Here is a 57,690-nt window from a genome sequence, read left to right on the forward strand (position 1 = left end):
TTTTCAGAGCCCCTGACCTTCTGCTCTGTAGTGGATCTCATCTGGCACTACCAGCACCATCCTCTGGTGGAATACAACGCTGTACTGGACGTCATGCTCACACACCCTGTTTCCCGCTTCCAACAGGTAGGCAGTAGGCACCTCTCATCCTCTGTTTCAAGATGGTCTTCAAAGAATGCAATAGAGTTGAGTTGACATTTGTCAGGGAAGGAAATTTGCCTTTGTCTTCAATTTAGTTACGAAACCACTCATCATGCACAGACAACAAGTTTATGTCTGCTGGACCAGCCGTGAGTTTCATAAATGTATTAAATATGTCTGTCTGTATCCAGGATGAGCAGGTGAAAGTGGACAGTGTTGATGTTGCCGGAAGGAAGCTACAGGAATACCACAGTCAGTACCAGGAGAAGAGTCAACAGTTTGACTGTCTGTACGAGGCCTACACTAAAACCTCACAGGAGATCCAGATGAAGAGAACTGCGATAGAGGCCTTTAACGAGACCATGCTGATCTTCGAGGAGCAGTGTCGCGAGCAGGAGCGTTATGGGGAGGAGTGTGAGAGGAGCATTCGATCTAAGGGAACAGAGAAGGACTTAGAGAGGTGAGTCTGGTAACTAGTCTGGTTGTATCTTGGTCTATCTCACATGGAATGTGAGACGTATCCTCAAAGTGTGGATAGATGGATGTCTTTTTATTTTTTCCTCCCTCTGACTTGCATGCAGCTGTGGTTCAGCTCAGGCCAGTGGCACTACCCCTGACCCTTCTTTTGACCTCTCATGACCTTTGCCCTTTGCTCCCCAGATTCCTGATGAACTATGAGAAGCTAAAGTCTCGGCTGGGGGAGATCTATGACAGTAAGGTCCATCTGGAACAGGACCTGAGGACCCAGGTCCAGGACTACAGAGAGACAGACAGGAGGATCAACAGCCTCAGGCCTGACCTCATAGAGCTACGCAACATCAGAGACGAGTACCTCAAGTACATTACAATACTTCTATTTTATTATATTCTATTAGAGTCACTATTAATAAAAAATTAGCTTTTTTAAAACACTTGGCACAGACATTCATTTTCTTTGGTTTTCAGTTGGCTGAATCACGAAGGTGTGCAACAGAAACGCATTAACGATTGGCTGGGGTTCCAAGACAATAGCAGTGACAAGTAAGTATTTCACATTATAGACCTAAATTGTAATAATACTTCTTAATTGTATTTAGTTGTGCTAAGAAATGCTTGTAGTGCTTATAACTGTTTAGAACGTATTCAATACTAATGTATACATAGTATGCACACTACTTACTTATCATTTATGATTCTTATCAATTAAAGATTTGTTAAATGTCCTTTCTGGTGTGTGCAGCACCTACGTGTTGAAGGGTGAGAGTGAGAGACTGGCGCACCATGACGAGGGGAGCTGGTTCGTGGGCGAGCTGAGCAGGACCCAGGCTGAGGAGATGCTGATGGACAAACCCACCGGAACCTTCCTGATTCGCAAGAGCAGCAAGCAGGGTTGCTACGCCTGCTCCGTAGTGTGAGTGTCCTCTTCCTGTGAAAAAAATAACAATATGTAAATGGTCATGAAGGAATGTGGAGTTGGAAGAATATGGGAATACTGCTACACTGTTTTATAGGCTCTTGTTAAGTTACTTCACTGTGATCCATGTTCCCAAGGCTTAGGGCCACTACACTGGTACTAACCTATATTTTTATTTTGTATCCTTGCAGTGTTAATGTAGAAGTGAAGCATTGCATGATTTATAGCACGCCACGTGGCTATGGCTTTGCTGAGCCCTACGACCTCCACTGCTCTCTGAAGGAGCTTGTTCTGCACTATCGCCTCAACTCCCTGGCACAGCACAACCAGGCCCTGGACGTCCGGCTGGAGCACCCTGTCCACGTCACTCCTGTCTCGTCAGCCTTGCCACACACAGCCACAGAGGACTGCCTGCTACAACAGACAGAGGAACACCACCTTCTACAGACTCAAACTAAACTACCTGCTGGACTCCCTGCAGCCGCTCCGGAGATGTAGATTAGTCAGCTGTGGGACGTGTTTGCGGACTGTAGCTATCCTACGAGGACTACTTGAGGGTGGACTTGTTTGCGTACTGTAGCTATCCTACGAGGACTACTTGAGGACGGACGTGTTTGCGTACTGTAGCTATCCTACGAGGTCTACTTGAGGGTGGACTTGTTTGCGTACTGTAGCTATCCTACGAGGACTACTTGAGGGCGGACGTGTCTGTGTACTGTAGCAATTTGAGGGCGGACATGTTTGCGTACTGAAGCTATCCTACGAGGACAACTTGAGGGCGTTCTTTTCTCAAAGAAGAATGTGTGAAATTTGCACTAGGATGATTCCAACTGATTGGTGAATGTAATTTCACTTAATTGGAACTTTGACTGGAACTTGAATGTCAGCTAGGACTTTGTTTTTTATAAGATTCTGTTTGCTATTATTTTTTTTTGTACCCATTTTTCATCTTTTCTTTCATGGGATTTGATTTGTTTTAGTGGGCCTGGTCATCCGGGAGATGACTGACTACATATACTATGTCACAATATGTTGGTATTTGTCAGGTGCTGTTTTTTATTTGGACTTCTAGGGTCCCATTTTGACAACACAAGTACTGGTGCTAATGTAAAATGAGATTGTAATACACCCAATAATACCTTGGAATTTAGAATTTATTTCAAACATTTTAATTGTTGTGATGTCCATGCACGGAAGATCCTAAAAGTGGAATTAGAATATAATGGTACAGAAAAACAAGATGGCTGACTCAGTGGCATAGCTAGCTGTGGTACACATACCAAACATGTTCTGGGTATTTCAGTACATAGTCATTGCCAATATAGGAACTGATGTGGCGGATCTTGACAGTAGCGCTGTTTTTTTTTGTTGTCAAAATATAACCCAGTTACCAGTTGATATGTATTGTATGTAGCATAAACAATTTTCTGGATATCCTTAGAATGACATTTTCCATATTGTATCCAATAACCAAAGCACTTGCTATTAGTGATAAAAGTATATATTCCGACCAGAATATTACATTTATGGTGATGGCGGAAAACACACCACACGTGCTTGATCAAAACATAAATTGAAGTACTGTATATTATATTCTGTTATTCAAAGTATAAGCTTTTTGTATTTTTTATATTATATATTTTCTGAAATATGCCACAGAAGATGAAAGCTTGAGGATAGTGCAATCCAACAGTATTTGTAATTTTAGAAATTCATTATTATAATTATGGGGGGTCATCAGCTTTTGCCACAGAAATGCACTAACTTTTAATTGGTGGTGTTATTCATCTGATGACGTGACCTTTTAAGAACATTGTGTGAACTGCCAGAGATGCGGAAGTGTACATTCTGTCTCTATTACTTGAACTGTGGCATTGCTCAATAAGAGCGATTAATATTTCCTCAAGACATGTAGGCCTTCATAGCTTAAGGAAAATAATACATTTTGTTCTTGGCACATATGTCAAGTTTGAGGACAAAAGACACTCTGTATTGAGATACTGTAAAACTTTTGTGGTTGGTTGGATGGAGGGTGTTTTAGTCTTTCTTAAAAACTAGACAGGAGCATTGAGGAAACTCCTGGGGCGACTTTAAGCAATGTGAGATTCTTAATTTTTCTTGCTGAAGACAATAAACTGATGAGGGTTTTGTTGAAGTTGTGTTGTCCTTGTTCCACTTCTTCCAAGTGTGTGTTAATGCAACCAATCAATTACAATATATATCTTATGAATACATCACTATGCCTTTAAATTTTGCTGCCAATCCTACACGAGGCGGGAGTGAAATCTCTCACCCGAGCAGCTGCTTATGGACAGATCATCCCCCCCAGCCTCAGGACATCCTTTCACCTAAAAAATCCTCAAAATCCTGGTGTGATGAGAGTGATTGAGAAGGGACATAGGGACACAACACATGAGTCAATCAGAGATAGAGAGAGAGAGAAAACGTGGCGACATGGGTCAAATGAGAAAGGAGGGATGAGGGTTTCCATTAGATAAGATCAGATTCTACAAAAAAGCTTTTTGGTGTTAATTTAAGGTTAGGGTTAGGAACAAGGTTAGAAGGGTGGTTAAATTTAGGGTTAAGGTTGGGGTTAGGAATCAGGTTAGAAGGGTGGTTAAATGTAGGGTTAAGGTTAGGGTTAGGAATCAGGTTAGAAGGGTGGTTAAATTTAGGGTTAAGGTTAGGGTTAGGAATAAGGTTAGAAGGGTGGTTAAATGTAGGGTTAAGGTTAGGGTTAGGAATAAGGTTAGAAGGGTGGTTCAATTTTTAGGGTTAGGAATAAGGTTAGAAGGGTGGTTCAATTTAGGGTTAAGTTTAGGGATAGGTTTAAAGTCAAATTTGAAAGCAGCGAAGTTCAACTTTTTGGAGACGACAAAATTTGCATAGAAATGTGATAGATCTTTCATTCTCATTGAAAGCACATTTAAGAAGCCAACCTGGTCTCAGAGCGAGTAAATCCGAGATACCCCATTTAATATATGTTACGTTTGGTATGGTTACATAAGACAGATGGTTACTTGAGGTAAAAACAAAAGGAGAGTGGTTGGTCGAGGTGGGTGTATAACATGAACGTTTAGCAACCCAAAGGTTGTGTGTTCGAATCTCATCACGGACAACCTTTACATTTTCGCTAATGAACTACTTTTAAACTACTTTTTAGCTACTTTGCAACTACTTGCATGTTAGCTAACCCTTCCCCTAACCCTAACCTTAACCCTTTTAGCTAACCCTTCCCCTAACCCTTTAACCTACCTAACCCTAACCCTAACCTTAACCCCTAGCCTAGCTAACGTTAACAAGCTACAGTAGCTAACATTAGCCACCTAGCTAGAATTTGTAACATATCATACATTTTGCAAATTCGTAAACATTTTATACGTTTTGAAAATTAAAACATATTGTATATTTTGTAAATTCGTAACATAACATAATCACTCAAAATGACATATCATACTAAATGGAGTGTCACAGATATACGTACAGAATAATACGAAATGCTCTGAGACCAGGTTGAAGAAGCAGTAGATCTGTTCTATGTGCACTATTTCTATGCTCCCCGGTTTTGCATACCAGTTTAAAACAGCTGAAAATACTATATTTTTGGTTATCGAAAAGCAATTTCACAGAGGTTTAGATGGTACAATGATTCTCTACACTATAATTGCTTGTTTTGTCACATAAACTAAACTATTACCATTTTAGCAACCAGGAAATGGAGGGGAAATTTTTGCAGAGTGCATATTTAAGAAGAGAAATTGTAGAAATGGGCAGGGTTTAGAGAGTGGACACGACAGCCTGCTTGGCGGGAAGGATGGACCAGATGCAGTGGAGTCAGGACAGCCTGTATGTTCTCACTGCAACCGTGCCAGCCACCATGAGCTGCTGCTGACTCACTACCAGGGTGTGTGTCTGTGTGTTCCTGATTATAAAGTGGACAGAAGGCAAAGCATCACCGAGACAGATTACACGAGACAGATTGCACAGGTTAATTTTGCTACTGCAACACTGAGTGACAGAAGGACAGCTCCGATTACATCTCCATACCTCCTTAACTTTCTCCCAACTTCACTTCAACAGTTTGAGCCTAATAATCGATGCTACCTGGTTTGAACTCTGACTGATTTGACCTGAAACTGTCTTCCCGCCATAATCCTCATCTCTTTCTCTCATGGCAATATTTGCACATTTGCATTCTTCCATTGATAATCCACGTACTGTTTTATTTATTTTTTGCAATCCCTTCCTCTCTTACTATCACCATACCCCCTTCGAAATAACTTCAGAGCAAGGAGGGCTTGAGGAGAATGAATTACCTTTATAGTCACACCTAAATACGGTTTCCACTAGTTACCACAGTCACAAAGTAATTTAAAAAAAGGTCTATATCGTAAAATATAATGAAAACAAAATTTTGCTTTTTTGTTTTAAGTTAAGGTTTAGGGTTAGGCATAAGGTTAGCAGTGTGGTTCAGGTTAGGTTTCAAATCAAATTTTGAGCCGAGGAATATAAGAAATAGGCGGGGTTTATGACTTTGTGGTTTGGTAACTAGTGACAACCCTAAAGGACACTGTCAAACCTGCTCTCAGGCATTGGCAATTGAGCCAATGACGGCCCTCTTCCCTCTGTCTCTGTCTGCCTCTCCGGTTCCACACCAACCTGGTCCACCAATGAAACGGCGAGCTGATCTCTGACTGGCAGCCAATCAGAAGCCAGTTGCTATGTTGGTGGCAGACTGTAGCCCAGTGGCTGACACTCACACTTTCCTTTCACCAGCATATATACACTTGGATGGTTTGTGGAAGGCATGAAAAAATGTGGTTAGTTATGCACACATTGTCTGTTTTGTAATCCTGCAGAATCTTGAAGGTCCCCAAACATTAAACAAAAATTGTCCTAACAGACATCCAGTCAATGCTCACACAATTACAAAGAATAGGCCTATCCTCATTATACAATTTGTTTTAATGTAATTTCAACCCAGTAAAAATATTATTTTATTAACTGTAATTTTATTATATACATGCTTGCTTAGATTTTTACTTGTCTTCTCAATTTTATCCAGGCCTGCTGTGTATTTTATCACTACTGTGCACACATTGTTCCATTGCTGAACCGTTCTTGTCGCCAGTGTGGACTGAATCATTTATCCTATTTATTTGGTATTATAAACTGGGTGGTTCGAGGCCTGAATGCTGATTGGCTGACAGCCGTGGTATATCAGACCGTATATACCACAGGTACGACAAAACATGTATTTTTACTGCTCTAATTACATTGGTAACCAGTTTATAATAGCAATAAGGCAACTCTGGGATTTGTGTTATATGGCTTTGCGTCGTGCCTAAGAACAAACCTTAGCCATGGTATATCGGCTATGTACCACAGCTTTATTGCTTAATTATATTAGTCAAGTGACTGTCTATCCCAGGGCATTACTACCTCAGGGATCTAATTTACTTATAAAGAAAATCTATAAGCAAACAATTAACTGTTTATAGACTACTTAGAATCATTTCATTAAGTTTTTCCATGAAGTCTTACATTGTTCCATGTTTATGTAACCTTACATGGTTGTTTTCGGCTTGACCTTTTGGCAAAGGCTACCTCTGGCATCTCTGGTCAGGTAGAGGGTTGAGGCCAGACGTTCTGCTGGTTCAGCAGTTTTAGTAGGCTACTACTTCCTGACTGACCGCCCTATGCTTGCTAACAAACCATCCAGGGGGATGCTAATCCAGCAAATAAGATCTGTAGGAGCTAGTTTGGCAGCCAGGGGATCCGTCTTTCACTGTCCTCCTCTAATTAAACCTCATAACCCTTCTTCACTCACCCTCATCATATAATTATAATTATGAATGTATTTATTTATCCAGGAAAATCCACTTACAATTGCCACAGTTTACCCGGGAGTCTTCTTTTCCATCCCAGTTACTCTCACGAGTCTCACCTGATCAGTTTGAGTCCACTTGCACTGAGTATGACGTCTGATTTAACTGCAGAACCCAATTGGCCTGGGCCCCCTCATAATCCTCACAAAATTATCTCACCTCTGTCCGTGAACAAGAACCTCCGTCCATCTCGACAGTCAACCGTGTAAAGGTGTTCAGCTCTGAAATATTAATATGGCCACTGGGCTGGCACAGGGCCAGTGTCACTTGGATGTGGCCTGGGATTGGAAACCATTAGCTACATGCAGATGGCTGGAGGGCCGCTGGGGACTAATCACGGAGGAATTAGAGCTGGAAGTGGTAAGGATGGCGAGGTCAGCCAGGAGGAGTAAAAGGATATAAGACCTACAGTCAGGCGAAGATACTCTACTGATGATATCCCCCACAAGGCCACAGAACGGACGGCATTTGACATTAGTGAGATACACGAGATACAAAACCTCACTGAATGGATATCAGGTGTACGCTGCACCTGAATGGATATCAGGTGTACCCTTCACCTGCATGGATATCAGGTGTACCCTTCTACCCTGCATCTTAGAGACTGCTGCCCTATGTCCATAGAGTCATTGAACACTGGTCACTAAATACAGTTTTACCCACTTTATATGTATAAATTGTATCATGGCTCATCCTATCCAACTACTGCTGTACATACCTTTTCTATTCTAATGGTGTCCATACTTTCTATATTCCGTATTCTGGACCGGAAGCTAATTTCCTGCAATTCTGTCCATTTTGCCATGGGGTTTTGTACTGTGCATTTAAATACTGTATTTGCGACATAGCTCATTCTAATATTTCTACTTCTGTACAGTACATGCATTTTAGTTACACTGTTAATACACACTGTATATTTATTTATATACTGGATTCTTGACATAGCTCACTCTAATATATCTACTGCTGTACATATCATTCTTGTGTAAAGTAATTTCCTGTATATACATGTAGATTGCATTTGGATTACTGTTACAGTGCTATTTGAATTGTTAATTGAATTAGTTCCACTATTTCTTGATTTAATTTATAATTTCAAAATATTTGACATTTTACTGCATTGTTAAGAGCTAGTAACATAAGCATTTCACTGCACCTACTATAACATCTGCTAAACTGTGTACGCAACCAATAAACTTTGACTTGATTTATAGATTCTATTTATAAAGGGCTGGCTAGTGGAGAAGAAGAGGGATTTGAAGATCTTCTTTAAATCGAATGAGCTAATTGAACCAATTTCTTGATTGTCTTGATTAATTGACCTTTTTAACCTTAAGGTTAAAGAGGAACAGGTTTCAGACACCGTAAACAGGGTTCCAGACAATCAAATCATCCAAATGTCCCAAAAATGAAAGAAGTAATGGGTTGGTGGGCTATAAATGTCCGCCCTGTGTCGTCAGGCCAAAGAAAGTCTAGTTAACGATAGTCAACAGGTTCAGGTTCAAAAAGTAAATTGAATGAATTCACTTTTCGTACAGTAGCCTATGTTCTACAAAAACCATTAACGAGCTTGTTATGGGCTTACTGTCCTGATTCTGCTCTAATTTACATATCTAATTAGCCAGTTGTTTCACACAGTCAATGGCCATAATGTTAATAGCTTAAGCACGAAGCAGGGGCTACAGGCAAGTGTGCAGTAAGTGCATGTGTAACAGTATAATTTTAAACCGTCCCCTCGCCCATACCCGGGCGCGAACCAGGGACCTTCTGCACACATCAACAACAGTCACCCACGAAGCATCGTTACCCATCGCTCCACAAAAGCCGCAGCCCTTGCAGAGCAAGAGGAACTACTACTTCAACGTCTCAGAGCAAGTGAGGTAACCGATTGAAACGCTATTTAGTGCACACCGCTAACTAAGCTAGCCGTTTCACATCCGTTACACTCACCCCCCTTTTGACCTTCCTCCTTTTTTCGCAGCAACCAGTAATCCGGGTCACGGCACCAATGTAACAGTATAATTTTAAACCGTCCCCTCGCCCATACCCGGGCGCAAACCAGAGACCTTCTGCACACATCAACAACAGTCACCCACAAAGCATCGTTACCCATCGCTCCACAAAAGCCGCGGCCCTTGCAGAGCAAGGGGAACTACTACTTCAAGGTCTCAGAGCAAGTGACGTAACCGATTTAAACGCTATTTAGCGCACACCGCTAACTAAGCTAGCCGTTTCACATCCGTTACACATGTAGGGGCCATGTAAAGCCTCACAAACCGTCTGATCTCGCAAGCTTACGTGAATGGTTCACAACCAATAGCGCAGCGGAAATCAGTCTGGTGGATTATATACAAGACTAGGGTCCATGACCGCTTAAACCCTATTTAAAAAATGTTAACACTCACTGTGTGCCCTTTCATTTAACAATCAACAGCACTGTGGGCAAATTATAGAAAAGATAGAGATATTGCAAACTATGGGCCATGTCTTGCTTTTCCTTACGACCACATGCTACATGCAGAATTCTAGATATAATAATCATGTGGTTTTAACTCAATGACTGTGTCCTTCATTTTGGTAGGCAAGCAGGCAGCAATGCAGGCCTTTGGTCCCAACCCTGGTTATTTTTTGCATGTGCTTCACTTGCACGACAAGGGCAATGATGCCATCTACTGGTGTTGAATTCATTATACGTTTGGTATTTGCTTAGTTAGACCTAGTATTCCTTCCACTTAAGACCGTACAGTCGATCCAGAAAAAAGATTGACAGATCTGTTTGCGGAAGTTGCCTGCTGGAAATGAACTAACTTGAAAACTTAATGTGGACTAACAAGCAACTGTACAGGTTGGCGTATTATATTTCCTTTGTGTAGACAAGGTTCTATTTGAACATTTTCGATTATCGTAATTTAGCATTCAAATAATAAAATGGTCTGACCCTATCTGTCACATAATTTAGCAGGCGCTAACGTTGGCTAGCTAACGTTAGCTGCAGGTATGTTTGCTTACCAACCAACTGATCTCTAGGGCGACGGTACACTAGTAGCCGGACTAGTGGGACACACCAATCCATCTGATGATGCTGCTATACTTTTTATACCGTGAACAAAATTAACATTATTGTAAATCCATCTCGGTCTGTTTGCTAAGTAAGTGAGGTGAACTAACTTCATTCTTTTTGTATCCAATATTTAGCTAGCATCCATAGAGGAAAGTCACAGATCAATGGTGGATGAAATGCTGTGTTTTATAGCAAATATGTTGTCATGAGCTGGTTGTACAGTTTGAACTAGTCCAGATGGTGGTGGTGATATAAAAACAAGGGACCTTTTTGATAACTGATACATGAACAGTTATATAATGCATCACTTGAACTCAATAGAGGAAATAATTCACCCCCCTGTATTTCTTGTTCTCACAAACACAGTTGAAGACAAAAGCAACAAACAGAACACCAGCATCAAATATTTGGAACTTTTTATCATAATGATGTTATTTTGTATTGTAATGTTATACCAGCTTGTTACAATCTCAAATGTAACATAACATACTGTATCATCTTTCATGTTTCTCGTGCTCTTCTCCCTAGAGTCAGATGATGTGTCCACTTGAAGAGTCCTGCACCATGAAGCTGCAGTAAGGGTAGACCGTGTCTGTGACACCGCCCCCATCTCTTTCCCTCCCTGTGACTGAGCCACCATGTCCTCTGTGATGTTTCCACCTCGCTCCCCACCTGGGAGCAGTGGCTCTGGCGGCGGTGACATACCTGCAACTAGTGTGACGACCCAGTCCGCTGAGCAGGCTCTGTTTGCATCGGACCGCTACGCCCGACTCATCCTGGCCCAGATGAACAAGATGCGCCTCCGGACAGATTTCTGTGACGTAAGGCTGCGGCTGGGAGGCCGTGTGTTCAGTGTCCACAAGCTGGTCCTGGCTGCAAGCAGCCCCTACTTCTCCGCTCTCTTCTCTGGGGGGATGAGCGAGGCAGACAAGGAGGAGGTCCAGATCCTGGGGGTGGAGGCACCAGTGTTTGAGGTCCTGCTGGAGTTCATATACACAGGTTCGCCCTGTCAGGAAATGTACCATTTACTGAGTGTGTTCATACAAAGAACAGTAATACATGATACAGATTTCTTTGTGTTTCTTTGAACTGAACCCGTCCAGGTATGATTAACGTGACGGTGGAGAACATGCAGGAGCTGATGGTAGCAGCAGACATGCTGCAGCTGAGTGAGGTGGTGTCTATCTGTGGAGAGTTCCTCAAGGGCCACATGGACCCGTCCAACTGTGTGGGGGTATACCAGTTCCTTGAGCAGATCGCCTTCATGGACATGCTGGCGTTCACTGAGAACTACATCCAGGTCCACTTTCTGGAGGTGCTACGCATGATCTCTTTCTTCCTCCATCTCTTGTCTGTCTTCAGATTCTCTCTTCCCTCTTTGCCTCTCTGAGGCTCTTTTCTCCTTTCATCTCATTCTAATCTGCTGAGGGTGTGTAACAAAAAGTGAATAACCTGTTACCACTGACATCAAAAAACTAGATCACATTCAAAACATCTGACCTTTAGGTGTGTGTGTCGGACGAGTTCTGGGGCCTGTCCAAGGGCCAGCTGGTGAAGCTGCTGCGGAGTGAGGAGCTGCGAATCGAGGATGAGTACCAGGTGTTCACGGCGGCCATGGACTGGGTCCTACAGGACGTGACCAAGAGGAAGAAGCATGTGGTGGAGGTGCTGGACCCAGTCAGGTTCCCCCTGCTCTCCCCACAGAGACTCTTCAAGTACATCGAAGGTTAGATGGAAAGATGTTTCCTCCTGATTTGTCAGGAAGGAATGTCCTTATTTCTCCTGATTTATCAATAACTGATTTTCTTAAATCCTTTTTTATTCCTCACACCTTTAAAATGTATTTATCCCCAAACCAGTATCTTTCCCCCTGATTTTTATTGTTGTGCTGCTAATCGATGACATCATATAATTTCTCTGTGTAGGCATTTCTGACTTCAGCCTGCGGGTGGCGCTGCAGACACTGCTGAGGGAATACACAGAGGTCAGCAAGTCTCCCAAAGAGAATAAGGTGTACAGCCTGTTACAGCCAGCCAAGATGAGGCCAAGGAGAAAGGCCAGGAAATACCTCTATGCCATCGGTAGGTCAAACCTCAGTTCAGCACCTGGCCACCTTTTATATGTTGATGACAACAGAACTGGCGTGATCACTTTTGTTGTAGCATCTTCAGTGTAAACTCAGCAGATTATATGAGTACCAGCTCGATCCAAATTGAATTATTCCATTTCATGAAGTGATCCAGGCTTTTGCGTCATGGTTGGTTTCCCCTGTCTCAGGAGGCTACACTCGGCTGCAGGGAGGCCGTTGGAGTGACAGCCGGGCCCTGAGCTGCGTGGAACGCTTTGACTCATTCAGCCAGTACTGGACCACTGTGTCCTCCCTGCACCAGGCCCGTAGCGGGCTGGGAGTGGCTGTGCTGGAGGGCATGATCTATGTCGTTGGAGGTGAGACTCTCATTTTATTTATTTAACCAGGATAGTCCACTCAGTAATGAGTCCTGTCTGTGTGGTTCTGTGTTTGTTTGTACAGAGAACATGCCATGTGTTTCAACCTGTGTCTTCCTCAGGGCAATACAGATATATGTCTAGTATTCTGTTTCTTGTCATTTCCCAGGGGAGAAGGACTCCATGATATTTGACTGCACAGAGAGATACGACCCGGTGACTAAGCAGTGGGCAGCTGTGGCCTCTCTCAATTTCCCTCGCTGTGGTGTCGGGGTCTGCCCCTGTCACGGGGCTCTCTACGCACTGGGTAAACTAACGAATCAAAGGCCTTGATTGGGAATATATGCTTATTTTTTCCCCTCCTTGAAGTCATCACAGATCTAACATGATTGAACAGGTGAAAGCAAGGTTTCCACTGCATAGCTTTCACCAAAACAGTCATGTCAGATCAGTTATTTTTTTTAAAGAAGGGAATGAAGAAATTAGTGTCCAAGAGTCTGTCACTTGGGTCTATGGGATGAGGTATTAATACCATGTTGCTGTGTTCCTGCAGGTGGTTGGGTTGGATCAGAGATAGGGAAGACAATGGAGCGCTACGACCCGACAGAGAATAAGTGGGAGATCATTGGAAGCATGGCAGTGCCTCGGTATTACTTTGGATGCTGCGAATTACAGGGTAATTCAATTAATACATAACAACAATACATAAAACATTTACAAAAGAATGTACTGTATCAATATAATTGCTTCCGCTGTCTCAATGTCAGAATTTCTGAATGGCCGCTGATCATTCCCATCTCCCCTATGTCTAGGCTTCATCTATGTGATCGGGGGGATTAGTGATGAGGGGATGGAGCTGCGTTCTGCAGAGGTGTACGACCCCATTTCCCGGCGCTGGAGTGCCCTGCCCATCATGGTGACCCGGCGGGCCTACGTGGGCGTGGCCTGCCTCAACAACTGCATCTACGCTGTGGGGGGCTGGAACGAGGCACTGGGCTCCCTGGAGACGGTAGAGAAATACTGCCCTGAAGAGGTGAGGGAGTTATGGTGGATTTATACAGTGCATTCGGAAAGTATTCAAACCCTCTTCTTTTTTCCACATTTTGTTACTTTAGCCTTATTCTAAAATAATGAGAAAGCGAGAATAGGTTTAGACATTTTTGCAAATGTATTAAAAAAAATACAAAACATACCTTAGACATACGTATTCAAACCCTTTGCTATGAGATGCATCGTGATTCCATTCATCATCCTTGAGATATTTCTACAACTTGAATGGAGGCCACCTGTGGTAAATTCAATTGATTGGACATGATTTGGGAAGACACACAACTGTCTATATAAGGTCCCACAGTTGACAGTGCATGAGCAAAAACCAAGTCATGAGGTCAAAGGAATTGTCCGTAAAGCTCAGAGACAGGATTGTGTCGCTGCACCGTTCTGGAGAAGGGTACCAACATTTCTTTGCAGCATTGATGGTCCCCAAGAACACAGTGGCCCTCATCATTCTTAAATGGAAGAAGTTTGGAATCACCAAGACTCTTCCTAGAGCTGGCTGCCTGTCTAAACTGAGCAATCAGGGGAGAAGGGCCATGTTCAGGGAGGTGACCAAGAACCTGATGGTCACTCTGACAGAGCTCCAGAGTTCCTCTGGAGATCGGAAAACCTTACAGATGGACAACTATCTCTCCAGCACTCTACCAATTAGGCCTTTATGGTAGTGGCCAGACAGAAGCCACTCCTCAGTAAAATGCACATGACAGCTCACCTGGAGTTTACCAAAAGGTACCTAAAGGACCATGAGAAACAACATTCTCTGGTCTAAAGAAACCAATATTGAACTATTTGGCCTGAATGCCAAGCGTCACGTCTGGAGGAAACCTGGCACCATCCATACGGTGAAGCATAATGGAGGCAGCATCACGCTGTGGGGATGTTTTTAAGCAGCAGGGATTGGAAGACTAGTCAGGATCAAGGGAAAGATGAACGGAGCAAAGTACAGAGAGAGATCCTTTATGAAAACCTGCTCCAGAGCTCTCAGGACCTCAGACTGGGACAACAACCCTAAGCACACAGCCAAGACAATGCAGGAGTGACTTTGGGACAAGTCTCTGAATGTCTTTGAGTGGCCCAGCCAGAGCCTGGACTTGAACCTGATCGAACATCTCTGGAGAGACCTGAAAATAGCTGTGCAGCAATGCTCCCCATCCAACCTGACAGTGTTTGAGAGGATCTGCAGAGAAGAATGGGAGAAACTCCCCAAATACAGATTTGCCAAGCGTGTAGAATAAATAAATAAAAAATGTAAATCAATTTTAGAATAAGACTGTAAACTAACAAAATGTGTAAAAAGTCAAGAGATCTGAATACTTCCGGAATGCACTGTAAATACTGCCTTGTTTAAAAAGCCACACGTTGTCACCATACCTCATCATAGCTTTATGTACAGTTGAAGTCGGAAGTTTACATACACTTATGTTGGAGTCATTAAAACTAGTTTTTAAACCACTCCACACATTTCTTGTTAACAAACTATCGTTTTGGCAAGTCGGTTACGACATCTACTTTGTGCATGACACAAGTCATTTTTCCAACAATTGTTTACAGACAGATTATTTAATTTATAATTCCCTGTATCACAATTCCAGTGTGTCAGAAGTTTACATACACTAAATTGACTGTCATGGCTTTAGAAGCTTCTGATAGGCTAATTGACATCATTTGAGTTCATTGGAGTACACTGCTCAAAAAAATAAAGGGAACACTTAAACAACACAATGTAACTCCAAGTCAATCACACTTCTGTGAAATCAAACTGTCCACTTAGGAAGCAACACTGATTGACAATACAATTCACATGCTGTTGTGTAAATGGAATAGACAACAGATGAAAATTATAGGCAATTAGCAAGACACCCCCAATAAAGGAGTGGTTCTGCAGGTGGGGACCACAGACCACTTCTCAGTTCCTATGCTTCCTGGCTGATGTTTTGGTCACTTTTGAATGCTGGTGGTGCTTTCACTCTAGTGGTAGCATGAGACGGAGTCTACAACCCACACAAGTGGCTCAGGTAGTGCAGCTCATCCAGGATGGCACATCAATGCGAGCTGTGGCTAAAGAGTTTGCTGTGTCTGTCAGCGTAGTGTCCAGAGCATGGAGGCGCTACCAGGAGACAGGCCAGTACATCAGTAGACGTGGAGGAGGGCAACAACCCAGCAACAACCGAGCAGCAGGACCGCCACCTCTGCCTTTGTGCAAGGAGGAGCACTGCCAGAGCCCTGCAAATGACCTCCAGCAGGCCACAAATGTGCATGTGTCTGCTCAAACAGTCAGAAACAGACTCCATGAGGGTGGTATGAGGGCCCGACGTCCACAGGTGGGGGTTGGGCTTACAGCCCAACACTGTGCAGGACGTTTGGCATTTGCCAGTGAACACCAAGATTGGCAAATTCGCCACTGGCGCCCTGTGCTCTTCACAGATGAAAGCAGGTTCACACTGAGCACGTGACAGAGTCTGGAGACGCCGTGGAGAACGTTCTGCTGCCTACAACATCCTCCAGCATGACCGTTTTGGCAGTGGGCCAGTCATGGTGTGGGGTAGCATTTCTTTGGGGGACCGCACAGCCCTCCATGTGCTCGCCAGAGGTAGCCTGACAGCCATTAGGTACCGAGATGAGATCCTCAGACCCCTTGTGAGACCATATGCTGGTGCGGTTGGCCCTGGGTTCCTCCTAATGCAAGACAATGCTAGACCTCATGTGGCTGGAGTGTGTCAGCAGTTCCTGCAAGAGGAAGGCATTGATGATATGAACTGGCCCGCCCGTTCCCCAGACCTGAATCCAATTGAGCACATCTGGGACATCATGTCTCGCTCCATCCACCAACGCCACGTTGCACCACAGACTGTCCAGGAGTTGGCGGATGCTTTAGTCCAGGTCTGGGAGGAGATCCCTCAGGAGACCATTCGCCACCTCATCAGGAGCATGCCCAGGCGTTGTAGGGAGGTCATACAGGCACGTGGAGGCCACACACACTACTGAGCCTCATTTTGACTTGTTTTAAGGACATTACATCAAAGTTGGATCAGCCTGTAGTGTGGTTTTCCACTTTAATTTTGAGTGTGACTCCAAATCCAGACCTCCATGGGTTGATAAATTTGATTTCCATTGATCATTTTTGTGTGATTTTGTTGTCAGCACATTCAACTATGTAAGGAAAAAAGTATTTAATAAGAATATTTCATTCATTCAGATCTAGGATGTGTTATTTTAGTGTTCCCTTTATTTTTTTGAGCAGTGTATTTCAAGGCCTACCTTCAAACTCAGTGCCTCTTTGCTTGACATCATGGGAAAATTATTTTAAAAATCAGCCAAGACCTCATGAAAAAAAATTGCAGACCTTCACAAGTCTGGTTCATCTTTGGGAGTAATTTCCAAACGCCTGAAGGTACCACGTTCATCTGTACAAACATTAGTACGCAAGTATAAACACCATGGGACCACGTAGCCGTCATACTGCTCAGGAAGGAGACGCATTGTGTCTCCTAGAGATGAATGTACTTTGGTGCAAAAAAGTGCAAATCAAACCTAGAACAACAGCAAAGGACCTTATGAGATGCTGGAGGAAACCGGTACAAGAGTATCTATATCCACAGTAAAACAAGTCCTATAATCGGCAACCTGAAAGGGCGCTCAGCAAGGAAGAAGCCACTGCTCCAAAACCGCCATAAAAAAGCCAGACTACGGTTTGAAACTGCACATGGGGACAAAAATCACACTTTTTGGAGAAATGCCCTCTGGTCTCATGAAACAAAATAGAACTGTTTGGCCATAATGACCGTTATATTTGGAGGAAAAAGGAGGGAAGCTTGCAAGCCGAAGAACACCATCCCAACCGTGAAGCACGGAGATGGCAGCATCATGTTGTGGGGGTGCTTTTCTGCAGGAGGGACTGGTGCACTCCACAAAATAGATGGCATCACTAGGATGGAAAATTGTGGATATATTGAAGCAACATCAAGACATCAGTCAGGAAGTTAAAGCTTGGTTGCAAATGGGTCTTCCAAATAGACAGTGACCCCAAGCATACTTCCAACATTGTGGCAAAATGGCTTAAGGACAACAAAGTCAAGGTATTGGAGTGGCCATCACAAAGCCCTGATCTCAATCCTATAGAAAATTTGTGGGCAGGACTGAAAAAGCGCGTGCGAGCAAGGAGGCCTACAAACCTGACTCCGTTACACCTGCTCTGTCAGGAGGAATGGGCCAAAATTCACCCAACTTATTGTGGAAAGCTTGTGGAAGGCTACCCGTAACGTTTGACCCAAGTTAAACAATTTAAAGACAATCTTACCAAATACTAATCGAGTGTATGTAAACTTCTGACCCACTGGGAATGTGATGAAAGAAATAAAAGCTGAATTCTCTCTACTAATGTTCTGACATTTCACATTCTTAGGATCACCACTTTATTTTAACAGGGAATTTTTACTAGGATTAAATGTCAGGAATTGTGAAAAACTGAGTTTAAATGAATTTGGTTAAGGTGTATGTAAACTTCTGACTTCAACTGTAGATGGAAACACTACAACGCCTCTGATTTCCCTCAGACGGTCTCTCTCAAATATGTATCCATTACTCCTTCCCTCTAATAGGAGAAATGGGTGGAGGTGGCCCCCATGGCAGTGGCGAGGGCTGGGGTGTCCGTGTCAGCCGTTAACGGACTGCTGTACGCCGTGGGGGGACGGGCCTCCAGCAGAGACTTCTCGGCCCCCGTGACGGTGGACTCTGTGGAGATTTACGACCCCCACCTGGACACCTGGACGGAGATTGGCAACATGATCACCAGTCGCTGTGACGGGGGTGTGGCCGTGCTCTGAGATTGAGCCGTAGTAGAACCAAGGGAGGTGGTTCGGTGAACCGCGAAACCTGATGAGTAGCCGTTTTTCTTTTTTTCTGGAACAAATCTCATTCTCAGACGAGAATGCGGTTTTATGTCTGGCACCGTGAGATTACATGATGAGTAACCTTGTTTGAGATCTGGATACTTGAGTTAGCTACAGAGCTATAAAGGCCAAAATGGCTTTAGCTTTGGGGCAATTCCATGGTATCAGAAGACTCAGATTTTTCACTTTAAAATGTATGCCAAACAAATCAAATCAAATTGTATTTGTCACATGCGCCAAATACAACAGGTGTAGACCTTCGTGAAATGCTTACTTACAAGCCCTTAACCAACAATGCAGTTTTAAGAAAATACCTATAAACAAAGTGAGAGATAAGAATAACAAATAATTTAAAGAGAAGCAGTAAATAACAATAGCAGGGCTATATACAGGGCATACCGGTACAGAGTCAATGTACGGGGGCACCGATGTCGATGTAGGGAGAGATATTAAAGTGACTATGCATAGATAATAAGAGTAGCAGCAGTGTGTGTGGGGGGGGGCAATACAAATAGTCAGAGTAACCATTTGATTAGCTGTTCAAGAGTCTTATGGCTTGGGGGTAGATGCTATGTAGGAGCCTCTTGGACCTAGACTTGGCACTCCGGTACCGCTTGCCGTGCGGTAGCAAAGAGAGCAGTCTATGACTAGGGTGGCTGGATTATTTGACCATTTTTAGGGCCTTCCTCTGACACCGCCTTGTATAGAGGTCCTGGATGGCAGGAAGCTTGACCCCAGTGATGTACTGGGCCGTACGCACTACCCTCTGTAGTGCCTTGCGGTCGGAGGCCGAGCAGTTGCCATACCAAGCAGGATGCTCTCAATGGTGCAGCTGTAAAACCTTTTGAGGATCTGAGAACCCATGCCAAATATTTTCAGTCTCCTTAGGGAAATAGGTTTTGTTGTGCCCTCTTCACGATTATCTTAGTGTGCTTGGACCATGTTCATTTGTTGGTGATGAACTTGAAGCTCTCCAGCTTCTCCACTATAGCCCCGTCGATGAGAATGGGGGCGTGCTTGGTCCTCCTTTTCCTGTAGTCCACAATCATCTCCTTTGTCTTGATCACGTTGAGGGAGAGGTTGTTGTCCTTGCAACACACGGTCAGATCTCTGACCTCCTCCTTATAGGCTGTCTCATCGTTGTTGGTGATCAGGCCTACCACTGTTGTCGTCAGCAAACTTAATGATGGTGTTGGAGTCGTGCCTGGCCATGCAGTCATGAGTGAATAAAAAAACATATTTCTAAGTTTAACAAACCATATAACTCTATGCACTACTACTACTTTGAACAATTTACACAGTAACAAAATATACATTTACTAGAAAAACTGTGCAGATGCAAAGTTTCGTAACAGAATTACAGTAAAAATCTCCCTCAGTTTTATTCTGTTACTAAACTTTGTAACGGCACAGTTCTTAATGTAAATGTGTTTTTGTAAAAAGTTCCATGGTAAATTGTTCAAAGTAGGCATTGTGCATAGAGGTCTATGGTTTAACTATGTAATCATTGGTTTTTGTTTGACATATTTTAAAGTGAGTCTCAGCGTAATTCCGTTATCATGAACTAACTCTGTGGTGCAGCAGGAGACTGGGTTTGCTACCCAGGTTGGACACACTAGACAACTGCATATGATGGTCTTAGCCATATCAAAGACGAGTCCTCAAGTTTATTATCAACATGGCCTTCACCAGCAATGTATTTAACTTTTGAACAGCAGTGGCAGAATGTGGAATCAAATTCCGTTATCTGCTATACCCATGGTCACACATTGTACTCTGTTAGCTAATGGAGGGTGAACTTACAGTTGGGATGAGACTTGTAGAATACTCTTATGCTCTTCACAGAGCATGAACACAGACTTTTTTTAGCTAGAAGAGTTTGGTGTTTTCTCAAAATACCAGACAAATCACTTTTTGTGGAATAGATGGATTTTGGAATGTTTGGATTGTTTTGTTGTTCTGGATTGTTTTTAAATTGCTTTTATGTAACTGAACTAGACGTACATTGAGCCAAACGGATGACTGGGACACTGCCAACCAAGAAACTGTTGATTCAAATGAGCTGGCTAGGCTACAGTACTTACTCCCAGTCAGTCACATGGCAGACCCATCTGTTTCCATCAGTCAGTCACTTCACTGTTCTGTTTCAGAGAAGTGTGCCAGTGTTTCTGGATGGTCAAATGCTTTCATTGTTACTGTATTGTCTCAGCTTATTTGTGTGAACTTAAAAACATTTGGCACTTTCAGGACCATTATATTCTCCACTGAAGTGTACGAAGGATGTTTGTCTGTTTCTGAGAATGGGATGGCTGGCTGTCACTCTTTGTGATATCCTATGAATTGTTTCAACCTGTGCACTTTTAATGGAAATGTTTATATTAATTTTGCCCAACTTCAATTTCTCAAAATTACCACCAAAACTATGTTTAACATCCATGAGTTGTGAGTTATCCATGTTGACTGAAGGTTGACTGACCTCTAGTGCGATGAGCTTCATGTGTTTACACTGAGTTATATTATACCTTGTACTGCACTTACTTGACTGCTGAAGGAAGAAGCTACTATGAGCAAAATGTTACTTATGGCCCCTCATGTGAAACTTTGTTACGGTTGGAAATGGTAAGCTTATGGTATCGTTCTGCTGTGCTCACAGCGTTTGTTAAATGATCACTAAGGTACATTACTCTGTAGTAGAACTGTTGCACTCAGTATTTCTGTTTAATATGTCGCATTGACAAACGCAGCCATTGTGTGTGTGTATATATATAAAAAAGAAAAACACTGTAAATATCAGTGCCTTTTTTAGTCAGTACACACCATTCCAAAAACATTGCGAAATGTCCCTTTGTTTGAAAATACTGTAGCTTGTATCACCTTCATTCAGCAACGGCACTAGATTAAAGTAAATTTAGATTTCAATTCTCACCTGTTGAGGAACAGATGTGTCATGAATAACACATTGATTAAAAGAAAATCCATATGTGAAAATGTCTTTTTTTTTTTACAATGTTGCAACACCTCCATTTTCTCCCGTTAACTCCTACTGAACAAGACCCTGATCTGTGTTCCACTATTCATTCACTTGTCTTGAGATACTTTAGCTCTCAAGTGTAACCTCTGAGTGACTATCTCCTAGCCACCATTACCTAGTCAACTGTCTTGATCTTCTTCTCCGGGCACATCTCCTTCAGTGTTAATGTGGCATCCAGGGAGAAGGTAGCCACCAGAGTAAGTATGGTTTCCAAGGCTTTCAACTAGCCGGGGTAGCCAGGCAGCAGAGTTTGATTGTAGTGCAGGGCCAGGCACAGCCCCATGATAACCACCAGGGCTCCTTCTGCGATGTTGTCCCTAGAGTGCAGAGCCAGCCAGGCCAGCAGGGAGGGCACCACACTGTTGCCCAGGTTCATCCAGTCGTGCTGGGCAGGGAAAGCCCCAGTAGGCCCCGGCCCAGGAAGGACATTATGGAGGCCCCATAGACCAACTGGGCGTAGGCCACCTCAGGGAGGTAGGACAGGGTCACCGCTATCAGCAGGGGAGCACCCAGGAATGGAAGGAGGGTGGAGAAGCCGAGACATTGACCAGGGTTTTCATGCTGAGGCGATGTTGGTTCTCTCCTCCCAGGGGTCCTGGGAGCGGAACCTGGAGTAGGCTAGTCTCCAGAACAGTATCGAAGTCACCATGGAAACTTGTGGAGAAATCAAGTGGTTGGAACTGGTGTAAAAACATTCCCTCTTACATTTACATTTAAGTCATTTAGCAGACGCTCTTATCCAGAGCGACTTACAAATTGGTGCATTCACCTCTTCACTGTGCAGCTGGACCCCCAGAGTATCCGTTGCAGAGATCGCCATGTTGGACCCTGAGAGTAAAATAAAGACAGTGTTGCTGAAAGCATTTCTCAGTAGGGTTTAATATGATCTGGCCCACTGTGTCTATCCTGGTCCAGAGAACCCGGATGTTTTTGGCTATTTGTTGCAAGGTCAATTTGACAGATAGACCAATATGATGGTGTCATAGAAGTTGGTGTAATGTTTCTACTTACCACACAATGATTCAATTGTATATTCAATGCAAATGAGATTTTAACAAATGTAACTAAAAGGGGAAGAGGTGAATGTGCATTTTACGAACTTCACGTTGTGCAGATCAATAATAAAATTAGCCATTGCATAGGCTTGTAAGGTCGATTACTCGATTCAATGTGTCTGACGAAAGTTTGATTTCCGCAACGATCGATTAGTGCGCCTTTCTGGAAAATAGTGTGTCGCATTCAATATCACAAATATGTAGCTAGCTAGTAGTACTTTGTTTTAGTACTAGTTAAACAGGGACGGCAGGTACTGGATCGAATCCCCAAGCTGACAAGGTAAAAATCTGTCGTTCTGCCCCTGACCAAGGCAGTTAACCCCCTGTTCCCCGGTTGGCCAACATTGTAAATAAGAATTGGTTTCTGACTTGCCTAGTTAAATAAAGGTGAAATAAAGACAATTTTGATCGCAAAATGTTTTAACTCATTTATTTCTAATCTGTTTCGACGTTTTTAGTATACAAAAAATCATACTCCTATTCAATTTGAAACAAAATGCTACGCGCCTGAGGTTGCAAAATTATAAGAACTTGAATGTACCCCAGATAAATCAACTCCGCGAGCGCACCACAAATCCAAACAAACACCCAATCGCCACTTTAATCTGGAGGCACATAGCAGGACGCAAGTATTGCAGTGCTAGCGGAATATTAATAGTCAAGATATATTTTTTAAATCATATTTCGTTAAGATATTGCTTGATATAAGTAGGTTTTGGCATCATCCTATAAAATCTAGCAAGCTAACGTTATTAGCTAGCTAGCGCCCGAATCCCCCGACCCGGTGTGGGCTAACGCGGTAGCCATTTTGAAGCCGTGTTGTGCCAACGAAGCGAAGGTCTGTTTACCTTTTATTTGCAGAAATTTGACAGCAATATTAGAAACAACTTCACGTTACTCTGTTGCAAAAATATATTGTATGTGTTTGAGACTGGGTCGTAGTTTTGCGAGTTACTGCATGTTAGCCAGTTGACTTGCTAGCTTTGGTGATAGTCGTGGCTAGCTAGCTTGCTCACAACTTGGTTACAACGAGTTTACAAGGAATATACTGTACATTGCATGGCCAAATGTATGTGGATACCTACTCGTTGAACATCTCATACCAAAATCATAGCCTATTAGCATTAATATGGAATTGGTTCCCCCTTTGCTGCAAAAGTAGCCTACACTCTTCTGGGAAGGCTTTCCACAAGAGCATTAGTGAGGTCCGGCACTGATGTTTGGTGATTAGGCCTGGCTCGTAGTCGGCGCTCCAATTCTTCCCAAACGTGGTCGATGGGGTTGAGGCCAGGGCTTTGTGGAGACCAGTCAAGTTCTTCCACACCGATCTCAACAAACCATTTCTCTATGGACCTCGCATTGTGCACAGGAGGAATTGTCCTGATAAAATACCTTCTCCAAACTGTTGCCACAAAGTTGGAAGCACAGAATCATCTAGAATATCAATGTATGCTGTAGCGTTAAGATTTCCCTTTACTGGAACTAAGCCCAAACCATGCGAAACTGCCCCGGACCATTATTCCTCCTCCACCAAACTTTACAGTTGTAAGTATGCATTTGGGTAGGTAGCGTTCTCCTGGCATCCGGATTCGGCCGTCGGACTGCCAGATGGTGAAGCGCGATTCATCACTCCAGAGAACACGTTTCCACTGCTCCAGTTCAATGGCGGCGAGCTTTGCACCACTCCAGATAACGCTTGGCATTGTGCATGGGGATCTTAGGCTTGTGTGCTGCTGCTCGGCAATGTAAACTCATTTCATGAAGCTCCCGACGAACAGTTATTTTTCTGACGTTGCTTCCAGAGGCAGTTTGGAACTCGCTAGTGAGTGTTACAACAGAGGACTGACGGTTTTTACGCACTACAGAGCTCTGCAGTCCCGTTCTGTGAGCTTGTGTGGCCTACCACTTTGCGGCTGAGCCGTTGTTGCCCCTAGACGTTTCCACTTCACCACGTTGAAAGTGACTGAGCTCTTCAGTAAGGCCATACTACTGCCAATGTTTGTCTATGGCGATTGCATGGCTGTGTGCTCAATTTTATACACCTGTCTGCAACAGTTGTGGCTGTAATAGCCGAATCCACTAATTTGAAGGGGTGTCCATACTTTTGTAGCTAGCCAGATAATTAGCTAGCAGTGATCAGAGTTTTTGCTTCCTGAATCTGCTCAAATTATTTCTTCACTTGCTAAGAATTTTGACAGTGCCTTAACTTGTTTGTAAAAGTGAATGTGTCCACAATAACTTAGTCAACTCAATACACAATGGAAGCCATTGGACAGCCTATCACAGTGCTATAAAGGATATTTTAATAAAAAATATATAATTGGACCTTTTAACTAGGCAAGTCATGTTTATTGATTTGTATTTAGGAAGCACTACAGCTTTATGATCATTAATGATGATGACATGCTGTGAGTGGGTTGCAGTTCTTAGTAGTTTAGAACACAATCACTCACTGCCCAATTTAGATCAGGGGCTGGGAGAGCGAGAAACATTTCAGGTCTAGAATATTTTTAGACTGGTATACATATTTGATAAAAGCTTGCAGTTTTATAAGAGAGTATAAAATGTCTTAAGAGCTCCGGTTTTTGATTATGTTTAGCTTCAAAACGTTTCTTTTTACCATTGCAATGTGTTTGCTGTCTTTTGAATGAGAAGCTATATTGTGGGTTCATCAAAGGTGTTCTGGGAGAACTATTCATCAAGTTTGACATACACTACTACATATTGTGCTGGAAACATGACTCGGGTATACACCTGCATAAACTTGTAAGCTAAGGATCTGTGCATTACAACCTTACCGGTGTGTCTGAGATTCAAAAGTATTTATGTTTTTGTGTTTGCAGGTCCGGTCTGCATAAGTGCAGATACTACTACATGTGAAAGCAACGCTACAAGAGGACGGAAAATACTAGGAGTAACTGCACAGCACCTGTCCTTCTGACACATGCTCCATATGTTCCTACACTTTCTTTGCTTTGAAGAAAGGAAGATATTTGCCTTTCAGAGGTTCCCTCTTTTATGGACAAGTTTATTTTTTGTCTTTCAACCAAGTGTCCCAGGTGTGTTGTGACACACAGAACACTGATTGTAAGCAATTGCTGTTATACTGTTTAAAAACCTTTGCACTCTCATCCTTCAACCACACAACTACAGCTAATTATACCAGCAAATATAATAGAACAGATGAAGAAAGCAACCAATCTAATCAGCCGTTGAGACACCATTGTCCTTAGCATGCATTGAAAAGCTGCATTATAATGCGTTGTTCTGCAGTATCAACATTTCACTGACCGGAATTGAAGATGTCAGAAATGTAACAGTGGATTTTACTGCCTTTACTGTCATGTGACTGTAATACTAGACACCCTTTTTTTTTCCTTCAACCCCAGACAGCCTTTTCACCAGTTTAATGAGGTGAGCTGTGGATTTCAGTGACCTCCATTGGAATAAAAAGAGGTCTCTGAATTTATTTATTTTCTGCATGTGTTTGGGTAGAGACTAAAATGACTAAGAGCTGGCACTCATAGTGGCAGGAGAAGAGCCAGAACCTCCTTCCAGCACACTTCTGATGTCATAGTGAAACTGTCCCGTTCACACTGACAGGGCTCGATGCCCCAGAGCTTCCAATCTCAGCAGACAACCTGCACCTGCCTCTCCCATTGGGCAATTCACTTGCCTGTCTACTGAGCCCGCCAATCAGAACCTTCTGTTTCACAAAACAGATCAAGCAGGTTCCATGTGTCTCTTCACCTGACAAAGAATCCTACCTGCTTCGGTAGAGTGATCAGGACGAATTTGGGGGTAACAACGTGCCTCTGGATCACCATTCCAGATAATCCCAGAATCCTGTGACCCGACTCCCAACTTTTCACCCTGGACGACGGGGTCTGCCTCTGGGGAAAGGGGCTGTTCTGTCCTGGAGGAGGAGGAGGGCTCGGCAGTGAGGTGCTGCTCTCCATCACACACTCTGAGTCAATCCCACAGAGGAGGCAGAGACCAAGAGGAAGAGGAGAGGACTTCAGAGCCAAAGACTCTGGGGTAATAATGACAAGTCTTATGTAACAATGTGTTTCTTTTGTCCCAAAATCCAATATTTCTCATTCATTTTACTCTGTGTCAGATCCTTGCCATGAGGTTTGATGCCTCGATCCACTGACAGGAGACACTGGACCTAAATGGCGCAGCATGACTTTGTTCCTGCCTGGCTTAACTTCTCCACGCCCCAGCCTGCCAAGGTGAGACCGTGTTTGTGTGGGTATTTATGTATGTTAGTGTGTGCGTACAAGCAGGGGCGGGCTTATTGGGGGCAGACTGACTGCAATCAGCACGGGAAAAATAGTCAGAGATACAGTTTGTATGAAGGGAAACAGACAGGAGAAAAACAAGGAAGTCATATTGAATGAATGTAGACTGTAATGGAGAGAGGATGAAGAAACTGACAGGGAGTAAAGGGGATTTTGCTTGTTTTATTATCATTCCTCATAGAGTTGCTATCTTCCAGTCTCTGTATGATTGATTTGTAATGTGTTTTTTTTTCTGTGGTAAGTGAAAGCAGTAGAATAAATGTTATTTTTTATTTAACCTTTATTTAACTAGAAAGGGAAGGTGAATGGACAGAGACAGAAGTGTAAAAAGCAGGAGAGCCTGTTGTGGTGTTGTCTTGCTCATGGGACTACTAGACATGGGATTGAGATTCAGCTAAATGAGAACCGTGTTTTTTTTACTTTCAGCAAGAGCTTGGAGTAATCTGGTCGTCAGAGTGTAGCCTATACCAGGTGATTTTTTTTTTTTTTCAGGTTGTACACCAGCCAAATTAGTTGTGGATACCGATCTCAACATTGGCAGTCCAGTAAGATCAAGTTGATAGTAGTGACTGATGGACAACAAAAAGTTATTACACAAACACCAAACCTAAGCTGCTTAATGTCCACACGACTGTATATTACATAGATACACTACATGACCAAAGGTATGTGGACACCTGCTCGTCAAACATCTCATTCCAAAATCATGGGCATTAATATGGAGTTGGTCCCCCCTTTGCTGCTATAACAGTCTCTACTCTTCTGGGGAAGGCCTTCCACTAGATGTTGGAAAATTGCTGCAGGGACTTTCTTCCATTCAGCCACGAGCATTAGTGAGGTCAGGCACTGATGTTGGGTGATTAGGCCTGGCTCGCAGTCGGCGTTCCAATTAATCTGAAAGGTGTTCGATGGGGTTGAGGTCAGTCCCATCGAGTTGTACAAGCTGCGCGCTTCAGCACTCGGTGGTCCCGTTCTGTAAGCTTGTGTGGCCCACCACTTCGCAGCTGAGCCGTTTTTGCTCCTAGACGTTGCCACTTCACAATTACAGCATTTACAGTTGACTAGGGCAGCTCTAGCGGGGCAGTATTTGATGAACTGACTTGTTGGAAAGGTGGCATCCTATGACGATGCCACTTTGAACGTCACTGAGCTCTTCAATAAGGCCATTCTACTGTCAATGTTTGGCTATGGAGATTGCATGGCGGTGTGTTCTATGTTATAAATCTGTCAGCAACTTGTGTGGCTGAAATGGCTGAATCCACTCATTTGAAAAGATGTCCACATACTTTGTATATATAGTGTATGTGTATTATGTATCTGTGTGACATTGTATTGCTAAATCAGATGAAAAATGTTGTTTGTTGTGAGAGAATTTGTTCCTGTTTCATAATTGTGTGTGTGGTGGTACTAGAAGACTAGGGGTATGATCTGGGAGCACGTGGTTTCACTTCACTGACCTTTTTTTTTTTGTGTTGACAATGATGACGTCGTACTCTATGGCTGCAGTCTTGCGAGCTCCGATGCAACTTTTTTGTGTTTCTTCTGGTGTTTCTTCTGGACTTTTTTTTTACCCCGTACATGGCTTACTTACTTTCTAGTGTTGTTATTTCTAGTGTGTTTTTGTTCTATTTATAATACTATTGATTACTGCATTGTTGGGAATGCGGTTACAAGAAAGGCATTACATTGTACTTGTGCACGTAACAAAAATATAAACGTTTTATTTTTGTATCCAGTCCCCTGCAGCCAGCCTAGAGAAGCATGGTGACCCCCATCACCACCGGAACAGCTGTGCTGCCGTGAGCCGCCGCCGACACAACTCCTCCGATGGCTTCTTTAACAACGGGCCCCTGCATGCCCCCGCAGGTAACCCTGACGATCAGAACCCCCTGTGCGCCCCCCCAAAAACGTGTTTGTGATATGTGGTTTGTTGACAGCCTGCTTGAAAGAACGGTGTTTGTTTCGTTACATAGTATTAAACTTACTGTCCTATGTGTGTCTGCAGGTGATGGGTGGCAGCAGCCCTCTCTCCTCCTGAGACATGACTCTGTGGACTCTGGGGTGGCGAAGGGGGGGCACGGTGGTCTAGCGGGGGGGTCCTGCTGGAAGGAGGCTCATCCCACCTGGCACGGGGCGCCACGGGCAGCACAGGACAGGCACCACCACCTGGGGCGCCAACCCAAGCGCCATGGGACGGGAGGAGGGGACAGGCAGGGGGGACACCGGCAGCGCAACGGCAACTTCCATCCCCGCAAGAGCGCCCCTGGGACCTCTACCAGGACAAGTTCCCCAATGATGAACACAGCAGGGAGGACAATCTGAAGTTTGTGGAAGAGGACTTTGTAAGTAATAATCTCATCCTCCATTCCTTGAAACCTCTTGACAACTTCTTGTCACATTTTACAGTCTTGAGGTACTGTGCCATTTGTCACATATTTGTCAATGGGCATAGTGACATTAAGACCTAACGGAAAATACCTGGATTGGTACAGCTAAACATAAAACATCATAGGAAATATACTGTATATACAAACTTGTGAAATAATGTCAATGTTTTCCTACCAGCCCTCCCTTAACCCTGAAACAACTGGAAAGCCTGGGAACCAGATGAGGCCAGTGGCTCCTCACGCTGGAGTATGGGGTAATCCCTCTAATAGATGAATTGATCTATTGACATTACAAAGTTGACACCAGTAACATCTTCACAAAGTTCAGCCCACTCCCTTTGTCTCCATGTCATTACACCCCTCCTAACCAGTTGCTCCCATCTCTCCAGAGAACCCGCCTAGTGGCAAGCAGATGGTGTCTAAGATGCTGGTGATCAAGAAGGTTTCCAAGGAGGACCCAGGATGCACTGTGTTCTCTACTGGCTTCGCCAGCTCCGGAGCCCCGCCCATCAATGGCAGCAAAGTCCTGCCAACCATCACTAGCTCTACCCACTCAGTCTACAAGAACCTGGTGCCTAAGTCTGCCATGGTGCCCACCAAGCCCCCTCAGTGGAAGCCGAGTGGGAGAGACTCCACCAAGCCTGGCCTCCACCTGTCAGGACGAGACTCTGTCTTCACCAGCCCTGTGTCTGCAGCCAAACCCGCCACCCAGCTACATAGCCACAACACCCCCAAAGAGGTGAGGGCAGCTCTCCAGGCCCCCTACACAGCCCAAAGGGGTTCATAGAGAGCGTATAGCAGGCCATACAAATCCAGTCCTGAGGAACAAAATAAAGGGAGAAAAGGTTTACGTAACTGTTAGAAACCACAAGCAAGGGCTCAACATTTTTCCTCCCTCTCTTTTCTATCAGCGTCCTTTCAGTACGACTCCTCCCATAGACATCGCCTCGTCGTCACGGCTGAAGCTGATGCGGCGCGGACCAGACCGGAAGAGTGACTTCCTGCGGACGCTGAAGGACGAGGTCACCGGTGACCTGACCTCCAGCAGCAGCCCTGGGACACCTGGAGAGGTACATAACACCCCTAGAAAATGTCCCAGTGGGACGCAAAGGCCCTCCAAAACAACATCCAAAATGTTACATTCAAACCAATTGAAGGTAAATTCAGTCTGACTGAACGAAAATAAACCAGAGGCATGTCAAATGTGGAGCGTCACATGGCTCACTACATATGTAAGCAGAAGTGACCTGTTTCATTTTGGAGTCTATTATTTGGTGTAAATGACTCCTCAGGGCGAGAGCAGCACCCCAGAGCCCAAAGCCTACAGCCAGGGAGTCTGCAATGAGAACGGCCTGTCTCACTCCCTCAGCGACTCAGACACGGATCACTTGTCTAGCTCACTGGAGGCAGAACACCGGTATGACTGACATACACACACACACACACACACACACCATCACTCTATTAAGCAGTGTTCACTGTTTCTTTGCAGGTTACTGAAGGCCATGGGCTGGCAGGAATACCCAGAAAACGATGACAGCTTCCTGCCCCTGACTCAGGAAGAGCTCAGAGAGTTCCAGACTAAAACTGAACATGTACGTCTGAGTTTGTGACACGATCTTACAATAATACCATTCATGTTATGAGCATCTTCGGTGACTGCTTTAAACCTCATAGGAAGTGACATGTTTAAATATAATGAAAATGGCTAGTGCTTAGGTAGCCTAGTGTATGTGCTGTTGCCAACTCTTCCATTGCTGTCATGCTGTACGGTAGAGTTGTCTCAAGCACATAGTGTGGGACCAGGCTTGTGTCTGGAGACCCATTTATACCTGGGTCTAATATGCGTCCTTTGTCCACATTCTGATTGTGCCCAAATCTTTTGACCGGTGTAGATTATTAAAAGTCTCCTCGTGATCTGACTGATCTGCATGGTCAAACCATTTAAATCATCATCATACTGGCCTCTAAAATCATTGACATTTAGTACAATGGACTTATGGCATCAATACTTGGAAAAATAAAATACTGGGAGTTTTTATACATCTATACAATACCAGTCAAAAGTTTGGACATTCAAGGGTTTTTCTTAATTTTTACTATTTTTCTACATTGTAGAATAACAGTGTGAAACTGAAATAACACATTGAATCATGTACGAACCAAAAATAAGTGTTTAAAAAAAATCTAAATATATTTTAGATTCTTCAAAGTAGCCATGCTTTGCCTTGATGACAGCCTTGCACAATCTTGGCATTCTCTCAACCAGCTTCATGAGGAATGCTTTTCCAACAGTCTTGAAGGAATTCCCACATATGCTGAGCACTTGTTGGCTGCTTTTCCTTCACTCTGCAGTCCGACTCATCCCAGACCATCTCAATTGGGTTGAGGTCGGGTGATTTTGGAGGCCAGGTCATCTGATGCAGCACTCCATCACTCTCCTTGGTCAAATAGCCCTTACACAGCCTGGAGGTGTGTTGGGTCATTGTCCTGTTGAAAAACAATGAGTCCCATTAAGTGCAAACCAGATGGGATGGTGTATCGCTATAGAATGCTGGTTAAGTGTGCCTTGAATTCTAAATAAATCACGACAGTGTCACCAGCAAAGCACCATCACACCACCTCCTCCATGCTTCACGGTGGGAACCACACATGAGATCATCCATTCACCTACTCTGCATCTCACAAAGACACGGCGGTTGGAACCAGAAATGTAAAATTTGGACTCATCAGACCAAAAGAGAGATTTCCAAAATGTCCATTGCTTGTGTTTCTTGGCCCAAGCAAGTCTCTTATTATTGGTGTCCTTTAGTAGTGGTTTCTTTGCAGCAATTCGACCATGAAGTCCTGATTCACGCAGTCTCCTCTGAACAATTGATGTTGAGATGTGTCTGTTACTTGAACTCTGAAGCATTTATTTGGGCTGCAATTTCTGAGGCTGGTAACTAATGAACTTCTCTACAGCAGAGGTAACTCTGGGTTTTCCATTCCTGTGGTGGTCCTCATGAGAGCCAGTTTCATCATAGCAATTGATGGTTTTTGCGAGAGCACTTGAAGAAATGTTCAAAGTTATTGAAATTTTCCTAATTGACTGACCATGTCTTAAAGTAATGGACTGTTGTTTCTCTTTGCTTATTTGAGCTGTTCTTGCCATAATATGGGCTTGTTCTTTTACCCATTTACATTACATTTAAGTCATTTAGCAGACGCTCTTATCCAGAGCGACTTACAAATTGGTGCGTTCACCTTATGACATCCAGTGGAGCAGCCACTTTACAATAGTGCATCTAAATCTTTTAAGGGGGGGGGTGAGAAGGATTACTTTATCCTATCCTAGGTATTCCTTAGAGGTGGGGTTTCAAGTGTCTCCGGAAGGTGGTGATTGACTCCGCTGTCCTGGCGTCGTGAGGGAGTTTGTTCCACCATTGGGGGGCCAGAGCAGCGAACAGTTTTGACTGGGCTGAGCGGGAACTGTTCTTCCTCAGTGGTAGGGAGGCGAGCAGGCCAGAGGTGGATGAACGCAGTGCCCTTGTTTGGGTGTAGGGCCTGATCAGAGCCTGGAGGTACTGAGGTGCCGTTCCCCTCACAGCTCCGTAGGCAAGCACCATGGTCTTGTAGCGGATGCGAGCTTCAACTGGAAACCAGTGGAGAGAGCGGAGGAGTGGGGTGACGTGAGAGAACTTGGGAAGGTTGAACACCAGACGGGCTGCGGCGTTCTGAATGAGTTGAAGGGGTTTAATGGCACAGGCAGGGAGCCCAGCCAACAGCGAGTTGTAGTAATCCAGACGGGAGATGACAAGTGCCTGGATTAGGACCTGCGCCGCTTCCTGTGTGAGGCAGGGTCGTACTCTGCGGATGTTGTAGAGCATGAACCTACAGGAACGGGCCACCGCCTTGATGTTAGTTGAGAACGACAGGGTGTTGTCCAGGATCACGCCACGGTTCTTAGCTCTCTGGGAGGAGGACACAATGGAGTTGTCAACCGTGATGGCGAGATCATGGAACGGGCAGTCCTTCCCCGGGAGGAAGGGCAGCTCCGTCTTGCCGAGGTTCAGCTTGAGGTGGTGATCCGTCATCCACACTGATATGTCTGCCAGACATGCAGAGATGCGATTCGCCACCTGGTCATCAGAAGGGGGAAAGGAGAAGATTAATTGTGTGTCATCTGCATAGCAATGATAGGAGAGACCATGTGAGGTTATGACAGAGCCAAGTGACTTGGTGTATAGCGAGAATAGGAGAGGGCCTAGAACAGAGCCCTGGGGGACACCAGTGGTGAGAGCGTGTGGTGAGGAGACAGATTCTCACCATGCCACCTGGTAGGAGCGACCTGTCAGGTAGGACGCAATCCAAGCGTGGGCCGCGCCGGAGATGCCCAACTCAGAGAGGGTGGAGAGGAGGATCTGATGGTTCACAGTATCGAAGGCAGCCGATAGGTCTAGAAGGATGAGAGCAGAGGAGAGAGAGTTAGCTTTAGCAGTGTGGAGCGCCTCCGTGATACAGAGAAGCGCAGTCTCAGTTGAATGACTAGTCTTGAAACCTGACTGATTTGGATCAAGGTCATTCTGAGAGAGATAGCGGGAGAGCTGGCCAAGGACGGCACGTTCAAGAGTTTTGGAGAGAAAAGAAAGAAGGGATACTGGTCTGTAGTTGTTGACATCGGAGGGATCGAGTGTAGGTTTTTTCAGAAGGGGCTATCTTCTGTATACCACCCCTACCTTGTCACAACACAACTGATTGGTCAAATGCATTAAGGAAAGACATTCCACATTCACTTTTAAGAAGGCACACTTGTTAATTGGAATGCAATTTTAGGTGACTACCTCATGAAGCTGGTTGAAAGAATGCCAAGAGTGTGCAAGGCTGTCATCAAGGCAAAGGGTGGCTACTTTGAAGAACCTCAAATCCAAAATATATTTTGAGGGACCAGGCTTGGTCTGATACTTTTGGTTACTACAGGATTCCATGTGTCATTTCATAGTTTGGATGTTTTCACTATTATTCTACGTGGGGAAAATAGTACAAATGGTGTCCAAACTTTTGACTGGTACTGGTACTCTTTTTATAGCTTTACAATCAATACTTGTTTTAAATTACATACATTCATATTTTGAAAGAATCTGTAAAATAATTTGTGTACAGGGAGTAACCTGCAAATCTGGTCACAATGTGGACACAGACGGATATGAGACACACAATACTACAATGTGTAGATGCAACGGCTAGTGTGGGCACCATCAGAATGTGGATAAGATCAGGACAAAGGACGCATGTTAACACCAGGTATAAATAAGGCTTAGGTTTGTGTTTTCACTTAGGTTCTTGTTCTTCCTAGCTGAAGAGGAATGGGATCATCCCCCTCCACTTCACCCACTGGAGGTGTGTTGCAGAGGCCCACTCAGAAAAGGACGAGGGCTCAGAGTCTGAAACCAGCAGCCAGACCTCAGACGATGATGATGTCAACTTGACGAAGTGGCTTTAAACACACACCCCTCTTCTTCAGAACACCTGTTTGACTTTCTTGCACAAGGGGAAATTCCAGTGGAAGTTCCTGCTCAGCCATGCAGATGTATTTTTCCTGCGTTGCACCTCTTCCCTCACTTTGTGGAACTGAGTGTTCGTCAAGAAAAGGGCAATGCACATCTGATTTAAGAGACTAACAATATTAAAATGGTATCCTGACGTTTCAATAGGAATCAGGCCTTGGTGTTCTGATTGTCTATGAATGAGTTGGATTGCGATCATGGTTAATCAATGACATGTGGATTCAGTCACCAGACAACTGTCTAGTGTTAACCGTGCTGGATGGTCTAGCAGTTAGGGCTGGATTCAATTTGTATCCCAAGTTCTGTTATACCTTGAGTTAAAGGCGACGTTCACGGTGAATGCTGCATGTCAGCTCAATCGGAGAGAACCTTCATTTTAACAGATCTACTGCTATACGGGTTGAATCCAGCTGCTTAACAGTACACAAACCTGACAGTCAATAGTTCCCAGTTTCTCACCTCTCCTATAAATCAAATGAAAAAATGAACAAACCATGCAGACTTGTTACCACTAAGCCAGAGACTTAAGCCTAGATTCAATCAGTGCGGTTGAAATTTAAAGGCAATATCCCTCCGTTCAGAGCCTGCACTCACAGTAAACCCTGCATGTTGGCTCAACCGGAATTTACCTTAATTTCAACCACACTGTACTTCAGCGATAGGGATTGAAATGAGCCATTAGTGGTTTAGCATTGTGCATCAGACACTAGTGTGACCTTCTGCTCCTTTGCCAAAGTGTCTCACCAACCCAGTCATCAGTGAATTCAGCTGGGATGGCCACAGCCAGGATATCTATTCTATAAGCATACATGTTTAGAGTACTCCACTGATCAATGCGAGGAGGAACTGGGACAGTAGTTTGTTTTTCCAAGAGGTGAGTCTTCTTGAAGTCTCTTTACACAAATCAAAGCTGACAAATTGTTCAAGTAGGTTGTCTTTAATGATCTGGTAAAAAACCTTACAAATATGAAAAAAATCAGAGGCACACAATAGGAAGATGACACATTTTCAACTTGATCTGCAGTAGGACGATGTGATGACAATCAGGAATTGGCATAAGTCACCAGGGCTTCACTGGCTGCAGGGGGAAACATGAGAATAATCACAATGAATGCATCACTGAAGTCACAAAAAGCCACACATGCTATTGAATGTGAAACGAGCAGAGGGTGATCTACTTCATAAATTTTAAAAAAGAAGAAGTTTAGTAGAACATGTAGGTATTCCATGACAACCTTACAGGTTGTCTTGGGCTCCCGAGTGGCGCAGCGGTCTCAGTGCTAGAGGCATCACTACAGACCCTGGTTCGCTTCCAGGCTGTATCACAACTGGCTGTGATTTTGAGTCCCATAGGACGGTGCACAATTGGCCCAGCACGGTTAGGGTTTGGCCAGGGTAGGCCATCATTGTAAATCAGACTGTTCTAAACTGACTTGCCTAGTTAAAGGATAAATAAATAGTCACTACTTGCAGTGGAAAACACATACTCCATACATACCGTTCAACCTCCATTTTGACTTTGACACCGTTGTCTCTGTTGCTGTTAACTTGAGTCTCCTGTTTAACCTTTTTAGAGTCGTTCTCCTTTACTGGACTGTCTCCTGGTTTCCTCTGTTAAACAATACAAAAATGTGTTTGTGGATACTGGGGGGGTGGATCTGGACACAAATAGTTTCACTTCACTGACCTTTTTTCTGACCAGGTGCGAGATGTCAGAGGCAGGAGACTTTGAGGGGGCGTTTCCGTATGTGGATCTGACTTGAATCTGAGTGAGGGGAGGACACAGACATATCCCTTAGAATACGTTGTTTAAAGGACAACAAATAAAGCTGACTAAAATCATGAGGCGCAGGCTTACTATAGATGCAGACGCCCCACCGTTTTGAGAATTTCCACTCGGAGTTGGAAACGCTGAACCACCTGCCTGAAAAATAAACCAAAAACAACGAAGTGGAATCAAACTTCAAGCTCGACGTATTGCATAAATTCAAACCTTAATTAAGAGAGCCTAAAAAAGTAAGTGGGCTAGGACTTGGTCAATCACTGGTTAGAGCCACCATCTCAATCCCCTTCTCACCAGTGTCTCCTGCACCACAGCCTCTGCTGCAACAGCGGCAGCCATTTTCTGTCCCACGGTGGCGTCCTCAACCTTCTCCTGGATCTCTGGCAGTAGAGCCTTCAGCTCCTCCATCTCCTTTCTCTCCTCAGGGGCCACCTCTGGCCCCCCTGCCTTCTCCAGCACCTTGGCTGGGAGACAAAGATACAAGGGTGTTACAAGGGTGTTACAAGGTAGAAGAGTAACATTTTCCAAGAATAAAACCAGCAGCCGCCAACCGACCGTCTTTTGCGGTTGGAGGTAGGTGCACTTGATTCAGAAGTGTTCCCATTTTGAACCATTGCATTTGTCGAGGAGAGCGGTGGCGAAATCAACTGTCTGCTGCCCTGGCCAATCGAATAGCTCAAATTACCATTCCTACTGCTTCCATAACCGTACAGCAAAGTTTGAAACTAGCCTATGTGAGATTTCATAACTTTTGAAACCATGACCAGAGAGAGACAGAATACCGCAAAGAGCTGATCTTTCAAATTAATAACACGCTTCACCTTACTTCCACTCACGCTGTAGCTGCAATGAATGAGTAGCCAACTACCGATAAGCCTGCATCATGTCCATTTTAATATCCAGGAATATTTAACTTTCTCTGGTCATAGGAACACGAATTTGTGCATGAGGCAGAAATAATGTGGTGCCACTCAAGCGTCGCCATCAGGTGGAAGACTATCCCCTCTGGTCAGTCTCACCGGAGGAAAGGAGAGAACAGGGACCAGGAGAGGTGGACCCTCCGCTGTTCTCTCCCTCCGTAGACTGACCATCAGATATCAATTTATGCTCAGCTGTGCCTCGCAAGTTATACAACTGATCTATTTTGTTATCGAAGCTAGAGTTGTGAAATTTATGATCTGAGAAGAACATTGGCAGGCCGGGCATATAGCTAATATGCTGTGATAATGTATTAGGCCTACTGCACACATCTCATTCCTACCGAACTGGTTTTATTAGATTAATGTTGCATAGACTTTTTAAAATCCTATTTATACATACACATATAGACACACTACCACCGTTCAAAAGTTTGGGATCACTTAGAAAACGGCGAAGAGGCGACTCCGGGATGCTGGCCTTCTAGGCAGAGTTGCAAAGAAAAATACATCGCAGGCCAATAAAAAGAAAATATTAAGATGGGCAAAAGAAGACAGACACTGGACAGAAGAACTCTGCTTAGAAGGCCAGCATCCCAGAGTCACCTCTTCACTGTTGACGTTGAGACTGGTGTTTTGCAGTAACTATTTAATGAAGCTGCCAGTTAAGGACTTGTGAGGTGTCGGCTTCTCCCAAAAAAGGTCCAGTTACCAGGACCACAAATATAAATTCCATCTAGACACCATTGCCCTAGAGCACACAAAAAAACAACACATTCCCTGGCCTAAACATCCGTGCCACAGGTACAGTTTAAGTCAGAAGTTTACATACACTTAGGTTGGCGTCATTAAAACACATTTTGCAACCATTCACAAATTTCATGTTAACAAACTATAGTTTTGGCAAGTCGGTTATGACATCTACTTTGTGCATGACAAGTCATTTTTCAACAATTGTTTACAGGCAGTTTATTTCACTTATAACTCGCTGTATCACAATTCAAGTGGGTCAGAAGTTTACAAAGTTGACTGTGCCTTTAAATAACAGCTTGGAAAATTCCAGACAATTATGTCATGGCTTTAGAAGCTTCTGATAGGCTAATTGACCATTTGAGTCAATTGGAGGTGTACCTGTGGATGTATTTCAAGGCCTACCTTCAAACTCAGTGCCTCTTTGCTTGACATCATGGGAAAAAAAATCTAAAGAAATCAAACAAGACCTCAGAAAACAAAATTGTAGACCTCCACAAGTCTGGTTCATCCTTGGGAGCAATTTCCAAACGCCTGAAGGTACCACGTTCATCTGTACAAACATTAGTACGCAAGTTTAAACACCATGGGACCACACAGCCGTCATACAGGCTCCGGAAGGAGACGCGTTCGTTCTCCTAGAGATTAACATACTTTGGTGCGAAAAGTAGAAATTAATCCCAGAACAACAGCAAAGGACCTTGAAGATGCTGGAGGAAACAGGGACAAAAGTATCTATATCCACAGTAAAACGAGTCCTATATTGACAAGCTGAAAGGCCGCTCGGCAAGGAAGAAGCCACTGCTCCAAAAACCGCCAAAAAAAAGCCAGACTACGGTTTGAAACTGCACGAGGACAAAGATTGTACTTTTTGGAGAAATGTCCTCTGATCTGATGAAACAAAAATATAACATTTTGGCCATTATGACCATCGTTATGGTTGGAGGAAAAATGGGGAGGCTTGCAAGCCGAAGAACACCATCCCAACCGTGAAGCACAGGGTGTTAGCATCGTCCTTCTGTAGCTCAGTTGGTAGAACATGGCGCTTGTAACGCCAGGGTAGTGGGTTCGATTCCCGGGACCACCCATACGTAGAATGTATGCACACATGACTAAGTCGCTTTGAATAAAAGCGTCTGCGAAATGGCATATTTCATTTTCATTTCATGTTGTGGCAGTGCTTTGCTGCAGGAGGGACTGGCGCACTTCACAAAATAGATGGCAGCATGAGGGGGGGAAATTATGTGGATATATTGAAGCAACATCCTCAAGACATCAGTCGGGAAGTTAAAGCTTGGTCGCAAATGGGTTTCCAAAAGGACAATGAACTAGACACTGGGGCCTCCCCTCCCACTCCTCATATTCTGGTTAGAACCAGTTTGCACTGTTCTGTGAAGGGAGTAGTACACAGCTTTGTATGAGATCTTGGCAATTTCTCACATGGAATAACATTCATTTCTCAGCACAAGAATAGACTGACAAGTTACAGAAGAAAGTTATTTGTTTCTGGACTTTTTGAACCCACAAATGCTGATGCTCCAGATACTCAACTAGTCTAAAGAAGGCCAGTGTTATTGCTTCTTTAATTAGCACAACAGTTTTCAGCTGTGCTAACATAATTGCAAAAGGCTTTTCTAATGATCAATTAGCCTTTTAAAATGATAAACTTGGATGAGCTAACACAACGTGCCATTGGAACACAGGAGTGATGGTTGCTGATAATGGGCCTCTGTACGCCTATGTAGATATTACATTAAAAATCTTTCCAACTACAATAGTAATTTACAACACTAACCATGTCTACACTGTATTTCTGATCAATGTGATGTTATTTTAAATTAACAAAAAAGTGTTTCTTTCAAAAGCAAGGAAACTTCTAAATGACTAAACTTTTGAACGATAGTGTGCACGCGACACACACCAAAAAAATAAACGTCCCATTTTCAGGACCCTGTCTTTCAAAGAAAATTCTTAACTCCAAATAACTTCACAGATCTTCATTGTAAAGGGTTTAAACACTTTCCCATGTTTGTTCATTGAACCATAAACAATTAATGAACATGCACCTGTGGAACGGTCGTTAAGACACTAACCGCTTACAGATGGTAGGCAATTAAGGTCACAGTTATGAAAACTTAGGACACTAAAGATGCCTTTCTACGGACTCAAAAACACCAAAAGAAAGATGCCCAGGGTTCCTGCTTGAGGTTGACTGATGATTTTTCAACACCGATAAAGATTGGAGGACCAAAAAAAGACTATACAGAGTAATCGGCCGAGATTATAGATTTTATATATATACACTGCTCAAAAAATAAAGGGAACACTAAAATAACACATCCTCGATCTGAATGAATGAAATATTCATATTAAATACTTTTCTTTCCATAGTTGAATGTGCTGACAACAAAATCACAAATTAATCAATGGAAATCAAATGTATCAACCCATGGAGGTCTGGATTTGAAGTCACAAAATTAAAGTGGAAAACTACACTACAGGCTGATCCAACTTTGATGCAATGTCCTTAAAACAAGTCAAAATGAGGCTCAGTAGTGTGTGTGGCCTCCACGTGCCTGTATGACCTCCCTACAACGCCTGGGCATGCTCCTGATGAGGTGGCGAATGGTCTCCTGAGGGATCTCCTCCCAGACCTGGACTAAAGCATCCGCCAACTCCTGGACAGTCTGTGGTGCAACGTGGCGTTGGTGGATGGAATGAGACATGATGTCCCAGATGTGCTCAATTGGATTCAGGTCTGGGGAACGGGCAGGCCAGTCCATAGCATCAATGCCTTCCTCTTGCAGGAACTGCTGACACACTCCAGCCACATGAGGTCTAGCATTGTCTTGCATTAGGAGGAACCCAGGGCCAACCGCACCAGCATATGGTCTCACAAGGGGTCTGAGGATCTCATCTCGGTACCTAATGGCAGTCAGGCTAACTCTGGCGAGCACATGGAGGGCGGCTGTGCGGCCCCCCAAAGAAATACCACCCCACACCATGACTGCCAAACAGGTCATGCTGGAGGATGTTGCAGGCAGCAGAACGTTCTCCACAGCATCTCCAGACTCTGTCACATGTTCTCAGTGTGAACCTGCTTTCATCTGTGAAGAGCAAATTTGCCAATCTTGGTGTTCTCTGGCAAATGCCAAACGTCCTGCACAGCGTTGGGCTCTAAGCACAACCCCCACCTGTGGACGTCGGGCCCTCATACCACCTTCATGGAGTCTGTTTCTGACCTTTTGAGCAGACACATGCACATTTGTGGCCTACTGGAGGTCATTTTGCAGGGCTCTGGCAGTGCTCCTCCTTACACAAAGGCAGAGGTAGCGGTCCTGCTGCTGGGTTGTTGCCCTCCTACAGCCTCCTCCACGTCTCCTGGTAGCGCCTCCATGCTCTGGACACTACGCTGACAGACACAGCAAACCTTCTTGCCACAGCTCGCATTGATCTGCCATCCTTGATGAGCTTCACTACCTGAGCCACTTGTGTGGGTTGTAGACTCAGTCTCATGCTACCACTAGAGTGAAAGCACCCCCACCATTCAAAAGTGACCAAAACATCAGCCAGGAAGCATAGGAACTGAGAAGTGGTCCCCACCTCCAGAACCACTCCTTTATTGGGAGTGTCTTACTAATTGCCTATAATTTCCACCTGTTGTCTATTCCATTTGCACAACAGCATGTGAAATGTATTGTCAATCAGTGTTGCTGCCTAAGTGGACAGTTTGATTTCACAGAAGTGTGATTGACATTGTGTTGTTTAAGTGTTCCCTTTATTTTTTTGTGCAGTGTATATATGACAATTACAACAATACTGAATGAACACTTATTTTAACTTGATATAATACATCAATAAAATCCATTTAGTCTCAAATAAATGAAACATGTTCAATTTGGTTTAAATAATGCAAAAACAAAGTGTTAGCTTTTTTACATGGCACTTTAACTTCTAACGTTTAAGTTCCTTGCTCAGAACATATTGGTTGTTCCTTTTAACATGAGTCTTCCATATCTCCAGGTAAGACATTTTAGGTCGTAGTTATTATAGGACTATTTCTCTCCATACCATTTGTATTTCATATACCTTTGACTATTGGATGTTCTAATAGGTACTTTAGTATTGCCAGCCTAATCTCGGGAGTTGATAGGCTTGAAGTCATAAACAGTGCAATGCTTGAAGCATTGCGAAGAGCTGCAGACAAACGCAGTAAAGTGCTGTTTGAATGAATGCTTATGAGCCTGCTGCTGCCTACCACTGCTAAGTCAGACTGCTCTATCAAATCATAGACTTAATTATAATAACACAGATACGAGCCTTAGGTAATTCATATGGTAAAATCCGGAAACTATCATTTCGAAAACAAAGTGTTTATTCTTTCAGTGAAATACAGAACCGTTACGTATTTCATCTAACAGGTGACATTCATAAGTCCAAATAATGCTGTTACATTGCACAACCTTCAATGTTATATCATAATTATGTAAAACCCTGGCAAATGAATTACGGTCTGTTAGGAAGAAATGGTCTTCACACAGTTTGCAACGAGCCAGGCGGCTCAAACTGCTGCATATACCCTGACTCTGCTTGCACAGAACGCAAGAGAAGTGACAAGTTCCCTAGTTAAGAAATTCATGTCAGCAGGCAATATTAACTAAATATGCAGGTTTAAAAATATATAATTGTGTATTGATTATAAGAAAGGCATTGATGTTTATGTACGCATTGGTGCAACGACAGTGCTTTTTTCACAAATGTGCTTGTTAAATCACCCATTTGGCAAAGTAGGCTGTGATTCAATGATAAATTAACAGAAACCACATCAATTATATGCAACGCAGGACAAGCTAGATAAACTAGTAATAGACCATGTGTAGTTAACTAGTGATTATGTCAAGTTTTTATAAGATAAGTCTAAATGCTAGCTAGCACCTTACCTTGGCTCCTTGCTGCACTCGCATAACAAGTAGTCAGCCTGCCACGCAGTCTCCTCACAGAGTGCAATGTAATCAGCCATAATCGGTGTTCAAAAATGCCCATTACCGATTGTTATGAAAACTTGGAAATCTGCCCTAATTAAATCAGCCACTGATTAATCGGTCGACCTCTAGTTCCTGCTCTTCTGCGTGAACGTGTCTTAGGCATGCTGCAAGGAGGCATGAGGACTGCAGATGAGGCAAGGCAATAAATTGCAACGTCCGTACTGTGAGACGCCTAAGACAGCGCTACAGGGAAACAGGACAGACAGATGATCGTCCTCGCAGTGGCAGACCACGTGTAACAACACCTGCACAGGTTCAGTATATCCGAACATCACACCTGCGGGACAGATACAAGATGGCAACAACTGCCGAGTTACACCAGGAACGCACAATTGCTCCATCAGTGCTCAGACCGTCCGCAATAAGCGGAGAGAGGCTAGACTGAAGGCTTGTAGGCCTGTTGTAAAGGCAGGTCCTCACCAGACATCACCGGCAACAATGTCGCCTATGGTCACATACCCACCGTTGCTGGGCCAGAGGACCAGACAGGACTGGCAAAAGTGCTCTTCACTGATGAGTCCCGGTTTTGTCTCACCAGGGGTGATAGTCGGATTCGCATTTATCGTCAAAGGAATGAGCGTTACACCGAGGTCTGTACTCTGGAGCAGGATCGATTTGGAGGTGGAGGGTCCGTCATGGTCTAGGGCGGTGCGTCAAAGCATCATCGGACTGAGCTTGTTGTCATTGCGGGCAATCTCAACGCTGTGTGTTACAGGGAAGACATCCTCCTCCCTCATGTGGTACCCTTCCTACAGGCTCATCCTGACATGACCCTCCAGCATGACAATGCCATACTGCTCGTTCTGTGAGTGATTTCCTGCAAGACAGGAATGTTAGTGTTCTGCCATAGCCAGCGAAGAGCCCAGATCTCAATCCCATTGAGCGCGTCTGGGACCTGTTGGATCGGAGCGTGAGGGCTAGGGCCATTCCCACCAGAAATGTCTGGAAACTTGCAGGTGCCTTGGTGGAAGTGTGAGGTAACATCTCACAGCAAGAACTGGCAAATCTGATGCAGTCCATGAGGAAGAGATGCACTGCATTACTTAATGCAGCTGGTGGCCACACCAGATATTGACTGTTGTTTTTTATTTTGACCCCCCTTTTGTTCAGGGACACATTATTCAATTTCTGCTAGTCACATGTCTGTGGAACTTGTTCAGTTTGTCTCAGTTGTTCAATCTTATGTACATACAAATATTTGCATATGTTAAGTTTGCTGAAAATAAATGCAGTTGACAGTGAGGACGTTCCTTTTTTGGCTTAGATAGATATAGTAGATCTCTGCTTGCTTTTTGACTGCGAAAGTAATCTCTACTCAGAAAAGGTTGGTTACCACTGATCTAAACAATTCATTTTGAAATGAGTATCTCACTGATCACATTCACCTCCTCACCTAGTCTGCTCTTGATAACCCTAGCAGAGTGGTTGAAGTGTTCGATGGCCTGGCTGTACTGGCAGTCAGAGCAGAGGGTGAGGCCCAGCTGGTAGTGAGTCTCGGCCAGCAGACGGCTGTCTGAGGCCAGGTGCTTCAGCTGTAGGGACAGGCACTCCTGGAAGTCATCCACCGCCTGGCTGTAATTGCCTGGGGAGGAAATCAAACAGATAGTTAGGAACACACCTCACAGAAGCACAATGTATGAGCCAACCCCATATCAATCCTTACAAAAATGGGCCAACCCAAAGTACCAGCGGTGGTTGAGAAAGTACCTGATTCAGCCGCTACTTCTCCCAGATTCAGATGGGCCTGGGCTGCCAGGAGCTGGTCCTCCTTACCCTCTTTCCTTCAATAGAACACAAACAAACTCAGGCTCTCAAACTGTTAAGTCTGTCTCATATGCATCAATCCAACGGCTCAAATTGATTTGTTGGAAGACTTGAGCACGTACACAACAACTGGAGGATAGCAGGTTAAAACAGGGACGAGTGGGTATTTATTTCCTACCGTACCTTTTGTAGATTACCTTCGCCACCTCCAGCATCTCCCAGGCTAATTGCAGGTTGCCCACTTCCTCATCATCACTGTCTTCCGGTATGTCCTCCTGAGGTTAAACGGTAATCGAATGTTAACTTACTGACTTTACAACAGCTAAACCATTGGCAGGAACAAATAGGTCAGTAGTAGATGAAGTATCACCTTTTCTTCCCCATCCTCACCATCTGAAACATTGACAGAAGTGTGTGTGAGTGCATAACATTTATTTTCTTGCATCAAAGATATTGTGTAAACATTATGACAGGTTTGCCTCAAACCTCCATCCTCCTCTTCTGGGTTGTCTGATAACTCTTTAGTCTCAGCTTTGTCACCCTTCTCTCCAATAACTTTCTCCTCGCAGTTCGTGGTGTCAGAACAGTTAACATGGCCGTTCACAGTCTGTTCCTCCTCGCCCCCTCCAGTCTCCTCCACTGTGTTCTTATCTGAATCTGCATTCTCGCTGTTCTTCTCTTCTTCTGCCATGGCATCATAGACCTGAACTCTGAGGTCATCCCTGGTCTTCTCTGATAATAACAAAAAGGTATATTGAGAAGCGTGTAATATATATATATTTTTAAACAGGTAGATGTGACTACCACATTATACAGCATTATCAGAGAGCTCAACAACCACTAGGCCAAATGGTATACTTTTTTTCAACATTACCGCTGTACCATTAGGAAAGCATCAACTACATGTGGCTTAACAATGCAAAATGCTTACCATCAACATTGTCTGTGCTTTCAATGTTGGGGTCTTTGGGCTTCTCCTCTTCCTCTTCTTCTGGAACCCCTGTCAGAGCGTTCCCCAAGACGCCATTCTCCATCCTGCGACACAATGACAACATTACATTTAAGTCTTAGTTACAACTGTAACAGCAGTGGTTCTGAGACCAAAATACTGTTTACGACCAGCATTCAGTGGGGTACATCACTAAAATACTGTGAAGGACAGTGAACACCTACCTAGCAAGCTCTAAGAGAGCTTTACCACATAGGAAGAAAGCCTCCCCACACTCATCTGCTGTGTCACCATACCTTTTAGCTCTAGGAGAAAAAAAAAGGTTAAATTATTTATTAATAAATTAATAAGTAATCGCGAATATTTTTAAATACCAATTCTTTCAGTGTGTCACTTGACTTCCACCCCTACTCACAACATCCCGCAGGCTTCTTGAAGGTAGTTGACCGCTGATACCACGTCCCCCATGACAAGATGTCTCTTCCCTGTGCCAATGACTTTGTTTGCCTCCTCCATAACCATTTTGCAACTAGAAGAAAACATTGATAACCAAGTCATTTTTGTTGTCTATTAAATGTCGGCACTTAACAAAGTGGCTATCTAGCTACATTGGAAACAATATTCAACGGTCTTGAAAAAGACCCGTAGCGAGCTAACAATCATGCATTCGTTTACGAACGCAATAACCAACGTTAAAGCGGTGAAATTCGGTGGTTGCAACTCCACTTCTAGCTTCTCATCTCAGTAAGGTTAGCGCGTTTTCGCAAACCCTGTTCAGTGATACTTTCCTGGCCATGAGCATTAAACACATCTTATGGTAAACATGTACATACCGTGGATGCGAGTAGCTATAAAAGTCTATCAGAAGAAACAAGGAAAAACAAGCACAGCTATCTCGGTCTAATTGTTCCAAAAATGGCGCCAAATTTGCCAATCATTTCCTGTCAACTTCTTCTTGGAGAAGACGCGGGAGAAAAATTAAAGTTGCAGTGACACATTTTTATATCCGTCGAATACTGGGGGGGACTCGGTCGAACTGGAAGGGAGGTCCGGAGTGAAAACGTTTGGTAACCCCTGGTTTAATTTACATGGGAGAAAGTATGGTGACAAAAGCCAGTAGCAAAGCAAATGATTTGTGTATTTACCAGTAAGAAAGTATCAGTGTGATACTGTTCTACTTTGCCTACAAGTGGGGATTTAGAAGTCTCTCCATGTCACATCACCTCTGATCAAAGGAACCCTCATTGAGACTGCCTCTTTGAGCCCTTCACAATGGCACCTGCCATGCAATAATTTGATTGAACTCCAGTATGCATGAGATGCAAGCCTCGGGAAGTAGAGATCAGAGCAGATGAAGGTTCAAAACAACTCAGAAGTGTTCTTTCACCACACCACACATTTCTCTCAAGATGCATTTAGTCAGCTCGGTTCACTTCACAAAATGTTAATACTAGTTGTCCTAATGGAACCAATAAAGTTGTATTGAATTGAATTAAATCAGAGACATCAGCTCTGTCAGGCCTGTATGCGCCTGGCCAAGATCCACCCTGAGAGTGCTGACAGGAGTGAAGGCCCTTGTAAATAACTTGCTGCTCTTGCTCTGTCCAGGGAGATGAGAGAGAGCAGCCCTGCTGTCAGTGCCTGTGGTGAGGTGAGCTCTAGTATCAATCACTGAAGTACCCCTGCTAGCTCCCCTGTTACAGCCTTGTCAAGGCAGGCCTGGACATGACAGCCAATCACAGGGCAGGCCTGGAAAAAACAACCAATCACAGGGCAGGCCTGGAAATAACAACCAATCACAGGGCAGGCCTGTGACCCATCACACCAATTTGGTCATACATCTTCATCAACACAATAATTCTATTCTAAATACCCTGTGTCCTATGAATTGTAGAATGCAAATGTGTATTGTGAATTGTAAATGTAATTGAAATGTAAATGTGTATAGTGAATTGTAAATGTAATTGAAATGTAAATGTGTATTGTTAATTGTAAATGTAATTTAAATGAAGATGTGTATTTTTAATTGTAAATGTAAATGTAATTGAAATGTAAATGTGAATTATGTGTCCTATGGTCACCTGTGCTAGATAGTGTGGGGGTAGACAGTGCCTGGGAAGTCTTTAAAGGTAGATTCCTTGATGTGGTGAATGTGATGGCTCCCATTAGACGGGTCAGGGTAAAGCAGAGATCTAGCCCTTGGTTTAATCATGAGATTCTAGAATCTATCCAAGCAAGGAATAAGGCCTTTAAAAAATGTAAGAACTCTCAAGAGCTGCCTGATTTTGTCCTATATAAACGTCACAGAAATTAAGCACAGAGCAGGATGGATGAAGCTAAGAGGGGTTACTTTGCTGAGAAAATAATTGAGAACAAAAATGACCCTAAAAAGCTTTGGAAATCGTTTAAGAAACTAGGCTGTAGTAGTATTACCAAAAACAAACTAAACAGTATTGGATTGAACATCAGGGGGGGAGATGATATATGAAAAAGCAGAGGTTGCCAATGAACTCAACTATTTGTTTTACTTATGTTGCCAGCAAACTGGTTAGCAAGCTGCCCACCAGTTCTGGTTTGTATGGAAGCAAAGGAGTCAAGAAGTATTATGTAGAGATAGGGGTTCAGCCAAACTCTTTTTCTTTTGCAAAGGTAGCAACAGCCAAAATAGTCAGTATGCTGGCAGAGCTTAAATGCTCCAAAGCCACAGGCCTGGATAATATTCCTGCAAGGTTTCTTATAGATTCTGCTGATCAAATTGGCCCTTGTAGTACGCATATCGTTAATCTCTCTCTTGAACAATGTACCTTTCCCAGGGACATGAAACAAGCTAAAGTTATACTTCTGTATAAGAAGGGGATAAAGTCTGACCCTGGGAATTATAGGCCAGTATCTATCCTCTGTGTAACATTCAAAGATCCTGGAGAGAGATGTACATGAACAAATGTATGAATATGTTAACAAACCTGGTCTAATGTATGATTTTCAGTCAGGTTTTGGAAAAACATACTCCACTGATTCATGTCTACTTTACTTGACTAACTTCATCAGGAAAGATGAAGGAAATCTCTGTGGAATGGTACTGCTTGACCTACAGAAGGCCTTTGATACATTTAACCACTGTCTCCTAATCTCCAAACTGGAGGCACTGGGGTTAAGCAGTATCCCTCTAGGATGGGTAAAGTCCTATTTATCAGGAATGGAGCAAATAGTAGAGGTTAATGGTTCACTGTCTCAGGCAAAAGCAATGAGTTGGCTTGGAGATAATAAGCTATCTCTGCACTTTGGGAAAACTGAGGCAATTATTTGAAATCAGTGTGGAATAATGGGGTGTGGTGCTGACTATGAAAACCTCTGTTAGCTACTTGGGATGTATCCTTGATGGAAGCTTGGGAGGTAATAATAATAATAATAATAATATATGCCATTTAGCGGACGCTTTTATCCAAAGCGACTTACAGTCATGTGTGCATACATTCTACATATGGGTGGTCCCGGGAATCGAACCCACTACCCTGGCGTTACAAGCGCCATGCTCTACCAACTGAGCTACAGAAGGACCACAGGAGGTGTGAGCATGGCCAATAAAAGTGCTAGGGAAGGTTAATGCCAGGACTAAGTTTTTGGCTAGAAAATCCAAGCTGATTGATAAGGACTCCATGAAAGTGCTAGCTACTGCCCTCATTCAATGCCATTTTGACTATGCTAGTACTTCCTGGTTTGGGGGTATATCTAAACTAATAAAGGGGAAGCTCCAGATAGCCAAGAATAAGCTGATCAGGGTAGTATTGAAGGTGGCAGGAGCTAGGCAGGAGCTGATGTCAGGGCTGACATAGGCAGGATCTGCTTTCAGGAACTTAACTGGCTGCCTGTTGAGGCTTGGGTGTCCCAGATTAGACTAGGTTTGGTTTACAGGAGTATTTATGGTCCTGCGCCCAGATATCTAAGTGATTACTTTCCTCGTGTTAGGTATGCACACAATCACAACACCAGATCAGGTGTTGCTGATGTGTGCTTATACAGGTTCAGGAGTAATGCTGGGAAAGGTACTTTCTTGTATACTGGAGCTTCAGAATGGAATGAGTTGCCTCATCCCATAAAATAAACGTCCTCACTGGGCAGCTTTAAAAATAAAGTAAAAATATGGTTGATGTCTTCTGTACCCATATGAATAACCCCTATGATGTAACTGGAATGATGAGATAGATGTTCTTCTTCTATGTTTTTGTTTTATTATTTCACTGCCATACTGTGTTCGATCTTGTCTAGCCATCTTGTCTCAAGAGGACCACAATGGAAATAAGTGTCACGCCCTGACCTTAGAGAGCCTTGTTTATTCTCTATTTGGTTAGGTCAGGGTGTGACTTGGGTGGGCAAATCTATGTTTCTATTTCTTTGTTGGCCTAGTATGGTTCCCAATCAGAGGCAGCTGTTTATCGTTGTCTCTGATTGGGGATCATACTTTGGCAGCCCTTTTTCCCACCTTAGATTGTGGAATCTTGTTTTTGCATAGTTGCTTTCTAGCCCTGCAGAACTTTACGTTCGGTTTTGTAATTTGTTGTTTTATTAAAAATCATGAACACTTTCCATGCTGCGCTTTGGTCTCATTCATCTAACGACGGACGTAACAATAAGTCCCAGACTTTGTGTGTTATCCTCAATGATTTTACTCATGTGCATGTATGGATTTTTCATGTTTTATATGTGCTTGTTTTTTTAAATGGTCGAATTAATAAACTAAAGTCTATTGCACTCAAGTAAAACAGGTCTTAGAAAGCTGACCATTTTGATCTACTATGGTGAAAATTAATCATCCCGACCTGTCTTCATTCACAAGAGGGGCTGTTGAGCACCACGAGGCTCTTGTTGTTGTGAGGAAAATAGTCAGCTGATGGGCTCAATTATATAAGTCTGGATGACATAGTGTGTAATATCCTGTTTACATGTACATGGCAGTATATAAGTTGCTTCATACTCCCATAATATAACATTTTTATCTCTATAGGTCCCTAGCAACAGCAGAAGGAACACATTTGCATTGGCAGTCGGTATATGAGAATAGAGAACAGATTAAGGTCTAGTGCGCTTCAAATTGTCAAATACAATGTAATTAGTGTTTTGATGATGCTGATATAGGTAGGTACTATTTATGTCTGTATTAATGTGTTTTTGAAAGCTGAACAGGCCTCTTTTTGATCTGTAGCCCACCGATTGCTGCCTGCAGGTTTAATTTAATAAGAGTTTATTGTGTTGGTCCCCTCCTATCTGGCCCTTCATGTGGTGTCCATGGCAACGGCATGTAAAGACATCATCCCAGTGACAGCAGCAGAAGGGTGAGGTGAAGGAGAGAGGAGGGGAGGCACTGGGCCCTTCAGATTGCACACAATAATCTCTGTAGCATCTTTTCATCTGAGGGCAGAAAATTGCTAGCCTGGTCCCATTGGCCTTAGGAGCTGACATCACAAATATATCTGGGATCAGGCTACATGACCACTGTGGAGACATATGATTTCTTAGTGTAGTTGTGTAATAGCTGGACAAAAATGAGAGTGGTCGTTAAAACCTCTTTGGGCTAGGTTTTCCGCTAGCGTCCCACCTCGACAACATCCAGTGAAATTGCAGAGCGCGAAATTCAAAATGCAAAAATCATAATATTAAACATTCATGAAAATACAAGTGTCTAACATCGTTTAAAAGCTTAACTTCTTGTTAATCCAACCGCGTTGTTAGATTTCAAAAAGGCTTTATGGCGAAAGCATACAATGCGATTATCTGAGGACAGCGCCCCGCATACACCAGCATTAAAAACATTTTTTAAACCAACAGAGGCGTCACAAAAATAAAAAATAGCGATAAGATAAATCACTTAACTTTGAAGATCTTCCTCTGTTTGCAATCCCAAGGGTCCCAGCTACACAACAAATGGTTGTTTTGTTCGATAAAGTCCTTTTTTATATCCCAAAAAAGTATGTTTAGTTGGCGCGTTTGATTCAGTAATCCATCATTCCACTCGTTCAACATGCAGACAAAGGAATCCCAAAAGTTACTGGTAAACTTCGTCCAAACAAGTCAAACAATGTTTGTAATCAATCCTCAGGTACCCTAATATGTAAATAAACAATAACATTTAAGACTGAATGTAGTATGTTCAATACCGGAGATAAATAATGAAGTGCGCGCCCTCATCCATGCGCGCCACAAGACTAGAGTCCTAATGAGAGACACCTTGAAAAACTACAACTACTTGCTCATTTTTCAAAACACAAGCCTGAAACCCTTTCTAAATACTGTTGACATCTAGTGGAAGCCATAGGAACTGCAATCTTGGAGGAATTCCTTTAAATATCCCACAGACAAGCATTGAAATGGTCTGTGACCCCCCCCCCCAAAAAAAAAATCTGGATGGATTCTCCTCTGAATTTTGCCTGCCATATCAGTTCTGTTATACTCACAGACATTATTTTAACAGTTCCAGAAACTTCAGAGTGTTACCAAGTACATGCATATCCTAGCTTCTGGGCCTGAGTAACAGGCAGTTTACTTTGGGCACATCGGTCATCCGAACATCCGAATACTGCCCCCTTCAATAAAGTAAATTACAAGTTGCAACAGGGAGACACCTCCAGCACAGAAGCAGAGAAAATGACTAACTCGCCTTCTCTAAGCAGGTCCTTATATTCAAATCTCACCCCACTGGGCACATATTCGTTGAATCAATGTTGTTCAACGTCATTTCAATGAAAGTTGAGTTGATGTCTGCCAAGTGGGACAGCACCAATGTTCTGTAAACACCCAATGAGAGGCTTGTAGGAAGTCACAAGATCAGCTGCTACAGAATCACAGTGTCACAGAATACAATATCAATCAGTGTCCTTGGTCCTTGTACCTCCAGTCAATCACTTAACAATCATGAACATTCAGTATCAAGTCTAGCATCAAGTCTAGTGTCCATCAACCCATCATACCCATTGGGCTCCCGAGTGGCGCAGCGGTCTAAGGCACTGCATCTCACTGAAAGAGGCGTCATTACAGTCCCTGGTTTGAATCCAGGCTGAATCTGGCTGTGATTGGGAGTCCCATAGGGCAGCGCACAATTGGCCCAGTGGTGTCCGGAGTAAGCCGTCATTGTAAATAATATATTTTTCTTAATGAACTGAATTGCCTAGTTAAATAATGGTAAATAAAATAAAAAATACTGAATAGCCACCACTCGTCAGCAATCTGCTCCCCCTGTCCTCCCTTCTTCTCCCCAAATGTACATTTACACACAGCCCCACCCCCCCCTCAACTGAAATTTACCCTGCCCCACCCCACAGTTGTTAATATGTACACTATATATTATTATTTACATTTGCATTATATTTGTATTGTTTTATTTCACTTTGTCCTGCTTTGTTGGTGCGCAGCGCTAAAGAATTTCACTGTACCATGTAATTACATCTGCAACCCTGTACAAGTGACTGTTAAACTCTCTAATCTAACCCGTACACAAATTAGTGTCTCAAATAGAACACAGAAAATGACTCTTAACCGAATATGAACTTTATTAATCTTAAAATGTCTCCATTACAAGGTGCTGCCACCATTAAGGTATTTGATATTGTAATGGACTATGCACCTAGGTGTGTTCCTTCGAGATATTTTACTACTAAGCCAACATAGGCAACATAACACTAGTAGAGGGGGTGAAGAGGAAGTAAAACTGAGAAAAATCCTTCTGTGGTTAAGTACAGAATGTTGTTACGATTAACCACAACCCTAAATGCCAACACAGATCTATCATATATATTCCATGTGCAAGGTAAATTCCCTCTCCAGAGCATATAAAGTTATCTTCTAGTCTAGTCCATTCTATTCTAACAACAGTAACCTCGTAAAACCATACAGAATTATTTGGAGCTTACATTCTGTAATCAGAAGCCTTTCGTGTGGTAAAACTCATTCTGATTGGCTGGGCGTGGATCCCCAATGGGTGGGCCTGGAAGGGCATAGGCCCACCCAGTTGGCAGCCAGGCCCACCCATTGGGGATCCACGCCCAGCCAATCAGAATGAGTTTTACCACACGAAAGGCTTTATTACAGACAGAAATATTTCTCAGCACTCCCCTCCACCCCCCCTCAGACAATACTGCAGGTGAAGAAGCCAGATGTGGAGGTCCAGCATTTCAAACATTATGAGATATGCAGTGACATGAGGAGCAAGAAAATACTCTCCCTCTAGGTAGAAACACATTGCAGGTTTAGAAAATCACTGTTTTTCTTACTTTTAATCCTACCCCGTGATGTTCCAGAGAAGTATTTTTAGGACCTTTTATCTTGTATTTTTAACCACAGGTCATAGAAACGTGCCATGGTTTGGTGCTGGAGATAATGAATACGTCAAACAGGCAGGCCTACCTCTTACTTCTTAAATAGGACGAAATGGGCTCCAACACAAAGCCCTCTTGTTGTTAATATACATTTGAATTAAGATGAAGACAGTTGCCTACTTTCAGCACTATGAGCTGTATATTTCCGTTTGATTGTGCCACTTCAAGTTTCAGCACCACAATGCAATTTACTTGAATCTGGCTTATTGTGAGGTCAATGACACTGATTAATAGCTTTATCATGGGCAAGAAACATATTATTTTTTATTAAAGTCAATTATAGTAGTAGTAAGCTATCAAAAATGACCTCCGGTCCACCTTCTCATCTTCTCATTCTCCCTCTCAGACTATAGCAGCCCATTGGACTTTTTACTCCCATTCATTTTCCCTGACACCCACAAGTACTCATTACATTTTGAATACTCAGGCAGGACAACAATATGGTCCAATTTACACACTTATCAATACAATGTGTTGTCATCCCCACTACTTCTGATCTGACGGACTCAACACCAGTACTGTGTTTGTAAATTATGTCCTGGCTGTTCGTAATGAAAATAACAAGAAAATCATGCCATCTGGTTTGCTTAATATAGAGAATTTGATTTATAGCATGTATTTTTACTCAAGTATGACATTGAGTACTTTTACCACCACAAAACGTAAGTACATCTGAAACCAGATACTTTTAGATTTATTACTCAAGTAGTATTTTACTGAGTGACTTTTACTCACTTTTACGTGAGTCATTTTCTAATAAGGTATCTTTACTTTTACTCAAGTATGACAATTGAGTAGTTTTTCCACCACTGGTCACATGATGGGAGCTTCCTGACTTTTAGTTTTGTAGTAACACACCTGACTCCAATAATCAACTAATCATGATCTTCTGCAATTTGATGAAATCACTTTTAGTCATTTTCTAATAAGGTATCTTTACTTTTACTCAAGTATGACAATTGAGTAGTTTTTCCACCACTGGTCACATGATGGGAGCTTCCTGACTGTGTGACGCAGGGTGGGCACCTACAGTCCTCGGGGCCCTGACTGGTGTTACAGTTTTGCCTCAGCCCCTGCTAACACACCTGACTCCAATAATCAACTAATCATGATCTTCAGTTTAGAATGCAATTTGATGAAATCAGCTGTGTTTGCTAGGGATGGAGAAAAAGTGTGACACCAATCAGGCCCCGAGGACTGGAGTTTTCTACCCCTGAACATATTGACCCCAGCATGACTGTTCACTTGGATTAGGATAGGATAAGGCATCTACCCGGACGGTAAGAAATCACAAACTCGGAAAGGAGGAAAAACAACGCCCAACTGTACTCAAGGTTCTTATGGTCTGTCCAAACGACAAAAGGAACGGTCGCCCCCTCCAGCCACTGTCGCCATTCGCCTAGGGCTAAGCGGATGGCGAGCAGTTCACGGTTACCCACATCATAGTTGGCTCAGATGGCGACAGGCGATGAGAAAAATAAGCGCAAGGATGAGGGGAAGGCCAACCTCGACAATGAGATGTCTAGGAACGCTGGGAGCAGGAGTAACGAGGATAGGAGAAGAGAGAGCGTTCTTTGAGAAGATCAAAAGAGAGGGATAGAAGGAGGAAGAACCAAATAAACCAGCAGAGGATCACTGACCAGTATCTTTTGGAAAGCCACACTCTCTAGACAAAAACTTGGACTCTTAATCCTGCATGGCGGCTTTTTACGGCGCGTGTCACGCTCCTGAGTCGGCCACCAACCGGGTAGGGTTTTAGAAGCCACAGAAGAACTAAACCGGCCGGGAAGAAGCATCAGGCTTGGTGTTCTTAACAACGCCCAACGAGTTGGACGGGCATTAAGTCGTTTGGCAGAAGAGTATCAAGGTTCTATGGTCTGTTTCAAATCCCACGATGGGAATTGTAGGGACAGAAGAAACGGGAGGATGGCAGACATTAAACACGTTCTTTGAGAAGAGAAAAGCTCCAGGATAGGCGGAACCGGACCACTTAAAAACGATTTGACATAAGAGCTGTGAGAGGATGACCCAAAACAACAGGTGTAAACGGATAGAAATTAGGAAAATAAAAAAGCGTCTCACGTGACCTTGGCCAATTACCAGATACTGTGAGATAGGTAGCGTCTCAAATTTGATACTGGGAAGATGATACCATTAAGGCAAACATGGTTAAACGCCGTTTTCCTCGTCCCCCTCTCTGAAAGCGTTACGAAGGTCCCAACAGTAAAGTAGGCTTTCTAACGAGGGACGCCCAGAGTCAGGAAATGGAATGTTTTATCAGAACATCATTAACTAATGCCTGAAAAACAGCTGGCGCATTAACCGGAAAGGTTTTCCACTCGTCCCCCTCTCTGAATACGAAGGTAGTAAAGCACCTGGTTGCAGAATATAACCGTTATGTCCAACAAATAATCGAGAAGGCACAGAGAGTATAGTCTACCTCGAGGAGGAGTGGTCCCCGGAAGGAGATCAATACTACAATCACGACCGGTGAGGAGGAAGGGACCTCGACTGAAGACCGTGCGCAGATCAGATATTCCTGGAGTCACATATGAGAAGTAGGGACAGACATTAAACACTTCACATCGTTCCAGGATAGGAAGAGACCAATTAATAGAAGATCTGTGAGAGTTAAAGGTAGTGTCTCACCACATGAAACAACCCTCAGCCCCAGAGTCAATCAAGGCAATGTCACTACAAGATCTAGATGAAGAGACCTGAGTATGAGGCCTCTTACTGGGAATTGAGCTCTCTTAGTCGAGATGAATCCCTCCCAGCTGCATGGGCTCAGTCTCAAAGCCAGAGGAGGGAGATGGTTGCGATGCGGAGCAGGGAAACACCGTTGATGCAAGCTCTCTTCCACGAGCCCGGTGACGAAGATCTACCCGTCGTTCTATGCGGATGACAATCAAAGAGTCCA

General features: G+C 43.5%; 4 protein-coding genes and 1 pseudogene across 6 annotated transcripts in view; 3 read left to right on the forward strand and 2 right to left on the reverse strand.

Annotated features, from left to right (window-relative positions):
• The window catches only part of LOC124010044 (phosphatidylinositol 3-kinase regulatory subunit gamma-like), a 9,474-nt gene extending 5,785 nt beyond the window's left edge, over nt 1-3,689 (forward strand). The window contains exons 2-7 of the mRNA XM_046322366.1: nt 1-126; nt 333-601; nt 802-978; nt 1,087-1,161; nt 1,361-1,531; nt 1,726-3,689. The exon at nt 1-126 is cut by the window's left edge and continues 269 nt beyond it. Of these exons, the coding sequence (XP_046178322.1) occupies nt 1-126; nt 333-601; nt 802-978; nt 1,087-1,161; nt 1,361-1,531; nt 1,726-2,032 (1,125 nt within the window). The 3' untranslated portion in view covers nt 2,033-3,689. The remainder of the gene's footprint in view (nt 127-332; nt 602-801; nt 979-1,086; nt 1,162-1,360; nt 1,532-1,725) is intronic.
• Nucleotides 3,690-10,147: 6,458 nt separating this feature from the next.
• Nucleotides 10,148-19,171, forward strand: LOC124009759 (intracisternal A particle-promoted polypeptide). Of its 2 annotated transcripts, XM_046321905.1 has the most exons (11): nt 10,199-10,267; nt 10,450-10,571; nt 11,012-11,482; nt 11,587-11,798; nt 11,990-12,209; nt 12,409-12,564; nt 12,761-12,928; nt 13,098-13,235; nt 13,482-13,604; nt 13,741-13,961; nt 18,583-19,171. In XM_046321905.1, exons 3-11 carry the CDS (start codon nt 11,122-11,124, stop codon nt 18,805-18,807), a joined length of 1,824 nt encoding a protein of 607 aa, XP_046177861.1. In that variant the 5' UTR covers nt 10,199-10,267; nt 10,450-10,571; nt 11,012-11,121; the 3' UTR covers nt 18,808-19,171. The 2 variants fall into 2 exon arrangements, with proteins under 2 accessions (XP_046177860.1, XP_046177861.1); XM_046321904.1 differs by lacking the exon at nt 10,450-10,571 and having other exon boundaries at nt 10,148-10,267.
• A 1,197-nt stretch (nt 19,172-20,368) lies between these two features.
• LOC124009417 lies at nt 20,369-22,724 on the reverse strand (annotated as a pseudogene).
• Nucleotides 22,725-23,483: 759 nt separating this feature from the next.
• On the forward strand, nt 23,484-35,346 carry LOC124009145 (vasculin-like protein 1). Its single transcript, XM_046320657.1, is given in 12 exon segments — nt 23,484-23,797; nt 25,803-26,997; nt 27,080-27,194; nt 29,000-29,129; nt 29,269-29,532; nt 29,535-29,605; nt 29,829-29,904; nt 30,040-30,389; nt 30,562-30,720; nt 30,943-31,067; nt 31,143-31,245; nt 34,986-35,346. Coding segments are annotated over 10 exon segments (1,485 nt in total). The 5' UTR covers nt 23,484-23,797; nt 25,803-26,997; nt 27,080-27,134; the 3' UTR covers nt 35,133-35,346.
• Nucleotides 35,347-36,117: 771 nt separating this feature from the next.
• Nucleotides 36,118-47,366, reverse strand: LOC124009146 (nuclear autoantigenic sperm protein-like). Of its 2 annotated transcripts, none has more exons than XM_046320659.1 (14): nt 47,238-47,366; nt 46,820-46,933; nt 46,701-46,709; nt 46,387-46,490; nt 45,942-46,187; nt 45,826-45,848; nt 45,639-45,730; nt 45,399-45,472; nt 45,085-45,273; nt 37,274-37,443; nt 37,055-37,120; nt 36,884-36,961; nt 36,695-36,807; nt 36,118-36,274 (listed from the first exon to the last, which is right to left on the reverse strand). In XM_046320659.1, the coding sequence occupies exons 2-14, from the start codon at nt 46,924-46,926 to the stop codon at nt 36,268-36,270; spliced, it is 1,278 nt and encodes a 425-aa protein (XP_046176615.1). In that variant the 5' UTR covers nt 46,927-46,933; nt 47,238-47,366; the 3' UTR covers nt 36,118-36,267. The 2 variants fall into 2 exon arrangements, with proteins under 2 accessions (XP_046176615.1, XP_046176614.1); XM_046320658.1 differs by having other exon boundaries at nt 46,629-46,709.
• Between the last annotated feature and the right edge of the window lie 10,324 nt (nt 47,367-57,690).

This window comes from Oncorhynchus gorbuscha, linkage group LG22 (genome assembly GCF_021184085.1).
Source record: "Oncorhynchus gorbuscha isolate QuinsamMale2020 ecotype Even-year linkage group LG22, OgorEven_v1.0, whole genome shotgun sequence".
In the NCBI taxonomy this organism is placed as follows: domain Eukaryota; kingdom Metazoa; phylum Chordata; class Actinopteri; order Salmoniformes; family Salmonidae; genus Oncorhynchus; species Oncorhynchus gorbuscha.

Coding starts and splice junctions, on each gene's coding strand:
- LOC124009759 (XM_046321904.1), top strand. CDS start 11,122: ATGTCCTCTGTGATGTTTCCACCTCGCTCCCCACCTGGGAGCAGTGGC. Junction 12,929..13,097: donor CATGATCTATGTCGTTGGAG/GTGAGACTCTCA, acceptor GTCATTTCCCAG/GGGAGAAGGACTCCATGATA. Junction 13,236..13,481: donor CGGGGCTCTCTACGCACTGG/GTAAACTAACGA, acceptor GTGTTCCTGCAG/GTGGTTGGGTTGGATCAGAG.
- LOC124009146 (XM_046320658.1), bottom strand. CDS start 46,926: ATGGTTATGGAGGAGGCAAACAAAGTCATTGGCACAGGGAAGAGACAT. Junction 46,710..46,819: donor CAAGAAGCCTGCGGGATGTT/GTGAGTAGGGGT, acceptor TTTTTCTCCTAG/AGCTAAAAGGTATGGTGACA. Junction 45,731..45,825: donor GTGAGGATGGGGAAGAAAAG/GTGATACTTCAT, acceptor GTTTAACCTCAG/GAGGACATACCGGAAGACAG.